General features: G+C 36.7%; 1 protein-coding gene across 1 annotated transcript; it reads right to left on the reverse strand.

Annotated features, from left to right (window-relative positions):
• Positions 1-24,683: 24,683 nt before the first annotated feature.
• Positions 24,684-43,263, reverse strand: LOC105393919 (segmentation polarity homeobox protein engrailed). Its single transcript, XM_011565742.3, has 3 exons — positions 41,940-43,263; positions 26,693-26,790; positions 24,684-26,018 (listed from the first exon to the last, which is right to left on the reverse strand). Exons 1-3 carry the CDS (start codon positions 42,760-42,762, stop codon positions 25,788-25,790), a joined length of 1,152 nt encoding a protein of 383 aa, XP_011564044.3. The 5' UTR covers positions 42,763-43,263; the 3' UTR covers positions 24,684-25,787.
• Positions 43,264-70,735: the final 27,472 nt, after the last annotated feature.

Genomic DNA, 70,735 nt, shown 5'->3' on the forward strand with positions numbered 1-70,735 from the left:
TGTTATGTTACTCCGAAGTGTTCTTAGCCATATTTTATCACAATCGATTAAAGCCGTTCAAAAGTTATGCGATTTTTAGCCCTAATTTCACCATACTCGGTTAGATCATAACCAAGGATTGGTTATGGCAAATACTGCCATAATGTCATAAGCTCAATGTTGACAGGCTGGTGAAGTATCTTAACAGCTTGTGTGATAACGTGAAAGGTTACTTAGTAGTAAGCACATTCTTAGCCAGTCTACAGCTAATTTTAAAAGCCTAGTGACGTTTCAACCGGGGGTCTAGTACAGGTTGGCGAAAACTATAAAAGTTTACGTTTTCTCGCATACCGGTGTCGCCTCTACCGGAAACTATCATGAAACTTTTGACAGATAATGTATGCAGATGACAGGAGAAAACGTAAACTTTTAAAATAGCAAATCCCGTACTAGAAGCCCTGTTGTTTTTGCTTTAAAGAACAAACAAATCCACTTTTTCTATTATAAAAACCCTCTATACATGTAACTGTAACAATAAAAGTAAAAATCTAAAGGATACACAGTTAATTCGCCCCTTCAGAGGCGGGGTGGGCTGCGAGCCAAGCATTCTTGTGAGTAGCGGCGAGTTTACATGGCGCTTTCGGAAGGACCCAATAACAAGTACCGTTCAGGGCTAGTAGCACGGGGCGCATTTAAGACGCGACAAAAGTTCTCCGTCGCGCTCGCTCTTGAGGCTGCGCGATTTGAGCGAGCGCGACGGAGAACTTTTGTCACGTCTTATATGCGCCCCGTGCTACTAGCCCTGAACGGTACTTGTTATTGGGTCTATTAGAGCAACAAATACACTCACGGGCAAAGAAACAGTTCCACTTACAAAATGCACACACCAGATGGCACCAATAAATAAAAAAAAATAAAAAAAAACACGCACTCTCGTCTTGTACTGATGTACTCCCTTGCGGGGTAGGCAGAGGTGCATTGCTGCACCCACTTTTCGCCAGAGTGTTATGTTAGTCCCAATGTAATAGGGGGTAGGCCCGCCCCCATTTTACGGGCACATCCAAGACCCGAGAACAAATATCTGTGTTTAAACAAATATCTGCCCCAGCCGGGAATCGAACCCGGGACCATCGGCTCAGTAGTCACGGTCACTAACCACTACGCCATTCGGTCGTCCAATAAATTAAAACATTTAATAAGAAATTTGAACAAAATATTTACGTTTTTAGTTGGAAATATTCTGATGCGTCTTTAAATGTAGTTAAATATTGCAAAAGGCGTCATTAAGTTAGTTTTTTCCGTTTAGGACTATTTTGGTGATTTTGTGAATGGAACTTTTTCTTTGCCCGTGAGTGTATAATAATATTCATCATCAGCCTATAGCAGTCTACTGCTGGACATAGGCCTCTTGCAAAGCTCGCCACTGGATGCGATCTTTAGCTTTCCGCATCCAATCACTACCAGCCGTATTTTGCAAGTCGTCACCCCAGCTAGCCGGAGGGCGTCCCACACTACGTTTGCCTAGTCGCGGTCCCTATTCATTATAGGCTCGGGTCTCCCATTTACGCCGCAGGTCGCGTCCAGCGTCACGCCGTAGGCCGCGTCACGATGCTCACTATAGAAATGTACTGATGCGGTCTCCCTCACACGCCGACGTTGGCGCGTAAACGTAAAGAGCATCGTGACGCGGCCCACGGAGCGACGCTGGACGCGACCCACGGCGCAAATAGGAGACCCGGGCCATAAATAATAATAATAAATATGCGGACATCTCATACACCGCCATCCAACCTCAAGTTAGGCAAAGCCTGTAATGTGGGTATCGAACAGCTGGTATATCTACACAGATTAGGGTTTCGTTCCCGTCTTCCCGGGAATTCCCGTTCCCGGGAATTCCCGGGAAATTTGTCCTTCCCGAAACCGGGAAAAAAATAGCATTCCCGGGAATTCCCGGGTTTGACTTTTCGATTCGATTCCATGCTATATTTTCATCATTATTTATCTGTTTTTCCACCTTAAACCAAAAACAATTGATCAGCAGGCTTGTCGTCTACGATCAGAAACAGAGTTTTGTTGTAAATTATTGGAAAATCATACGTGTTATTATACTTATTATTTTCGCGCAGCTGCATGTCAAAGATAAATGACTCATCTACATCACCTTGTTTCACCTCTTCCTAATTCAATATTTTCATCTTTATTTATCTGTTGGTCCTACCGCCTACCTAAAACCAAACAATTGATCGGCTTATACATATACATAATATGTGACCAAAGAGTATGTAAAAGCTAACGCTAGTGTGACGCCTGTCATATTTTTTTATGTCCCCGTTTTGTTTCCGCGTTTATTTTTTATAAAATTACTAACTAAAAAACCAAAATAAGAAGTAGGTGGAGCGATAAATCGTAGAATGAATGTATTTTTCTAAAAATTAGTTGTCATAACAATATTATTTTCAAACTGTTAATTATAATACCTTTGTTATTGTTTAAATTACAGTTAAGAAAAACAAATGATTTGGCATGTAAAACAAATAATTATAATTTTGGTTGTTAATTTATCTGACTGTTACTTTTTTCTACGATAAAAGTATATTTGATTTAATTGTAAGTGTTTAAATAGACTTTTAATACCCAAAAATAGCAAAACCAAGCATTTAAAATAAATTCCCGTTTCCCGGGAATTCCCGGGAAATCTTGAAAAAAATTCCCGTTTCCCGGGAACAGTAAAAGGTCGGGAAAAACGAAACCCTAACACAGATACATAGATAGATAGAGGTACATATTAACACCCAAGACCCGAGTACGTACAATTAATATCTGTCTTTAAACAAATATCTGCCCCGGCATCGAACCCGGGACCCTCGGCATAGCAGTCAGGGTCACTAACCACTACACCATTCGGTCGTTATATTATTATACTGTATGTGATGTAAACGCGGCCTATTATTACGAGTACCTCCATGTAAGCCCGGCCTAAAAGATGCCCTAATCTTCACGGTGTAACAGTAACGGCATTTTTTCCACCCCCAGTCAGCAGGGTTGATTAATCAAAGATCGTAAAAACGTTTATTTTCGTCACCCCCTGTATTCAAAGAGAGGCCATATACAGGGTGTTGGGAAATAGGTAGGTTGGTTTAGTGAGTAAGTAGGTGTATGAAGGAGTGAATGAATTGGTAAGCGTTTTTTTATTGTTTTAAGAAAAATATGGGAGGTTAGAGACGAGGTGGCGTAACGGATATAAGATCTTAGCTCTCATTTATAAGGCCGTGGGTTCGAATCCTATACTCGTAATGTACTTACCAATGAATCCTTTAGAAATAAGCACAATTATACCACGTACTCTCACGGTGAAGGAATCATGAGGAAACCTGCCGATCTAGATTCTAGATTTTGTAGGACCCCAAAGTGTAATCTAAAATTATTTATGAAATAATTCGGTTAAGGCTTAAACTAGCCACGCTTTACCTATCACAATTTATATCCCGTGATAACAATTACTATATTACGAGGCGTGAAGCCTAGGTACTAAAACCCAGGCATCCCGTGTGGTCTGCCTAGACAGCCTAGGCGTTAAACTGTACACACTAAACGACCAATTACAAAGGGCCCTAAACCACGCAAGAAAAGTATTAAAAGTCAGACTAAGATAGATTGGTCGATCGCAGCCGCGTCCACGCGATTCTGACCCCTATTGGCTATGCTATCGTTAGCGGTTTCAGTGCCAGTGAAAAATGGTTGTGTCTTTAAGATCAAACCGGCTAGAATGCCAAGACCTGCCGCAAGTACTGAAGCTAATACACATGAAAGGCCCAGTGATTCTGGCCAAGTCTATCGCACAGTCAATGTGGGTGGTCCAGCCATTTTTTTTAAAACGAAAGGTCAGTGACCTCTCCGATTAAGTTTTTTTTGTGTCGTCGACATACAGGTGTTTGTTGGCTTTTTTTTGGATTACATATTTTAACAGTTGTTCTGCGTAGCTCGTTAATAGGTTAATGTATGTTTGGGCATTATGGGATTGTGTGCATTTTGTACCTTTTGGTCTGTCGAATGCTACTGTGTACCATTGTGGTTTAGGTGTGCTACTGGTGTTTGCAATTTTATTTCTTTATGCTAAGATGCGGTAGAATCGCTCTACTTTGTAACTTTGTTTCCGTTTTACCAAATTGCATATAAGAGACCGCTGTGCGATAAGGCCGCCTATTGTAAGTACATAGGACTTTTAGCGGCTGAAAATGATAATTATGCCAAAACTAACATAAACACCCAAGAATTTCGCCTACCCTAGTAGTCTGCGAATTTCGCCTACCCTTGCGTGGTAGGCAAAGGTTACTATGTCTTGCATTCCTCACATTGACCGTTTCATCTTCATCCAGGGCAGTGGGAATTCCTGGGTGGGTAGGTGACTCACGACATGAGTCATCAATGTGTATGGTCCATTCCTTCCAAATGGAGATATTAAACCTTCACCTACCTACCCATCTGGGAGATAATGTGAGCTTAGGCTGTGTATTCTCATCTTTAAAAGACGGTCCCAAACAAGTCGCCAACTGTATTTTTTTGCAATTTTTCGCACTTGCCTACGAAACGTGTAGCAGAGAATTAGCTCCCACATAAATAATTGATTTCTCTATAGCTAATAATATAATTATTACAATACGTAGGTATTTAATGAAACCGTTTCCGTTAATTAAATTGAAGTTTTGGCGCCATGTCCGTCAATCGAATGAGGTCGGTTAAACAAGAAAAAACAAACAATGAGAGAATGTTCCGAGATCGAACTGGATCAATACAGGGAGGAATTTTGAAAATAGAACGAGAGGCGCCGGCGCCAGGGCTGCCAGCGACGAGGAAAATTAAGAAAAATATGAACTTATATAGGTGACTAACTTGAGAAATATATTATTTACTATAACATATGTGTCCAGCAGTGGTGTAAAGATCTAGATTTTTTTAATTTTTTAGGATATGTATATATAAGTACTTACTTATTATGTATTTAACTGTAACATCGTTAGTGTTTCGAGTGCATTAGTTTAAATAATTGCCATACTGACTTCACTTGCAACCGTAAGCGTAACTTGAGAACCAAAGATAAACACATCCCTATTTGCAAAGCCTAAGAGTTTCACTACAGCCGTTTGGCACAGCCCTAGCAGCCAGCCAATCAGACGCGTGCGCGGGAGTCGATCTATCACGGAGCTCGCTTAATAAAAATAAATAACATCAGTATGGGTGGTCGCGCCTTAATATATCAATTTACAATCACGATTTTATTCCAATAATCCATACTTAAGTCAGTTAACACTGACCGCTGGACTAATATTTCTTAAGTTGGGATATGAAAGTTGGTGATATCAGGTTATTTGTCAAATGGCTTTTGTTTTACTTGTAAAGGGGTAAGTAATGGTTGGAATCCTGGGATAAAAAGTACCCTATCTTACTCTACCCACAGGTACACAGTTATGGTAATAACTACATCTAACAATCTAATCTAGTCCTAGGTTCTTTCCGCACAAAGGTTCTCTGGAAGAAATTCATTTGAGCGACAAGAACGCCATTAGTAAGTATCTACCTAAGTGTCAGTTTACCGGATGTAGGTATATGTCTTTTGGGACACACTGTATAAGATCTGCAACTGTATCTTGTTTGTGTACAAATAAAGAATTACTGTGCTACCACAAAAAACTTTAAAAATTGTTTAACAATTGTTTAAAACTAAATTTTAATTTTGTAGGCGTTTGACAGCGCTAAACAACTGTTAAACACTGTATATTATTTTGTGGTAAGGCCTTTAATATCTATCAAAAAGTTTTTTTTTACTCAGCATACTTTACCATCTTACCATTACTATGACTATGTCCACAGATCGTATCAAAGCATACGAAAGTTAAGATCAATTAGAGTGATACGGCAAGTTTGACAGCCTTTGACAGCTCCGTCGATTATGACAGTTTGACAGGTGTCGTGACAGGTCCCGCCTATTCACGCCCGCAGCAATTAGGATTCAATGGGTGAAGAGGAAAACAGTTTTTTCTGCTTTGATTGTTGTTTGATCTTAAGGTGCGAGTGTTAAGCAGGGCCTCTAGTACAGGTTTTGCAATTGACGTAAACGAAAAAAGTTTTGGTTTTCTTCTGTCACCTGCATACATTATCTGTCAAAAGTTTCCACTAGAGGCGCACTTTGTATTTGAGAAAACGTAAGCTTTTAAGTTTTCGACAAACTAGGAAACTCGTAGGCTAGACGCCCAGACGTACGGTCAAGTGCAGAGAAACCTGACCCCCCTCTCATAGTAACAATGCTTCTGAGGAGGGTCAGGTTTATCTGCCTCTTACTGTACATTTGATTGGTTGGTGAGTATGTACTATGTAGGGCGAATTCAAAAGTTTTGCAAATACTATATTATGATAACAAGCCCAGCAATGTACGTCTACTTAACACTAGTACTAATCAGTGTGTGAATCAGCCTTAAGATCAATCAACACTATTCAAACATAAATCCTTTCCCCGTGATTCTTTTATCGCCATTTAACTCATTTATTTGATTTCTGTGACAAAAAAAAGTGCGCGCACAATCTTAATCTATTTTGTCTGATCCATTCGAACGATCTCTATCTCATAGTTTATATAAATATGTGAGTAAATAATAATAATATGTAAGTACTTAATAAAGGATTAATTATAGATATCCACTATTCTTCGATTGTTACAATCTGAACGCCGTTTTTTACTCCCAATAAACCTACAGGTGTCCTAAATGATAGTGCACCTAAAAGACTCAATATGATTTTTTTAAAGAAGGTATTTTCTTTTATTAGTACCTAAATGTTTGCTTGAGTCACCCACTTTCGCAACACCCTGCATAGGACTCGAACCCAGGACCTCAAGTGCAAACTTTAACCTCGATCCCGGTAACTTAACTACTCTATTTTCTTATACCTAGATTACCTAGAACAAAACTGCGGTCTAGGCTATGAAGTAGCTCGCGAGAGAATCATTGGATGAGATCAAAAAACTATTGGCACAGAACATAGTCTAATACGATAGGCGGTACGGATCGTAGGGTCTTGATACTAGCTAGTCTAAACCCTCTTGACCCTAAGCCCCTGTTTCACAATGTCTGGTTAGTCGCTACCTGTCGGATAAAATACATGCTGTCACTGTCTAAAAAATAATAACAGAGAGTGACAGCATGTATTTTATCCGTCAGGTAGCCACTAACCAGACATTGTGAAACAGACCCTAAGAGATAGATAGATAGAATAGAATACTCTTTATTTGTACACCAAAAAAACAGAATAAAATTAAGAAGTTGTAACTTATTTAATGAGAGTACAAAATAGGTCTTAAAAAAAAACAACAACAATAATAACAAACACTCACACCTTGTACTAATGTACTCCCTTGCGGGGTAGAAAAAGGTGCATTGCTGCACCCACTTTTACAAAAGGAGGTCTTATCACTTCAAATGCTATGTGCATGTCCACCAGTAAAATGGTTTAGAACATTGAAATTAATAAAATTATCTTCTCTACCTACCTTATCGGGTCTAAGAGTTTATGACCTATACTTAACTACTTACAATGTAAGTAGGACTTTAATAATTGCTCCGAAAATTATATCAATAAAAAATAACTTGCAAAATGACCGTAGCATACAGCTCAATCAAACTATAAAACTAAATTACTTATTCGCTTCAATCTATAAAATTTTACTTGCACGCGAAAACCCAACCAATGCTGCGGTTAAAAGAGAGAAAAAAATGGCGGAAAAAAAGGCATTTTGCATAATTATCGGCTTAAGAACTAAATTAAACTATCAAGACCTGTTCAGAACTCCACTCGAATACCAGCCAGCGTCTTGGGTGGTCCAAAATGTATCCAATCGTGTTGTCTCGCTCATACTCAGCCTGGAGTCTGATGCTTCCTTCCCGCTCCCACGTTCGCGGGTCATAGAGTAAGGATGAACAGTTTATGCACTCGCGAGAAATGAAAAAGTTACACCCACTGGTTTTATTTGCCAAATGGCCCCAATTTTTCAAAACTTTTAATTTTAAATTTGAACTAAATATTTACGTTTTTAGTTGGTAATAATTATTCTTATGCGCTGTTAAATGTATGTACTTAAAAAATTGCAGAAGGCGTAATTAAACTGGCCTTTTCCGTATAGGAGTAATCCTAATCCTAACTAATATTATAAATGCGAAAGTAACTGTGTCTGTCTGTCTGTCTGTCTGTCTGTTACTCTTTCACGCCAAAACTACTGGACGGATTTGTATGAAATTTGGTATACATACGTTCTAGGCCCTGGGAAAGAACATAGGCTACTTTTTATCCCGGAATTCCCACGGGAAAACTTTTTCAGGCGAAGCGAAGCGCGCGGGACAGCTATATTATAAATGCGAAAGTAACTGTGTCTGTCTGTCTGTCTGTCTGTTACTCTTTCACGCCAAAACTACTGAACGGATTTGAATAAAATTTGGTATACATACGGTCTAGACCCTGGGAAAGAACATAGGCTACTTTTTATCCCGGAATTCCCACGGGAAAACTTTTTAAGGCGAAGCGAAGCTCGCGGGAACAGCTAGTTTAGTAATAAGTATGTCACTGGAACTTTTTCATTGCTTGCGAGTGTAAGTTTTTCAATACATTTTGATTTAATGAAACATTTATTCGGTTGAGGTCTATTAAAGTAATGAGATTCTTAACTGGCACCGATTAAACATTAATGGATAAATGATAATTTTGAAATAGTTTTAAAAGCATGTTCTAAAATGGTTATAACATCGAGTTTTTTGTCCGTCCTAGTAACTAATTCTAGTAGCATAGTTGACAATTAAAATAGAAAAAAGTTATAAGTATTTTATTGTTGATGTACGTAACGTAGGGTAACGTAACGTACCTAGGGACACTTTCGACTACCCCAACTTTGAATGAAGATATCGCCGCGTACAACTAAGATATTAATGTGAAATTTACTTTATTCGGTAGGATATATAATCTATTATCAATAGTATTTGTGCTGGAGCTTTGGTGTGGCCAGATTTTTTTAAATTAAGATAAAAGTAAAAATGCTTGTTTTGACCCAAGGTACGTTACACGTTTGTACCTTGGGACACTTTTAAGTGTACTTTGGGACAAATTGATCTATTAAATTTTTGGTACAAAAAGTCTTGTAATCATCGTTTTTTTATAACTTAATTGACATCAAATTATCATTAGTTTTAAACGAAATTATATTTTGCGATTATCTATGAATCTTATTTACAAATTGGAACATTCACTTTATAAAGAAAAATTCTCCTTCTTTAACATTATCTACTGCTTGTTTCAAACGATCCAGACTTACTGCAACACTCTTCTTTCCAGTTTTACTCTGCCACTAATAAGAACAGAGATTTATGGCGTTATTTAAAAGTTAACAGTCTCCATAGTACAAACCCATAGGATACAGTGTCCCAAGGTACAAACATTAATCGTGTCCCAAGGTACAAAAAAGCAATATTCAACAAAAAAATCAATATCTTTATTTTTGTGTTCGGAATCTTTCAAATAATTGCCGTGCCATAAAATTAAATAACTGAAAATATATACGTGACATCCATGTCTCTATTTTGAGCATGACTCAATGAGATAAAACAACTCAAAAAACTATACAAAAGCTACTTTTGACTCCAAAAAACTTCATATTGTCTTCACCACACACTCCATGCTGGTATGATCACAAGACTCACTAGTTTTGCCAAGCGAGTATAATACTATGTCTAGGGTAGAATTTTAATGTGTTTATTTAGCCGGTTTCAAAAATAAAAGCATTGTCCCAAGGTACAAGCGTCCCAAGGTACGTTACGTTACCCTACGTATAATCAGAGACTAATAATGAAGCAAATAAAAATAATTGAATAATTTCCGCTTTCCATATGTCCCCGATAGTACCCTACTGTATTGCTTGTAAGACAAGACCATTTCATATAAGTACTAGGTATATTTCGTATTATCTGCTAGGTATATAACGACGAGAAAGGGATCGAAGACTTTCTCCCTACACCAGAGCAGGATAGATGTCTGAGTTGGATTGTTGTGGATCGTTTTTCCTTATCCTAACTAATATTATAAATGCGAAAGTAACTGTGTCTGTCTGTCTGTCTGTTACTCTTTCACGCCAAAAATACTGAACGGATTTGAATAAAATTTGGTACTTATACATATAGTCTATGCCCTGAGAAAGAACATAGGCTACTTTTAATCCCGGAATTCCCACGGGAAAACTTTTTAAGGCGAAGCGAAGCTCGCGGGAACAGCTAGTTAGTTATATAATGCAAAGAATTTCTTCGAAAGAATCACATCTCAGAGCTTACTCTTTGCATTTCACCTCTACAACATTAGTCGATTAGCCTCTTACATCGCGCCGTCTCTTTCTGATACCCGCAAATAATGTGCCTGTCTCTTTCCCCCTTTAGCACCTATGACCTTTCCCAGGTGTAGTTACGGATATTCGTATTCGGATTTGCAAATACGGATTATTCGTATTATTTATTATTTAACTCTTTATTGTACAAATATAACAAAGGTGGACTTAATGCTAAAAGCATTTTCTGCCAGTCAACCCGCAGGAGAAATACACAGTACAGGAAAAATAGGTAAGTAATAATGATTATTTGTATATTATTTAGGTACATGACTTTTCGGTGCTGGACAACACACACACACACTTGTATGCATGTTATGTGTAATATTAAGTATCTACCTATAAGTTTAGTCATATAAGTTCTTTTGTTTTATTTGTTGTTTGCTGTGTGTATTTCCGACACCGAATAAATAATTTTTATCTTTATCTTATCTTTACATTTTTATAAGCAAGTAATTTCTAAATTCATAGAGCTATTTGCCGCTTTAAAAAAAGGTTTGCAAATGGTATACCTACTTGTTTATAGCCCTTAATTGTAGCTATATATGCACTAAAAATATTAATAAAAAACACCCGGAATCCTGAAAAATTACTATCCGTATCCGGATTAAAACGACGGATATTAATGACTAGCTGTTTCCCCGCGCTTCGCTTCGCCTTAAAAAATCCGGGATAAAAAGTAGCCTATGTTCTTTCCCAGTCTAAGTTGGTATACCTACGGTCTAGACCGTATGTATACCAAATTTCATTCAAATCCGTTCAGTATTTTTGGCGTGAAAGACACCACCACTCAGACATCTATCCTGCTCTGGTGTAGGGAGAAAGTCTTCGATCCCTTTCTCGTCGTTATATTGGCAGATAATACGAAATATACCTAGTACAGTGCGACAAACTTATCTGTTCCGGTGAGAGCGAACTAAATTGATCCATATCTCATTACTTACTAATGAATTGTATATTGTTAAAGATTAGATGGGTTTATTAACACCGCTAGAGCGAATTACCAATACGAACAAACTTAAAATCTTATAGAATGAAGAAATATTAGACATTTACTTGAGCTTTCACCGGCACTGACATGTAAGTACAATGTATACCATCGCTCTTACGGTGAAGGAAAACGTCGTGAGGTAACCTGCATGTCTAGATCTAGCACATCTAGATATGTGAACCCACCAACCCGCAGTGGACCAGCGTGGTGGGAAATGGTCCAAGCTTGGGAAGGCAGTTTAGACCTTGGGGATATGCACAAAGGTTCCACTCGAGAGAGCCAGGCGCAGGTACTTACACCCCCACAGAGAATAGAATAGAATAGAGTGGGCAACCCGACAACTGATGATGATTCACAATATAAACACTAATTGTTATCAAAGTCACACAAACTGCCACTGTCATACGGCGTGATTTACCTGCAATTTGTTCAAATTCTGCCGCATAAGATTCGGTAGTACCGTCGGTAATAAAAGAATTACCTCAAATTACTTCCTCCGAATAATGGAGTCAGAAGTAATCTTAACGACCCGCTACTTCAGTAGTCTTAAGTGTATTAAGTAATCTAGAGGCAGGGGTTCCCAAACTTTGGCCTTGTGGATTGAGCTCTTTGTTGTACCCCGTTTCAGCGAAGATTATTAATTTATGGTTCGAAATGAAATGAAATCGTTTATTTTTTCGACGTAGAATATTAGAATTACTTGTCAAAAGTCATAATCTACCACCATTTCACAAAGGCCCCGTCATTAAGGAGGAAAGAAATGGCGAAAGAAACTCCTCGAGCATCTTTTCAACTTTTTGCTTATAACTAATACAATTTTACTTATATCTAGTTAATACAATTTTACTCAAGCATATCCATTTCATTTTTCCAAATGCCTTAGCTGAGGTGGACAAGACCACGCGTTTTTGTCGTTTAGATAATCATTTATACTATAATAAGCTTTACTACATAATGTTCCAAGTTAAGGTGATCGTCTGATGTCCGAAAAATTAAATAACAAAATCTAATTAATAGTTAATATAATAATTAATAAATGTAGCCGACCCTAAACAAGGAAAAGGCTAGAGAGAACATGAAGAATATAACAAAAATATGAAAAATATTATATCTAAAAGGTTGGGAGCCACTGTCTTCTTTGATAACAAATGCAAACAACAGGGTGTTGTTTACTGTACACTAGTTTTATTAAGATATTTCACAGAATTACAGGCTAAAGTGATAAGGCAGTAAAAAGTCAACCAAATTGAGATTTAGAACGATAAAAATGAAAATATTCCTCTCAAAGAATACACAATATAAAATGCTTAGGGTCTGTTCCACAATGTCTGGTTAGTGGCTACCTGACGGATAAAATACATGCTGTCACTTTCTGTTATTATTTTTTAGACAGTGACAGCATGTATTTTATCCGACAGGTAGCGACTAACCAGACATTGTGGAACAGGGGCTTACAATTATTATACGTAAACACATGTTTTAATAATCTAAATTACTTTGGTATAATTCGGTAGTCTGTTTGCTTGAATTGTTACTTTTCGGCAAAAACAGGCTGTAAAAATCAGATAAGCCGTTCTTTAAACATGATCACATGACTATTTTGTGAGTAGTTTAATACTTTTATAGCGGGATTCTTCAGGAGGGGTCACTCTATCATGTGACGTAAAACTAAGTTTCATGGCTCTGCTGGTGCGCGAGCCTCGACTCTATGAGCGAGGCCCCACTAGTGCGTTGCGTCGTCGCAGCGTCGTTACTGCCATATATTTTTGGGACGTTGAGACGATCGTACCTTTGGGGCGACGCAACGCAACGCAGCGCAACGCACTAACGCTAGTACAGTGCTCCAAAATTGATAATGCGCATAGAAATCTTTGACAGATCGGTTGTTTTCGATTATGTGACACATGATATTAACTCCTATTTCCTTCGAACAAGGTGCAAAATGCAAGTGTTTTTTTAAGGCTCTTACGATTTAATGATTCGGGTGTGAAGATCTGCATGTGCATTATTAATTTTGGACAAGTGTATGTAGTGAACGTGCCAATTGCACTACAACTCTCGTTCGTTTTTCGTCAGTATAAAGTAACCCTCCAGTCCGTTCGTTTAGAATTTTTAGTTCCTAAACTAATTTAGTCTAATTTTTTACATAAACCACTCTGGTACCTACTTCATCATCAGCCTATAGCAGTCCACTGCTGGACGTAGGCCTAAAACACGCCACTGGATGCGATCTTTAGCTTTCCACATCCAATCATATCCAGCCACCTTTCGCAAGTCGTCACCCCATGTATCAATGCTATTGCCTCGATTATGAGATTGACAATAAGCTATAGGTTAGCTATAGGACCAGTCCATTCGTCAGTACTCATCCTACTCTACTTATTGACGGTCGAATGGCGTAGTGGTTAGTGGCCCTGACTGCTATGCCGAAGGTCCCGGGTTCGATTCCCGGCTGGGGCAGATATTTGTTTAAAGACAGATATTTGTACTCGGGTCTTGGGTGTTGATATTTATATTTAGTATCTATCTATCTATGTATTTGTGTAGATATATCAGCTGTCCGACACCCATAACACAGGTTCTGCCTAGCTTGGGGTCGGATGGCCGTGTGTGAGATGTCCCCACATATTTATTTATTTATTTACTTATGATCTCACGAGCAATGAAAAAGTTCCAGTGACAAAAGCCCCAAATTACTTACTCCTGAACGGAAAAAACTAGCTTACTGATGCCGTCTGCAATATTGAAGTATATTTAACAGTACATCGGAATATAACCAACTATACTCTGTCCATTATATTATTGGTTTTTAGACATTCGAAATCCCATACATATTTGATGTCAGCAAAGGAAAACCAACTTTACTTACCAGACATAAGGAAACGTCACAAATACAATAACATAAGGGAAGCTCTATAAGTGCTTGGTTAATCAATTATAAGTCATCTCCATATAAAATTCTTGACAGACGGGTCAAAAGTCAACCACTAATACCTGGTTATGCTCTAACTGACTATGGAGAAATTGGCACTAAAACGTAAATATTTTAATCAAATTCCAAACCAAATTATGTCAGTAGGTGTCGACATTAATGGATTGGAACTTTTCATTGCTTGTGAGTGAAGTAACGTGACTAAAAAAGTGTTAATAATTTCACTTATTTCATTGTTTTATTTCATTACTTTGTCGGGGCCCTAAATTTGTATGTCTGTGCGAAATAACAGCTTGATATTATTATGTTTGCCCGTTTTTGAGAAAAAGAGTGGTGATAGACAGACAGACGGATGGACAACAAAGTGATCCTATAATGGTTCCTTTTTCCTTTTGAGGTACGGAACCCTGCTTACAAAACAACATAACAGAAATCGGTCCAACCGTTTGGGAGCTACCACTGACACGTTTAACTTATAACACCCTTCTATTTCCGTTGAAGGTAAAAATACTTCTTGATAGAGATAGCCCAAGATCGAGATGGCATAGACTGAAGGAGGCCTACACCTTTGAGGTTGAAAACGGCTAAGAAGAAGAAGAAGAAGTAAAGACACAGCTCCATTGCTCGAGTTCTACATTTAAATTTTGCTAAAGAAAAGAGTTGCTACAGCTACTAGCTAACTTAGCTTCTTGGTTCTCTATAATCAAATCTGCATCGGGTTATGTTAACTTACAGAATAAGAATTGTAGGAGAAGTGGCGAAGGAAAGGGTAATACTATTTTATTTTTTTATAGTAGCACTAGAAAAAACCATAGTCAATGAATCGTGTAAAGGATAAATAAAACATAATGGGAGATTTTCAACCATACACAAAAACCGATTTTAGATGGCGCTAGTAAAACTTCATACTCAACAGCACTGCATAATTTTTTTTAGCCGACGTACCAAGTCTCGCATAATAAGAGGACAGTTTTTACGTTGGATTTAAAGATCCTGATATAACAAATCCCTTCTTCTTCTTCAGGTGCCATCTACTATCGTAGGTCGGCTATCATTATGGCCACTTGGGCCCGGGAAGTCGCAGCTTGGAATAGCTCTATGGTGGACATATTGAACCATTCGGCGAGGTTCTGTAGCCAGTGGGTTCTTCTACGGCCAGGTCTTCTTTTGCCCTGTATTTTCCCTTGCAGTATGAGTTGCAGGAGGGCATATTTGTCACTAGCTGCTCCCGCGAGCTTCGATTCGCCTTAAAAACTTTTCCCGTGGGAATTCCGGGATAAAAAGTAGCCTATGTTCTTTCCCAGGGTCTATACCATATGTATACCAAAATTAATTCAAATCCGTTCAGTAGTTTTGTCGTGAACTCTGACACAGTTACTTTCGCATTTATAATATTAATATAGCTGTTCCCGCGCGCTTCGCTTCGCCTTAAAAAGTTTTCCCGTGGGATTTCCGGGATAAAAAGTAGCCTATGTTCTTTCCCAGGGTTTAGACCGTATGTATACCAAATTTCATTCAAATCCGTTCAGTAATTTTGGCGTGAAAGAGTAACAGACAGACAGACAGACAGACACATTTATAATATTAGTTAGGATTGCGCATTATATGGCCTAAGTATGGCAGCTTCCCTTTCTTAACAAGTCCCACTTCTCCCTATTCCCGTGGTCCGTGCCGGGTCGTTTCGCGGTCGCATTTCGGTCGCGAATCGCTCGTATTATAGTTATTAATGTTGCGCCCGCGCCGCCAAGTAACGTGGATATGACCACCGAAGAGAATACAACTAAAATTTTCTAAAAAAAAGTGTTTCTGAAAAATCTGTCAGCATTTTGTTGACAACCACTGTACCAATCTACCAATGAATAAAATGGCAAATCTTCTGACTAAACTAATCCTTACTATATATACTATACTACTATATATACTACTACTATATAATATATATATATAGTAAGGATTAGTTTAGTCAGAAGATTTGCCATTTTATTCATTGGTAGATTGGTATAATATAATATATATATAATATATATATATATATATATATATATATATATATATATATATATATAATATTATATTATAAATGCGAAATTAACTGTGTCTGTCTGTCTGTCTGTCTGTCTGTTACTCTTTCACGCCAAAACTACTGCTGAACGGATTTGAATGAAATTTGGTATACATATGGTCTAGACCCTGGCAAAGAACATAGGCTACTTTTTATCCCGGAATTCCCAAAGGAAAACTTATTAAGGCGAAGCGAAGCGCACGGGAACGGGAAAGAGTCTTCTACCATAGAGTAGAAGTGGGTGTGGGCCGTTTCTGTTGCACTGACACTCTATCTATTTTGTATTGATACTATATATCGTTGGAGCGAAGTGTCTCGAGATACTCGATTTTACTTTCTGTCGTCGTCGAACTTCGAGTCGAGTATCGACTCGCAGTTCGACTCTTTGTGTACGACAGAGATCGCGATCGATGACGCTTGCAAGCCTCTTCTTGTAAACTGAAATTTTGTTCTATAAATTCAGAGGTAAGTGCATTGTAGTCATTCAAAAACTCGCGACCTATAACGTCATTACAAATGCACAGCGGAAGCAGATTACAGTCGTAAGCATTATATTATGTATAGCTGTTCCCGCGAGCTTCGCTTCGCCTTAAAAAGTTTTCCCGTGGGAATTCCGGAATAAAAAGTAGCCTATGTTCTTTCCCAGGGTATAGACCGTATGTATACCAAATTTCATTCAAATCCATTCAGTAGTTTTGGCGTGAAAGAGTAACAGACAGACAGACAGACAGACAGACAGACAGACAGAAAGACAGACAGACACAGTTACTTTCACATTTATAATATTAGTTAGGAAGTTAGGATTAGGATGTATCGATAAAAACAAAGAAAACCTAATTAATCTTGAAGCCCTATCCACACTATCCTAACCTTCTTTCTTCAACGCAGCATTGTCGACGTGTGTGGTCCGCGCAGTCGCTGTCGCAAGTTGCTCTACTTGAATAAACACGAGATTATTGTAGCTCGAAGTAGAGCTACATTCACTGTGACTTGAGGGATTGGGGGCCGTCCATTAATCACGTGAGGTCGTTTTTCCCATTTTTTGACCCCCCCCTCCCCCCTGGTGATATTTGGTGAGGTTTGGGAACACCCCCCCCTCCCCTCTCTTGGATCACGTGTATTTTTTGGAAGTATAATGTAAAGGCTATTTTTGACTAGAAAAAATATAACGAAAATTGCGGCGGGCGAGTCAATCAAGGTCATACTACAAATTGTTCAAAATTATGTGCCGTTCAAAATTTTGGGTCAGAAATACCTAGCGCTTTTTGTCAAAACTTAATACACGTGATGTCTAACCAGAAACCCCCCCCCTCCCCCCTCGTGATGTTTCGTGAGGTTTTCCGTACCCCCTCCCCCCCCCCTTTGAGCCTCACGTGATTAATGGACGGCCCCTTGGCTTGAGCTGTTATTTGTTTCAGCAAAGATGATTCCTGTGATGTTAGGGAGACAGACGCTTTGAGTTTTAAGGTTCCAGATATATTCTATAACTTCTCCATAGTCGGTTAGAGCATAACCAGGCACTATGTGCCAATTTCTCCATAGTCGGTTATCTAACCGACTGGGATTGGTTCATCAATTATATACGCCATTTTCGACCTTATTTATATGGCCGAAAATTCAAAATATTTACTGACCATAGGCCACTTGTTTATCTATTCGGATTAAACGACCTATCTAGCCGATTAACAAATATACGTCATCTCCATATAAAATTCATGACAGATGTGTCAAAAGTCAACCACTAATACCTGGTTATGCTCTAACCGACTATGGAGCACTTACTGAAACGAGGTATAGATATAGGCTCTGGCTGCTCTCATAGTGGGAAAGGCAGTTTATAAGTTCCCGATTTTGCCGTACTCGTATTACCTACTTCAGCTGGCCTTTTTTAGGTTAGTACCTAGTTAAGAACCAGGAGATGGACATTCATCATCATCATCATCAGCCAATAATCATTCACTGCTGCCTATAGGCCTATCCCAAGGAGCGCCACAACACTCGGTCCTCGGCCGTCCTCATCCAGCCACCACCGGCTAAGGTCGTCGGTCCAGCGGACAGGAGGGCGTCCCACGCAGCGTTTGCCTGCACATGGTCTCCACTCGAGAACTCGTACACCCCAACGGTTATCGGTTCTTCGGCAGATATGACCAGCCCACTGCCACTTCATCTTGTTGGTGGACGTTATAGGATACTTTTTATCCCGGAATTCCCACGGAAAAAAAAACTTTTTCATGCGAAGCGAAGCTCGCTGGCCTCAGCTTGTATCATTTATATCGGTGGTCGTTCAAAATCAAAATGTATAAAGTCATTGTCCAAACCAAATTAACATTGTAATTAAACTATTATGTTTTTTCATACATACCTATTAGTTAAATGTTTCTATCGCTCACATCAATTATTGTATGAAATTACTTGAATTTCGTTATTACTTGTATAAATTACATTTGCACGCCTAACTGACCGTTTCACACCTGACTGTTCACTTGACGTCAAGTTAAGCAGAACTTAATCAAAGAACACATCGATGTGATTGGATGTACTGTTATTGAGTTGGACTTAAATTCCCGTTTCGGTAGATTTTCTCAAGTGTGAACCTGGGCTTAAAAGATACTCGGCTAGCGAATCTATTTTTATTTTATGATGTGTGAAATGGTGCCTCCGTAATGGTGTATGGTCATGCGAAATTAACGACTCAAAGGCTAAAGTTTTAACACAAAATGGTGAATAATTGTTCTGAGGAAACAAGTTTGATTACACACAAATTAAGTAGTTATACTAGGTTCTAGACTTTTTTATCTACTGTGTTTCATTTGCCTCAATTTGTAGCTTACTTATGATTAAAATCCTTATAGCGGTATAGGTTTAAAAGCTTGCTTAAGATTTGAAAGCTCAAATTTTTTCTAATACTTACTGAAATATCGGTGGTAGTAATTTCTTCAAAATCAGACACTTTTCTTCAAAATTGGTTCACTCGTTCAAAAGCTTTTAAGTAAGTTGTTTTCATAGGCACTCTGAACTATTTTCATTATTATATTGTGCACAAAAGACTGACTTGCAAAATTTTACAGTTTACCTATTTAATATATTGGGTATTAATAATGAAAAAATTCAAATATATGAACTTATATCGATATGAAATGCTTCATAACCATAGAAGTAACAAAATTAAACTCTCACTGTATATTGTCAAAGCCAAGCATAATCATCATGTGAAAGCTCAGTGTGAAAGGCTTTACACATAGAGTAAATACCTAATATTCTGGTTTTAGAAAAAAAAAGGTCCCGACTAATTGAGAACCTCCTCCTTTTTGAAGTCGGTTAAAAATAAATTAAACCTAATTTTAAACCATAATTCGAACTTGACCGTTACAATTTCTAATTTGGAATCAATGATGATGGCCGCGTGAACTGCCAATGGGAAGCGGTTAACTACTACCACAAACATTGTTCTGAGCTTTATTGTTAGAACAAAGTTAGTTATTAGTTCTTTCAATGATGTAGCTTTGTTTTAAATCTTTTTTCTCAGTTTATAGAGCGTATTTGAGCAAGTGAGGGTATCACGATTTTACTCTCCAGATATTTTTTATCTCGTCCTTATTTTGAGGCTTATTTTGAGACCTGTGGTCAATATATTCATACTTCTTTTGGTATAAAAATACATTATGTTCAGTATAGGTATTATGAACGTAACAATAACTACTTCAATTCTATACAAAGATTACTTAATACCAACTCTATCTTTTATTTCATCCATGAGTATTGAATGAGCGTTTTAATAACGTACCCTAGAAAACATAGCGTACAACCGTACGCAGTGCCACAAACTTATCTGTTCCGGTGACAGCTCACGTAAATGTGTAATATTTCTTCATTCTATAAGATTTTAAGTTTGCCGGTAGGTAGTGGTAATTCGCTCTTGTGGTTTCAATAAACCCATCTAATCTATATCAATATATAATTCATTAGTAAATAATGATATATATGGATCAATTTAGTTCGCTCTCACCGGAACAGATAAGTTTGTCGCACTGTATGTCTAAATGGAAAATGACAGTTTGTAACTGTTTTATGGAGGAGACTAGACCAGCTGACTAAATTTTACATCGACTTATTTTTTAGTGTCTGCTCCTGTCCATCTCAAAAACTGAAATTCCTTTTAAAGTACCCTCTAAGTACAAATCAACAGCCTTAATGAGGCGTGCAATCAACCAACATTACTTAGTAACTAGAAGAGAAGCAAGTGAAAGGGCAAACAATATGATGCCCTACAAACATTTGCCTACAAAGGGTGCGTTCAAAAACGCGATAATTGCTGATAATTTAAGAACTAACTGTGTATCAGCCTCAGAATAAGGAAACGGAATTCGATTTGTAACACAACCCAGGTCAGTGCTCAAATAATAAATAGTAGTGCTTGAAAATTAAATGATTTATTTTATTCCTTAAAATTAAAAACATTCTTAATTCTTAAAAATAGCCAAGTAACTACTAGGTTTGACTACCTAATAATAATTTTTTTAGGGATCTGTACCTCAAAGGAAAAAATAACCCTTATAGGATCACTTTGTTGTCCGTCCGGCTGTCTGCCACCACCCTTTTTTCTAATTAACTACTATTAAAGAAAAATATGTCTATAATTGAACGGTAATTTACAACAAAATCATGTTTTTAATTGCAAGTTTTTAACTCAGACCCTTTTTAAAACAAAGTACAGTCCTATCAAAAACTCTATAAATACCACAGAGTAAGCAAGGTACCAACAGCTACAGTCATCACCAGTACACAGATTATATTTAATGTACAGTCGACGACAACAGTGGCTTAAGTAAATCTGTCAAGTTGGCCATAGATCACGGTAAAAGGGTGATTATTTATAGCTGTATATTCTTTGAGTAGTTTTTTTTTTTATCTATGACGTCATGTTTGTTATTATGGGCGATGAGCGAAACAGATTATAAGGTCCCGGGCTCGATTCATCATCATCATCATAACCCATCACGTCGTCACGGCTGGGGCACGGGTCCTCTTCCAATGAAGGAAGGGTTTAGGCCTAGTCCACCACGCTGGCCTAGTGCGGGTTGGTGGACCCCAACACAAGCAAGCTTGTGCTGAAAGAGTTGTCGGGTAAGTGGGCAACCCGACTGTCAGATGTTTTCAAGCCGCCCGAAGGCCTCTGACTAGACTTAACGACTGCTGCCGAAGCAGCAACCGGGACCCACGGCTTAACGTGCCGTCCGAAGCACGGAAGCTCCTAACCTAACTACCAAAAGTAAAGCTTTTGAATTTTGCCTTTTGTTTTCATTTTTAAGGCTTATAGTATACTGTAGGTACCTACAGGTTGTTGCAAAAAAGTCTAAAGCCTTACTTGATGTTACACAACTAGTCATTCTAAACAATTTTTATTCTACGATCACAAATTAGTGTCAACCACGTAGATATACTCAATTAAAGAGTAAACACTTACTACCTCTTACACATACCAATATACAGGGTGGCACAAAAACAAGAACATCGCAATGTCACTCCGGTTATTAGTGGTGGACATTCCTTAGATGTGGTGATTTATTGACACTTCGTTGTACAGGGTGATCGGAAAAAGTGAAGGTTATTTTTTGTATGAATGTTATAAATGCAATTTGATTTAGATCCGCTGTCGATTAAAGGTAGCATGGAAGAGATCGGTTTTAGCAATAAGGACGCCTATTGTTACTGTTGTTCCTTTAATGAAACACACAAGTCAATAGGTACCTAAATATGGGTTTACTGACAAGCAGTTAAAATTATAATTATACTATAAATATAATTCATTGGTACATGCCAGGATTTGCCACAATTCTCGAATGACAAGTCCTTTTTCGTAACGCGACCGCGGTTCTAAAATGACACATCACCCTGTATACAAGCCCACGGCCATTCTTCAAAGTTTATGACACTTATAATTGGAGTCCAATTAGTAGAAACTGGCGGCGATATATCAAATCGTATTTAGACTAAATATCCAGTTAAAATAATTCAGTCAAATGATGCGTGAAATGCTGAACCAAAATAGATTGGTCTGTGCGGCAGTTGTCGCAGGGATGTGCGTATTTTTGTAAAATACATAAGTAATAATATGTGCAAGGTTTTGATTCTTAAATAAATGTCATTCTAGAGTAAGCCTTATTTTCTTATTCTCAACAACGATAATTCGAAATTTCCTGTAAAACCGTTGCGAACATCAAGTAATAGTTATAAAATTTATGAAAAACGCCATCAATGAACGAACTTCTTGGATGGATGAGAATAAACTCATAGTTTACCCAAAGACTACTGATAAAATTGCACCCTGTATATTTGAAATCGCATTGAATTTTGACTAACAAGATATCAGTAAAGTTTAAATGCTGCAAATTGCCACTCAGATACAAAATAAGTAACAAATCATTCAAAACCATACAAATCATACCAACTGACGTTTAGCTCATTCATTATGATTTAGTATCCCCCTCAAAGAGAATATAACACTTAGTTTAGTGTCCTTAACGGGATTCGAACCTTATACTGCGGGGTAATGGATCTAAGGAAAATCTTTGATCTCTATTTATTTCTTATTTATTTTATTTATTTATTTATAATACAATATATTTATAGATTGGTAGCTATTCTGAAGGCAGAAATTATAATTTTAACGCTGTCAAATAAAAAAAGCTGTAAAAGCTAAAAATGACATTTGCGGCAATATAACATAGAGTTGACTTTTAATTAAAGAAATTAAGGTTTTGACAGCACTAAAATTAGAATTTCTGCCTTCAGAATCAGCATCATTATCTTTATTAAAATGCCATTAAACCAGATAGGTTTGTCTTGACATTTGAATCGATCTGTATCGTAAGTAAATTATTCTTTTCTTATTAACATTGGATTTCTATTTAGCATTTTATTTTCCTCTGACGGAAAATTGGGGGTGTTACAAGTGTGTACATAATAATATGGGCCTAGAGGGGATATCGAGTCTGACTCTCCGCATTTGATTTAAAAAATAGTTTTTTACATGCGACTGTAGGAGGTGTCACCATCGAAGTTGTCGATCAGTATCCCTACCTAGGACAAGTGATCCGATTAGGTAAATCCAACTTCGATAAAGAGGTAGCTCGTAGAATCCAACTCGGATGGGCAGCGTTCGGGAAATTACGACACATCTTCACTGAAAACATACCTCAGTGTCTGAATACAAAAGTTTTCAATCAGTGCGTGTTGCCAGTGATGACTTACGGAGCCGAGACGTGGTGCTTCACCAAAGGGCTTATCCACAAGCTCAGAGTTGCTCAGCGTGCTATGGAAAGGGCTATGTTAGGCGTGTCGATGCGAGATAGGATTCTTAATGAAGAAATCCGCAGGAGAACTAAAGTTACCGACATAGCCAAAAGGATTAGCACGCTGAAGTGGCAATGGGCTGGCCACGTAGCCAGCAGAGCCGACGACAGCTGGAGTACAAAGGTTCTGGAGTGGAGACCCCGTGTCGGCAAACGGCGTGTCGGTCGCCCCCCAACCCGTTGGTCTGATGATCTGCGGAAGGTAGCGGGAAGCCGCTGGATGCAGATGGCGGGTGACCGTTTGGGGTGGCGATCGTTAGGAGAGGCCTATGTTCAACAGTGGACTACAGAAGGCTGAGAGAGAGAGAGAGACATGCGATTGGTATATATATCTAATGTAACATTATTTATTCTCTGTATCTATGTACTGATAACTATACTTCGATACCTAATTTATCTTTTTCATTTTGTACTTAGTACTTATTAATTAGACGGCACCGTAGCTTAGGCGGTAGTGAAGCTGCTTCCGAAGCTAAGGGCCGCGGGTTTGAATCCCGCCCGGGCAAACTACATTCGTGTGATGAGCTTGTGTGTTTGCCTTGTGTCTGGTTGTCGTTTATCTATTTAATATGTATCTATCTATGTATTTGTGTAGATATAACAGCTGTCCAATACCCATATTACAGGCTCTCTCTAGTTTTGGGTCGGATGTGTGAGATGTCCCCACATATTATTATTTATTATAGTATTAGGTAATAAGTGACTTTTTATTTGACTACAAATAAAACAAAAAAATAATTTAAAAACCTTGGTTATAAATTTATTTGTATACTTATAAACTAACAGTCGAAATTATTTACAACTTAAATACTAAATACTAATTTAAGCAAAATAATATTGTGGAAGATAAACGCTTGACTAACATAGTTTACTAAAACAATAAATAGAGATTTAAATAGAAATACTTTAAATTGCTATTTACAAAATTTCCTTCTTATTTCAAAGGTAAGTATTTTTTAAAGTTTTTCCATAACTATTTACATTTTTAAATATGAATTTAAATACGTTTTTAAATCTTGCCACATTATAGGACTTTAAAGGTAAGCATCCACTTGTCGGTATCGTATAAAAAAATTATAGGTAAAATCGTATCGCACCAATCGTAAGGAGAAACGGCGTCGGCAATGCCGATGAAGTGGACGCACTTGTGTGATTTTCTATACAAAGAATACTGAATGCGATGCGTCCGTTGCATACGATGCCGAAAGGTCGACGCTTACCTTTATTTTAATACTTACTGTAAAAATGTAAACTTCACACGCTACAATACTAAATAATAGATCATAATAAACTTGCATGTTGGTTACAATATCGCATCTTGACTTGTCCTTATTGATCCCTAAGCAAAAAGTGGGATGTTATATGTTTAAGTGCATGGTAAGGTGTGTGTGTTATTGTCATACTGTGCAAAACGGGTGGTCATATTTTAATTTATCTGATAGGTGTCGTGATAAAAAAATAACATTGTTTAGGCAAATCGTAAATATTTTGACAGATATTTTTTAAAACTTTATTTTGGAAAATTAAGTGCCTATGTACTCTACTTTTGTGTCAGAAAATTACCTCTACAAAGTTCCTTTGATGTTGAAAAATCAAAGCTTTGACAAATACATTAAAAGGTAAAAAATCTATTTTAAAAGCCTCTACCCATTACAACAAGTTTTGTTTACTCTAGCTTGATATATACATTTTCTCTAATCTAAAGGAACAATACATAAAACATATGTTTTATACATGATTAAATACATACTGCTATTTACACTAACAGTTTATTTGCAAAGAAAGCCTTGTCAATTAGTAAAACAAATATAATACAACATTGGTTTCAGTATAATCTACTATAAGTACTATACAAAAATCATCAAGTTTATTAAAGTTAGCATAAACTATCAAGTCGGGCAATATCAATAATAATATATAATTGAATCTGAATAAAAAATAACTAACTTCATCTTATATCGCAAAAAAATATAGGCATAAGCTTTAGGTGTAAAAGGGCTTAACTCAAAAATCTGCAAAATCGTCCCGCGACTTTTTTTTACAAATAAAATACTTTGCAAAAATTACGTAACACTAATTTCTTCTTCTTCGTCGCTTTCAGTGGCTGTCGTGTGGTTGTAGAGCCCTTGAGCCATCAGCTGTAAGGCTAGTGGGTTCCTCTGTCCGTTGGCCTTCTTGATCTTGGCTCGCTTGTTCTGGAACCAGATCTTGATCTGCGCCTCGGCCAGGCCCAGCTCCGCGGCCAGCGCCTGGCGCCGCCGCTCCGTCAGGTAGCGGTTCTCTGCGAACTCGTGCTGAGGATGGACAGTTTGAGGTTAGAAAGTTATAGGGTAGATAGGTGTTAGGTGGTCAGTTGTTTGTTTTAAAAAAAGTTATGAAATTTTATTGAATGTTCACAAAAAAGCATCGTAGAAGAATCACATTTGAGTTGTTTCAACGAAAAAATTCCACAAAGTAATAAATTAATTAGTTAACTTCTCCCGTGGCAATTACAAGACAGAGATTTCACAGATTGGTTAAAAAGGTATAAAGAAAAGAGCTCTATACCTTGTTTCACGGGGAAAGACATCTGACAGGATCCTTATTACATTCGAATAAGGGTAGTTTTTGTATGTATCAGATGTTTTTACCCGTGAAACAAGGTATACACACACACATTCACGCCTTGTACTAATGTACTCCCTTGCAGGGTAGGCAGAGGTGCATTGCTGCACCCACTTTTCGCCAGTGTTATGTTTAGTCCCAATGTAATAGGGGGCGAGCCTATTGCCATTTTACGGGCACATCCAAGACCCGAGAACAAATATCTGTGTTTAAACAAATATCTGCCCCAGCCGGGAATCGAACCCGGGACCATCGGCTCAGTAGTCAGGGTCACTAACCACTACGCCATTCGGTCGAAACAAGGTATAGTCATTGTATAAAAACATTTTACTACCAAATCGCGACTAAATCTTTAAAAAATTACCTTCAGTCTGTTGAGTTGCGCCGCGCTGAATGCTGTTCTTGGTCTCTTCTCTTCTGCGGCACTTGGGGACTTCTTCTTTGACCTTCTACTTCTAGGACCTGGGGACAAGGAAAAAATACTGTTAATTTTTTTCATATTAATATTTTTTTGTAAACTTTAATCGGAGTAATGTTGGTTGATGGACTGTTTTTCGTCTTCATATTTGTTTAGCTTTTAAAACATAAAGTGCGACCAATTGTGAAAAAAATATGAAAATAAACCTTAGCAGTATATTTTACTGGAAAACTACATAGGTAACGATTTTTGAAATAAAAATTTAATAAATAAAAATACCAAAGTGTAGTATAAGGAACTGTTTAAAGGGATATTATATTGGCTGTTTTATAGCCCAGAAAGCGAGACATCGTTCCACGTGCAAGCTATTAACCACTCAATAAAACATAAACCCATTTAGTAGACTATTAGAAAATGTAATTGTTTTTAATTCTTTTTCAGCACTTAATTTCGTAAATTACATGTAATTACTCAGACTAACGATGGCGTAAGACGTCCAAAAACATTAATTACAGAAAATAGTATTTTTTTCCAGACACTTTCGTTACCCCTTTTGTTTTATAATTATTGGGTTTACCGGAACGCTCTATTAATTTACAATTAATAATTTATCGTAATTGTGTGCTTATGTCATTTTTCCGAACGAAACAAAAAGAGTAAGGACAGGCAAGTTGGCTTTTAATCAATGAAAAATACATATGAGGAAGTATAAAATATATTTTTATGTACAGTTTAATTTATCTACTAGATACAGTAATATTTCAATAAAATAAAAATTGAGTAGGTACCTAAATTGTCTACTAAATCTAGGTTGCGACGGTTAAACAATAGCATACTGAAGAATCACGAAATTTCATTCAGAAAAATACAGAGTAGCAGAGTATTTTCTGTAATTTAAATGAAATAATAAACTGAATTTTCCTTATTTATTTCAGTAGGTAGGCAAAACACCTACTGACCACACCCAGACATCTTCTAATTTCTAATTCGTTAGCCGTCTCCCCTTCTCTCTATAAAATTTAATTGAATAAATGACAACCGAAAAAGATAACTTCTTAGAATAGGGTGAAGAGCCCACAGTCCGTACATAAAAACATTTATTCAATAATCCACTTGTTATTTCATTAAGTCCAATCTATTTTAATAATCTCCACACCCTTTTAGAGTTCCTAATTTTATCCCTCGGCCAATAAAGTGTCGGATATTTCATTACTTAAATTTGTGGGGTCCGACCCAACCTCAAAAGGGCATGAATAAAAGAACATCAAACGCTAGTGGGGTGCGAAAATCGCAAAAATGGTAGAGCTCAGAATAATCATAGGAAATTTTAGATACTGACGATAATTTATGAGTTTAATTAGTTTGATTAAACTGGACTTGAATTTGTTTTTTCAGCTTCAAAGTTGATCGAGAATATTCCTAGTTATATAGTCATCATCATCAAACTAGATAATTATGTACCTACTAGAGGTATTTTGAATTTATGCTGAATTATGTAGGTACAATAGGTACATAGTAAACTTTCATTCAAAACATTTTAGTAGACTCAAATTGGTTCTAAATATTTAAAAAAAAAAACGAAATGAGAATTTCCTTTAAAATATTTTCGTTTTAATTTTGTGCCAGTGCGACACAGTAGGCTGCCAGCAAAACCGCTTAAATCTATTGCGAAAAAAAACTTGGCAACCATAGAGCTAACACCTAAACGGGTGCTCGTTACGGAAAAATGCCCAACGAATTGTTCAGGACTCTGTTTAATTAAAAACGTGAATAAAAAAGTCGCTACTGGCCGCTTTATCGGCTGATGAACGAGTCTCGCTGCGGCACACGAAAAAAACAAAAATCACCTTTACACCAACGGCTGTACAGCCTTGTTTCCCTATCCACGTTCAAATATAAAAGAAAAAAACCACCTTCTTATTTCAAAAAATGCTTGAGACATTATTTATTAACGCGTTCTATTTTTGAATGCATTTTTTCTAATTGCGAAAGTGTTATGTCAAAGAACGTAAGGCATAAAACGTACGGCTTTCCTCGTGGAAGTATAAATTCCTCCGACACAGGAAATGGCTAGAAGTGTTTATAGGCGCCATTTTCCTTCGCTGATAGCTGGAAAAATGTCTGATTCAGTGTTTAAGGGATTTATTGCCGCAAGTACAGTCGCACGCAGAAGTGGTTAGCCGATGGCTGAGGGCTGATTGTGGCTGATTTAAAACCTTTGTGGTCTACACAATTAAATAAAAGAGGCCACTAGTGGCTAAATGGTGTGGAATGCCCCCAGCATACGAAATGCCCCACCTATAATAGGAATTAAGTAAATTGTGTACTTTACATTATGTGTAAAAGTGCTTCAGTTTAATGTTGTTCACGGACCTATTTCTGTGAAGTTCTGAGAATTTATGAATGAGTCTAAAGTTTTTTTTTACCAATATAGGTAAATTTATATGAACAAAGGTATAATAAGAATAGTTTAATCTTTTATATGCCTACTCGTTTTTAAATATTTAAGAAATACAAATAAGAAGCAGGTGAAATGGCGTATATACAGTCTTACCATGCCTACATTCTTAGCCAGATATAATTTAAAACATATAAGACAAGTCAATAAATTAATTAAAAACACCTAATCAAGAACAGATTGTATAAAAACACACGCACCACTAATATCACGATTAAATATCGGCAGCTATTATGTCCCAGAAACAAACATAGAACAATTAAATAGCATTAAAACAAACAAACATTATAAGTAATATATATTTATGTGGAAACAACACAATTAAAATAACCGGACAACGAAATAGTGCCAACAGAACATGGAATGGAGGAGAAGAGCAAATTATAAAAATACCGATCTCCAACCAACGTCTCACTGCCGAATGTGTAAATTTTTTTATCTCAGTACGTCGATCACAGGATTCGTGACGATTTTCGAATCTACACAAACATATGGAAAAAACAAATGTCACTTTTGGACAAATTTGGCTTACATTTTGACAGTGACAGTTGACGATACCTTTCCTTTTCCATATGTTTATGTATATTCGAAAATAGTATCGAATCCTGTGATCACTGCACAGATACTGAATTGGCAATTTAGTATCTGAGATTAAAAAACAGACTTAGAGACATTCCAACGGTACTTCACCAATACTCATTGTTCTAAAGTCCATAAGAGACATTATTTCGCAGCAACAACCCTAACTTGGCACATTAACATTCTTGGCACAACCCTAACTGCTGTCTGTTGCTGCTTTATTGCTAAAATGCTAAACGACTTCAATTCGTTAGCTTAAATAAATGTTTTAATTTCAATGCTTAATAGCTCCGAAAGAGATAATAAAAGGGTCATTAATAGCAACTGCTCGAAGACTTGGGTTTGATTCCGGGTCGGACAAGTTGTCAAAAGGCTGTCTTAAAGTTAAAGTCTGTTTTTTAATCACAGATATTTACTAAATTGGATGAACCGTTCAGAAGGGCTAGCACGGGGCGCATTTAAGACGTGACAAGAGTTTTGCATCGCGCTCACTCACATCGCGCAGCCTCAAGATCGAGCGTGTTACGTCTTAAATGCGCCCCGTGCTACATGGCCAGAATCTGTCAATTTAATATCTGAGATTAAAAAAACAGACTTTACTTTCACCTTAAAACAAAAGAAGTTCGAAACATCTGAAAACCAACCCTCTTCACCGCAAACGGAAAAACGAAAAATGTAAGAAAAAAATCAATTCCTCTGAACCTAATACCACCATATAAAGACACATAGCGGAAAGGGAAATAATGAACCTTATTTCGTGGGTGTTAACGTTTGTTGTGCGACGACGCGTCGAAAGATGAAATTGCAAAACATACACTGAATACAAAGTAGGGTTGTCGCGGATGTGTGAAAAAAAAACGTTTTAGTTATTGGATGAGGTAAAAGAAACACTTCAAAAGCAATTTGCTAGGCGTTGTGGACTGAAATTTGACAGTACATTACCGTATGTACCGAATATATTATAGAGGGTGTTGCAAAAAATGTATACTATTACTATAAAGCCGACCCTACGTGTATATCATGTTATATCTAAGCCCGGAAATGAAATCAGAATGTCAAAATTTGCACTACATATCGAAATAATACACTGCCCGAATTCAGTCTGCCACTCATTTGGTCACCAAAAGAGATAACTAGTTATTAGTTAATCTTTATCATTTATCTACTGTATACATACATACATACACATGGCGTGCCACATCCACACCCCATAAGCATTATTTTCTAGCTCCCAGTGTAAGGTGTTAGAACAATCACTTTGTACAGCCACGAGGGAACATTTACCCTCTTCTTCTGAGATTCAGCCCCGTTTAGTATAATTATAAATACTTATACCACTGCAAAGTGGTTTAACAGCCTGTATCCTAACTAATATTATAAATGCGAAAGTAACTGTGTCTGTCTGTTACTCTTTCACGCTAAAACTACTGAACGGATTCGAATGAAATTTGGTATACATACGGTCTAGACTCTAGACCCTGAGAAAGAACATAGGCTACTTTTTATCCCGCAATTCCCACGGGAAAACTTTTTAAGGTGAAGCGAAGCGCGCAGGTACAGCTATTTTTTTATAAACCTGAGTATAGTGTGTCAAAGCGATATCTGACCACCACTAAAAAACCTCACAATTATTATTTAACTCACTCTCTTCCATCTAAAGATTGTCTGGTAGTGATTGCTATAATCAATAAGGCCGCCTCTTTGTACTTACTGTTTTATTTTGTAATTTTTATTCTTCGCTTATGACATTATGGCAGTAACATTATATTTTTTCTACCAAACATAATTTTTAATTACTTAATAACCACTGCTGTGGATATGAGACCATAAGAATCAATCAAAACATCTCCTGTGCATTACTATTTTAATTAAATTGATTAAAATATTGGTTCCGTATACTATACATCTGTGAATGTAAGGAAGAAGACGCTTTTAGCGATAAGGCCGCCCTTATTGTACCTATAATAGAATGTTATTTTAAGTGTTTTATATGTACAATAAAGTTATATGTACTACTGCTACTGTGACCACTAATGCATAATAGTAAGTTCCCATATCTTCTGATGACCGGTAGTTACAATAAATATTAATATACTTTCGCTTTAAGCGATAATGCCACCATTTTTGTACATATGTGTTAGTATTTAAGTTATGTAGGTAACTTTATTTCATGTGTGTGTAAAGAATAAAGAAAGAATATTCTATCTATCTATCTATCAATAAGGCCGCCTTTTTTGTGCTATTTTATATATAAGTTGTGAATTGTAATATTGTCTTTAATGGTGCAAAATAAAGAGTATTCTATTCTATTCTATTCTATTCTATGTATCTACTAACTATAGTTGTATGAAGTAAAGACCAGCCATCGATAGAAAGAATAATTGAAACTAGCCGTAATCAGTTCTCCAAAACCGTTTCTCAAAAAGGCTACGGATCCCAAAAGCAGGCCACCTAAACAGTATAAATCAAGTTATTAGCAAATATCTTTGTTGAAGCAAAAAACATCGTACCTCGGTGGCCTTCTTAGTAAGGATAAGGGTGTACGCACACTGGGAACTTTTAAAGAAAACGCACAGCCTGTCAATACCATCCTAACTAATATTATAAATGCGAAAGTAACTGTGTCTATCTGTCTTTCTGTCTGTCTGTCTGTCTGTCTGTCTGTTACTCTTTCACGCCAAAACTACTGAAGGGATTTGAATGAAATTTGGTATACATATGGTCTAGACCCTGAGAAAGAACATAGGCTACTTTTTATCCCGAAATTCCCACGGGAAAACTTTTTAAGGCGAAGCGAAGCTCGCGGGAACAGCTAGTTGAAATATATATCAGCCTAGCGTAGTACCTACCTAACGAAAGCGCCGCATTATGCTGAGTGGTTACCTTTTTGAAACCAACAGTGTGCATTTGTTTGTGTAGTTAGACCATTAGATAGATAGATAGAATATTATTTATTTGTACACAAGAACAGAGTTTATAAAGCTTAAATACAAACACATAGGTACAAAAAAGGCGGTCTTATAACTAAAAGCGATTTTTTTAAGACAACCTGTATTGTTTGTTCTTGTGTTGTGCCTATACTACTACCTATCTACCTACCTATGTATGTTAGTTTATAAGTGTGTAAGTATCTGTATGAATTGTTGTTTGGTGTCCAATAAATATATTCTATTCTTTTCTAAATAGACCACTGCATCTTGAAGCTTTTCCGAAACTTTAGGGTTATTGCTTATTAGATTCTGATCTCCACTCGTAAACGTGTTCTGGAGTGGAGGCCGCGACTAGGCAAACGTAGTGTGGGACGCCCTCCGACTAGATGGGGTGACGACTTGCGAAAAGTGGCTGGTTATGATTGGATGCGGAAAGCTAAAGATCGCATCCAGTGGCATGCTTTGGGAGAGGCCTACGTCCTGGACTGCTATAGGCTAATGATGAACTCAATTGAGAATGTTTGGCTCAGTGTGCACGCACCCTTAGTTACTGTGAAGCGCGGTCGATCCGATTATCGATACAATTAGTAACTATAAAATTGCAAGTATTTTTTAATTTGCTCGCGAATTCTTGCGTTGGGTGTGCGTTTGCTTTATGCTTTAGGTAATGTTCTAATTCCAGATTTTTCCCTTTACAAAAAAACAGGTGTTATACTTTTGGCGTCTGTATGTTATGACAGTTGCCTTATATTTTACAAAGTATAGCGTTTAACCGTTGTGTGAGGATTAGGTAGTCAGATAAGTTTTTCATCGCTGACTGATCGGTGACGTATGTATTAGGTACAATTTATACGTCACTCGGGGAGGCTCCTTTTATTGTATGCACCTTAATATGGCGGGTTGAGGAAGGCCGAGTATAGAGGAAAACCATATGTTAGATTTAAGAAAATTCTGGTTTTTCTGATGACCAACAGATTTCTCAGTAAATACTTAATCTACGATTATGAGCTATTAATAATTATCTACACTCAGCTTTATCATGGATTATTACGTAGTAATTATTCAATTATTTTCGTTTCGTGTTAAGAAACAATTCAATTACCTTAGTTTGCAATCTACGTACTTAGAGTTAAGTTAACTAGGTATAAGAGGTTAGGTTGAATATGAGTTATTGGTTATTTACATAAGATTTCTTTTAGACATTTCATCGAATTGCGACAATTAAACTCAAAACTACTAAACCGTATCCTGAAATTATTTCACCGTTATAATGCTACATTAGCCTGGATGTTATAAGCTATTTTTTTATCCCGGAATTCCCACGGGTAATCTTTTATAAGTGTAAGAATTCGTAAAGTGCTAATATCTAATGTAATCTTAAGTCCTTAAACATGTAGGTATCTTCCTATCTTTATAATAGAAAATAAGCAATTTTGCAGTCAGTTACTTTTTCAACCGTGTTATATAGATTGGGACATACCTACAATCTTATCTATGCTATGTTATGATTGCTATGAAACAAAAAAATGTAGAGTAATTCCTCACAACACTTTTCCTTATAGAGTTCGCTATTACAAAGAAATTAAGTCATTCTGATAAGACTTTCTTATTGATACCATAGTCTTATTGGTATTATAGATACAGTATATTTAATAAATGTGTAGTTATTAATCCTAATCCTAACTAATATTATAAATGCCAAAGTAGGTAACTGTGTCTGTCTGTCTGTCTGTTACTCTTTCACGCCAAAACTACTGAACGGATTTGAATAAAATTTAGTATACAGATGGTGTAGACCCGGAGAAAGGACATAGGCTACTTCTTATTTAGGAATTCCCACGGGAAAACTTTTTATGGCGTAGCGAAGCGCGGGGGAACAGCTAGTATTTAATAAATGTATGTAGTTAATAATGTAAAAAGAAAAAATATGCATACATACTTAGTTCGCGTTTGATTAGAAAGTTCTTGTAAAAGAAAAAAATACTATCGTTTCTCTAAAAAGGTTTACAGCTTTAATTTTGTCTTTAATATTTGGAATAACTTTGAGACTACTCTAACTTCTTATTTTTTTACGTTTTATTTCTTTTTAAAAAAAAAACACACACACGCTCTCACGCCTTGTACTAATATACTCCCTTGCGGGGTAGGCAGAGGTGCATTGCTGCACCCACTTTTCGCCAGAGTGTTATGTTAGTCCCAATGTAATAGGGGGCGGGCCTATTGCCATTTTACGGGCACATCCAAGACCCGAGAACAAATATTTCTTTTTTATTGAAGCCGATATGACTTAGGTCCAATCTTACAGTCTTACGCGTCCAAAAGCGATTGAGTGAGTATTCCCACAATTGTAACAGCAATAATAAGTCTATTTGCGAAGACAAATGGATTACTAGAAACTGTTATTAAACCCGTATTTGGACCTACGTGATTTTGTAATCAACCACTGCTGATTGCGAATCATTCATTTATGTATGAAGTCTTTAAAGTCACTCGCGAACAATGATAAAAAAATATAATTATAAACAAACAAAAAACCCGACTGCACGCCAAAAAGATGAAAAGAAGCCCCAGTGTTAATGGAAAGTATTGCTAATCAAGCCCTTTCATTTGATACCCATCACGGCATAGTTGGAAAAATATTATTTTTTCGATCATCACTTTATGTCCTCTAGAGGGCGCTATATACAATTTAATGTAACATCACATATATATAACCATCGCGCAATTAATACGCTTCTAACGATACCTTATACATCAAAATCTATCAAGCCGTTTAGGCTACAGGAGGGAACAAAGAAACAGACAAACATACATACAAACATACAATCGAAAAATATTACCCTCCTCCTTCGGCAGTCGGGTAAAAACATTACCCTCCCTTCGGCAGTCGGGTAAAAAAGTTCCAGTGAGAATAGCACCTAATTAATCTTAAACGGAAAAGGCTAGTTTAATGACGCCGTCTGCAATATTGAAGTACATTTCACAGGATCAGGATATTACCAACTAAAAACGGTAACAGTTTGATAAATTTTTAATTAAATCTTTGAAAAAATTTGGGCCGCTTGGTGTCGAAATTTTGTGAGTGGAACTATTTCACGTGAGTGTATTTATAACTGAACCATACAAATACAGAATAGAATAAGATCAGACACTTAGTTACATATTTATTCAAGCTAATTACCATTGTATAGTCATTGACTCAATAAATACAATAATGATAATAATATTGATTTCCGATACAGTACGATTGCGTGCTCAGCAGCAGTAGCTGATAGACTTCAGGGTTCCGTGAAGGAATTCAAGAAACACTAGGTGATTGAGTTTAATTAAATACTGTAGTTCTCCACGAAACAAAGGTTGTTTGGAAGAAATTGCTTCTTGGCGATAAGACTGTGTTTTCTAAGTATACAATAAAGTGTTTATAAAAAAATAAAATAAGTAATAATAGGTGTGACAGTGAGAAGGCCATATTATTATATGCCGAAGAACCGATGACTACTCCTCTAGTACGGGGTTTGCAATTTTCGAAAACGAAAAACACATTTGGTCTTTTATTGGTACTACTTAAGGGTAGATGCTGGATGAGGAAGACCGAGGATAGATTAATGTAAATAATTTTTAATAGTCTGCATGTTAGCCCACAACATAACTTATGTGCCCTAATCGAAAGACTCTGAAATACAAAATTATACCTACCTAATATGCCTAATAAGAACGACTGATGATAAATCCAGGCCTAAAATGACACAGAGATTCACACTTGACCAGTTTTTTAAGTACCACGCCCTTATTTTTTTTTGCTTCGTTTTTTTTTTATTTCCTCGCGTGTTGAGACGCGAAGGAAACACTAATCAAACAGCATTATGAAGTTGTCTGCTAGTAAATAGTTCGCTAACACATTTTTTTTCATTGCAAAATAAGTGTATATTACAATAAGACGATACTCATATAGTGAAACGCCGTTTTGTTTAAATTTATGAGGCTTCTACACTTGTAATTAAATATTAAATGGGTAGATGTCGACTTAATTCAGTATAAAAGCGTTGATTTTGTAAGAACTATACGTTTTTTTGTTTTTTTCTAGCGTTAAAGCGGCGAAAATCTACAATTCGGAGTAAGTTTTTGCCACGAAAAAGAATTAAGTATACTATATAAATAAACATTCGGTAAGTAATACTTGAGGTGTCGATGTCGGTTTCTGATTAAAAATTATAATTTTTTCAATCGATCGGTTATGATTTTCAGTACCATCAGCAAAAGATATATCTTCTAATATGCTACTATTCTATTCTCTGTGGGGGTGTGAAAACAAGTACCTGCACCTGGCTCTCTCGAGTGGAACCTTTGTGTATATCCCCAAGGTCTAAACTGCCTTCCTAAGCTTGGACCATTTCCCACCACGCTGGTCTACTGCGGGATGGTGGCTTCACATATCTAGACGAGCTAAGTCTAGATATGCAGGTTTCCTCACGATGTTTTCCTTCACCGTAATAGCGATGGCACACATTGTACTTAAATTCAAAGAACTCATGTCAGCGCCGGGATTCGAACCCGCATCTCTGGCGTGAGAAGCGGGCGCTTACCCGACTGAGCTACCACCGTTCCCGCTAGGTGGACGCTTCCCTTAAGTAAGTTTTTTAACGGCATAACCTACCCATTTACGTAGCTTTTTAAATATTGCCTCGGGCACACGACAGCACATCACTATTCGTGTATTTAACGTCTAAGTAGAGTCTAATAAGCGCAGGCGCATCCCTAATTAGTGGCAAGTACGTGTTAATGGCTCATAACGATAGCGCGGAGTAGGGATGGGAAATATTCGGATAACTGGTCGATTTTATATATAGATAGTACCTATATAGACACGCTCTCTTCCAACCAAAGGTTGTCTGGTAGAGATTGCCATAAGCAATAAGGCCGCCTTTTTGTGCTGTTTTATTTTTTAATCTTTGTTTTTTTTTGTAATTTTTGTTCTTGGTGCAAATAAAGTGTATTGTATTGTATTTTTTTTAGTGAGTTGAGTTTTACTAGGTAGTTTACGAAAACGAAAATCTTTCCGTGCTGATGGAAAAGAATATACAAAGATATTACAAAAAAGACAACTTTTAAATAAATTACAGTTTATACGGCAATAATATTATATGTATATTGAATTTTAATATGTTATATTTGACAAATCTAACTGGATTCTTATTCGGCTAACGCCGTACCTACTCATTTACATCACGACCCATCACGTCCCCACTGCTGGGGCACGGGTCTCCTTCCAATGAAGGAAGGGGTTAGGCCTAGTCCACCACGCTGGCCAAGTGCGGGTTGGTGGACCAACTCAATCGATTAAAAAAATACATGATACAAGTTAGTGTCACTGTATCTATATATATATATACTATCCGTATTCTTTTTCTGTACTTAGCCCCATCACTAGTGCTGCGCCTCGACAAATTCTAAGAACGTAAACTATAACCGTAATTTTTTTATAAAACTATAAATTATACCCATTATTATGCATATAGGTTGTTGCAAAAATAGTATTGCAATGCGAATAGTGGTAATATACCTACGTTATTATGTGTAACTTTCAGTAATAAGCGATTCTTATTTGTTCAACTAGAGCTTTTTGGTCATGTGACTGAATTTCAAAAACTTGTATAACAATAGTTGACCTTCTCGAGTAAAAAAGTCACGTGATTATTATATATATATATATATATATATATATATATATAATAATATATATAATTACTACACTCTCTTAAATACAAAACTACACCACACCCACCGCGCTAGCATCCAATCGCTTAATTTAAAATATCGCCATTAAATTTGAATTTATCAATGAGAAATTACAAGTGCACTATAATTTTTGCCTCCAATTTACCAATTACTACGTCGAAGCGAGCTGCCTCCATACCAGCGTGCGAAGTGCGAGTTTTTACTTTCTACGAGTAGTGGCGAGTGCGAGTTTTTACTTCGTTCGAGTAGTGTCGAGTAAACGCGAATTAGTATGGCGCGGGAGAGTCGCCACCTAGCGGTATATACACTGTACTAGTAGTGTAGTCACATGCCTTATAAATTGGAGTCGATTTTCACAGCTCGATCGTTTAACACAAACCTACACTTCGACCTCAGAATAAGTTTGGAGACTCCAGTTACTTCGATTATAGCCTTTGATAAACAATAGACGGATAAGATAGAGTATCGCATTCAAAAACAAAGGTTAACGAGAGGCTTATATCCAACCAGGCTGACGATGATGATATTATATAACGATAAAACCTGAGAATTTATAAAATAAATCGTATTTCGCCATATAACAATCTATTACGAATTCACTATCGCTTTTGAAACGCTACAGCCGTCAGAAATATTGATCCTGTCAAATTCATAACTGTAGGTATAGTACAGACAGGTTTGATAGTTTGTTGAAAACTATAAAAGTTTACGTTTTCTCGCATACTAAGTGACGCCTCTAATGAAAACTATCATGAAACTTTTGACAGATGACAGGAGAAAACGTAAACTTTTTTCGTTTTCATAAATAGCAAAACCCGTACTAGATGGTCTTCATCGCTTCAGAGTCTCATGGTACGGGTACTGGGCGTGCCAATTCAAAATGGCGGGGCAAGAAAAAACAGCTGATAATAAATACTCACACGAAATAATTACGAAAATTGTTTCATTACCTCACCTGGCTTATCGCGCCCATTTTTGTACAAAAAAAACTTTTTAAACTGCACTTTGACATGTTGCTATATTAAAAAGAACTATGAGTTATCTATTTATAACAGAATAAATTGGTTAAACTACTTTATTTCATAAGAATAGATCAATTTTATACAAACTAGACGGTGTGTCCCATACAAAAACAAAACAAAAAACTGACCGTATTTAGTTTACTGTGAAACCGTTTTATGTTCAACCTAAATGACAACCATTGTAACAATGACTGAAGCTTACTTACGTAAGTACTTTTATTACTTCCATGGAATAAAGTCACCCATCTTATAACCCATCTAATTCAGAATATGAGCTCAGTGGTAGAAAATATTGTTGATAGGATAGGTAGGCTCATATTGTCATCATTGCCCTCACCCAAAATAACAGTTTTGCATTAGAACTAGAACTAGTTTTATCATCCTAAAACTAGTTCTGTATACATACTTATGAAATGAAAATATAAATGACTGAAAAAAACCCGTTCTTACCTACCGTTTTAAAACTTCTTTGAATTCAAAAAGTTTTATTCCAAGTATCGAAGACCAAGTAACACTGGCCAGTTCTCCGCAGTAATGCAAAAATGAAGTGTGCTAAATAATGAGTGATTATGTTGTCAAAACGTATATTACTTTTTAATACGCAAGGAGTTTTTATTGTAGCACGCCAGCCTCGTTTGACGAAGACCTCTTTTTATATTATGCGGGTAACTGTCCGGCTTTTATTATAATTATAGTATGTAAGTGTTCGCTTTATAATCGTTCTAGTTTATTAAGTTTATTTTCCTTGAGGCTGAATGACTTATGGTCAAAGCCTGCCATTAAGTACTTAATTGAAAAAAAACATTATTTTATGTGTTTTTTCATGCCCTACCTATCTAACTCCTGTATAAGTGGTAAGTAACTGTTTTAAAACTAAGTAGTTACTTTGGCCTAAGTATGTATCTAATTCTAACTTAAAGGAGAATACAAAAAAATTATGTTACTGAACTCAAAAGAGGTGAACCCAAAATATGAACAAACTTCACAAATGCACCGCGAAACCCGTTAGCTGACTTCGTAAATACAAGTAATAGTTATTTACTTAATTTAAACTTTGTGATACTGTGTGAATGTACAGTCGTGGTGACAAGTGCCTGGCAGCTGTCATCGACAGCGCCATTTTGTTGTCACCGTGACAGTAACTGACGGATAATTTTAGCTAATTTATTGTTCGTATTCTTTGTTGATTGTTGGGACTTTTGTCAAGTAAGGAAGTATTGTTGTACGGTTTTATTTATTATGATTTTAGATGCGCCTATTAGGATTGCTTTGTGGAGACAGTGTAATAAGGGTTTTGTCTTTTTGTTAAGTGTATGTTACTTTCCAAATGTCTCTTTTTAATAATGCAAGTCCTGTCTATCTAGAATCTAAGTACGTTAGGTGTATTATGATGAATAAAACCTGTAGGTTGGCTGGTAGAAAATGCTTTTAGCATTAAGTCCACCTTTTGTACACTTATATCTTAACCATTACTTTGGTGTATAACCGCTTAATATACTTTGTACACTTTACCAATAAAAGTGAAATATAAAAAATAGCTCATTGCAAATAATAGTTAAAGTAAGTACCGGAGATTCCAGCTGATCACCAAAAAGGGGGGGAGATATACAGGATGTTGCAAAAAGGTTATACTATGCACATGCTGGTTTCGGCTTAGTATACCCTTTTTGCAACACCCTGTATTCAATAATATCCATAGAAGACGTGTGTCGCGAAATTTTAACACCCATTCAATAATAAATATTCATATTATGTTAATGAAATATTTTCCAATTAGAATACAATGGCATGTGATGAAAACCTTGTTGAAAGAAGTGGAAATTACCTAGGTAGGTACAAATACTGATCAGTTAAAATAAAAATAAGTTACACAATAAGGTGTGACGTAGTTTCCAAGTTTATTTTTAACAATATAGGTAGCCATTGAGCTGTAAAATTATTCAATTAATACCTACTCTTGAAAAATAATAATGAAGCTGCAGAATATAATAACTAATGTAATTACCTAATTATAATAAATCTATTTATAAAATATGGCCTCCCTATGATTAGCCTTTGCCCAGCAGTGAGACACTGATATGGCTACTTAAAAAAATATAACCCACAGTTACTGATGGCACATTTAATAAGTACCTACATACATACATACTTAGTGTGTGTGATATCTTTCTACCTTCACAAAAGTCATCCTCCTAATTCAATCCAGTGCTCTCCCTTCTTACCGGAAGGCCGGAGTTTACTGCCGCCGTCGGCATTCCACAATCTCAAAATTAGGTCGACTTTGACATTTATGTCTTACAGTTTATATTGATACTCGTACCTACGTGTTAAATCTTGGTATCTTGGTCTTCTCTTTGGGTTTAATAAACCTATAAGTTTTTTTAACTCAAAAAATGCCTATCCCATAGAATAAGCCCACTAAACTTGCGCAATCTAATCCTGGAAAATTAATAAAAAAATATTCTTACCAGAACTGGGTCGGTCGCTGTATCGGGTGCAGTACACCCAGGCTGGCCACAAGTTCGCGTTCCCCTGACCCTGGCTGCCGGCGTCGGTGCTGCCACATGTGGAAGGAGCCCCACTCGACGTTGAAGAAACAATGGAACTCGCCGAATCCGGCCTTCTTTGAGGCTCAATAGGTCTAACAACCTCCTTCTCTTTCTGAGCCTCCCCAATCTGAGATACCGTCTGCCTCAACCCCCCAAGCGGTGGTAGTCGGTTGAAGTCGTGACTAGACTCTTTTGTCTTCAAATAATCGAAGCTGTACCCTTTTTGGTGCTCAGCAACGCTCCCCGGTTTGGATAGGTCGTATGGCTTGTAAAGAATGCTGTGGTTAGGCCCGACGGGTTTCGGTCCTTCAATCTTGTTGGTTTTCCGCAATGCGCCAGAACCGAACTCGGGGTGTAGAATGTTGCTGATTGAAAACGTGATCGGCACAGTCACTTGCTGGCACTGGTTTCTGAACCGATCGTTGAATCTTGCGTCTTCTTGAACTGGGTTTATCACGGGCTTCACGTCTGGTGTTTCTGGCCGTTCCGGGTAGAAGTTCTGATAGTTGTCCATGTCGCCGTGGGTCTCCATGGGGCTAGAGGGTGGGGAAGCTGGCTGGACCTTCACAATGGTCATTGGCGACGGCTGGTTCCTCTCATACCTCGGCTCGATGGTGGTGCAGGTGTACTGGCTCGGCTGGCAGAAGCTCATGAGATTCTCCGCGTGAGGCGCCGGCACTCTCCCGCTGACAGGCCCGGGGCTGTTAGCCTGGCTCGGGCTGCAACGGTCTTCAAAGGCCATTTTTTCCCAACCTGTCACAACAGCGTGACAATAACGCAAACAGGCTATTCAAAACCTGGGCCACCCGCCGCGTTGACGCCTCGAAACACCTCCGGAGATCTTAATAAACCGTGTCGGAATGCTTTTCAAACATCTGGCAGCAGAAACACACACAACGGCGATTGTCCCAACAAATTATGCGGCCCGTACTCGATTTAAATTCATTAAACAGACGATTCAGCGCGTCGACTATTATTTGAATGTCTGACAGCACAGTTTACACTATTTAAATAGATTAATATTTATCGGTTTATTCTTCAGAGAGCCATTAGCATGATTTCTTAATTTGAATCGTCGCGTCATCGATTGTTCGTCTCGATGATAATGTATGCCGTGGTCACACTAGTTTTTTTTATGTCAAATGCACGTGACAGCTGTAGCTGTCAGATTGAAACGTCAGTTGATAGCGATGCGTGCGTGAGACTGCGCTCGCGACGGCGGCGACCGAGCGACTGCCAGCGGAGCCCTGGGGGACACGCCCCCGAACAAACAAGCTTTTTTTGCCCTTCCCTACTCGTTTTGTAGGCGGGCCGCGTCCGCGCGCATTTCATTGTTAGTCGCGCTGTCAAAATCTCTCCATCTCGCTCTGTCATGTCAGTGTTAATACAGCGCGAAAGAGAACGGCATATGACAATTGATTTAACGTGATTGTGTATTTAGTGGGGCTAGTACAGATTTGTAATTCAGTTGTAAATTGCCGCTATGGCTCTTTCGCGGGCTCGTAATGTATCAATAATGTTGCGGCCGCTTTGTCCGCGCGCGTACATCGGAATTCCAATTAAAGTTTGACAGAATTATTATATTGATAGACAGACCGGCCGCCATCTTGATGAATAATTGATCGACTAAAAGCGGCATTTTTTACGAATTACGCCACAATGGACCACGAATTAACGTGTGTTTAAGTCATTTACGAGTCAATAGACGGCGTAGTCTGTAATAATTTTAGCATGATTTCGCCAACACGCTATTTGATCATTTTGTCTTGAAAATCACATAACTTAGGTTAATAAAGCATTTTTTTATTTAGATTTTGCCGTTTTAATCAATTTTGTATGCATAATGGGAAAATAATGGAAGCCGTTAAGATGTAGAAGCAAAACTGTTTTTTTCTGAACATTTTAATCACTTTTGACACCGATTGTACCGATTAGCACACATCTGTTATTAAATAAGAATTAAAATGTTAATTTAGTTGATTACTATGTACTTATGTGTTTGCTAATAAAATAATTGGCCTTTTATGCTCGGTACACATATTAGTTTATGTTTAATAATAACTTAATACACTAGCTGCCGGGCAATGAAAAAGTTCCACTCACAAAATATCGAAAACAAAAGAGCCCATTTTTTTCAAAGATTTAATTTAAAAGTGGATCAAAATATTACCGATTTTGGTTGGTTGGTAATATCCTGATGGTCTGTTAAATGTACTTCAATGTTGCAGAAGACGGCATTAAGCTAGCCTTTTCCATTTAGAAGTAATTTGGTGCTTTTCTCAGTGGAACCTTTTCATTGCCCGTGAGTGTATTTATTTAATGAAACACCTACAAACAAAAGCAAAAGACACATAGGTCAATTACTGAAAAATGTCTGCATGTTAGTCCGAGGGAAAATGGAGGATTTCCGAATAACATTGCCTATTTTAACCCACGGGTCCAGATAATAAAGTCTGCAAAAGCTACTCACGAGCAATGAACAAGTTCCGGTGACAATAGCACAAAACTATATACCTATATTATGCAAACTACCTAGGTAAGGTTCGTCCTTAACGGAAAAAAATATTACCTAAGTAGCTTAATGATCCATCTGCAATATTGAAATAGGTAGGTACAGTCAAACTACAAAGTCCTGACATCAAAGAGTGCGATTTTGCTAAGACTTTTTATGATCATTTACTTCCTTTTACAATTTACATACAATGGGTGATCAAATTATTATGATCACTTGATTTTTTATGAAGAAAACGACGATGACTACGATCTAATATTTCAGACATAAACCACCAGCAAACCTTTGAGTATTGTACAATTGTACATATATCTTTTTGTTCACAAAGCGTTTATGCGTATGGCAACATTGGATTTTATACAACATGACAATAATATTATGTCTAACTCGTTAAAAAAACTTCTCTAACTTTGGTAAAAATTGCTTTTGGATATAAATTCTGTAGTGCAATTCATTTGCTTTTTACTCTTTATATTGTTCTTTTTTTAATATAAATTGTTTAGTTAATGGAATAACAAACATTTACCTTTAGATTTCACCATTAAAAGTGCTTTTTTATTTCGGTTTATGTTAATTTATAAAATTTATATAATGGGTAAGGGTAAAGACATTCCTGAGGTAAAAATAGTTGAAATCAAAACATTACTACTCAACAAAAGTCTCTCACAACGTCAGATAGCTGAAAAGTGCAGTGTTACTCAGTCAAAAGTCAATAACATAAAGAAAAAAATTGAAAACAACCTTTTGAAACATAAAAATGATTTTTCTTCAAGTGATCATAATAATTTGATCACCCACTGTACATTTTAAAAATAAAATAACGATGGATTATGATTGAATTTGTCATTATTTAATAACTATAACAGATCGATTAAATACGATCTTAAACAATGAAGTAGGTAGGTGTTGACGACGCGTTCCATAGTTAGGTATTTAATTGTTTTATTTATGATTGTAACCACTATTGCGATATGTATCCATAACTTGTATTAAATATTAGTAAACGATCTTCAAAAATGTTTTGCATGTGAATGTAGTTGCGTATGTGACGTCACTACCACCGCATCGGCGGCGCAAGCGCGGCCACCTTCAGGCTTTTTAAGTCTTTGTCTAGCCGTTATCACGAGCGCTTTAATTGACCGGTTAAATTTGTATTTTCGTGTGCCTGTTTTCAATATAAACCCGTAAAGTGTTTTTCCGGCCTTTTTACTTCCTACACCACACTCCCGTTAGTTACAGTACCTAGTTAGGATCCACTTCGGTTTTCACGACTTTAAAGTTGGACTAGGTATAAGTTAATTTTACAGCGCATCAGAATATTAACTACCAACTAAAAACGTAAATATAGATCAAACTTTAAATTTATACTTAGATCTTTACAAAATTACATTTGGTGTCGACATTTTGTGGGTCATGTTGGTGAAACTTTTTCATTGCTCGAGAGTGTATTTATGTATGTGTACTAATCCTACACCAACATTTAATTAAACAATGTTTTCTCCAGAGGGCGTCATAAAGGCGCGTCAACAGACAAACAATAGAATACTCTTTGGCGGCTAGACGCTAGCTCCACTGACATGACAGCTATTTAGGCGGGAACGCGAGTGACAGCTCGTCGCCTCGTTAGCGCCGCCATATTGTTTTTTTACCATAGACTATATTTTTTTACTATTTGTTTTCTTTTACTGCAGGCAAAGGTTAGTGATTGTTCGTGTATAGCTCTTTTGTTATGGATTGAGGATTCGATGCTGGTTTTTAGAAATGGTTGTGATTGATGAAAAACTGCGTTGGTTAATTTAAATACAAAGTATTGCAAATGTAGTATAGTTAGATAGTAGGTAGGTACCTAAGCCGAAGTCCATTTCGGAAATATGTAGTTGTCAAACCAAACTTTAAAAGTTGTCCAATTCTGACAAGTACTGCAATGTTTTGGAGCATTTTCTGACTAGAGGCTAGACCCCATCGCTACGGTGCGTTGCGGTATGGTGTTCCACATATTTGTTCATGACATAACCCTGAAAAATATATAGAAACAACGCAGCGTGGTGAAACATCGCATCAATCGAAACGACACGTTAAGCATACCTACTTCAACGTTTCTTTTTCTCGTTCAAATTAAAATTAAAGCGTTCGAAAATTATATATTTTTTATAAAAACATCTACAATTGCCTACGTTCTAGATAATAATATATTATTTAATTGTAAGTGCATTTTTTCAAGGGTATGGGATAAAACACATGCTGTCACTGCCAAAATCATAAATACAGAGAGCATGGTATTTTATCCCACAGGTAGCCATTATGCAGACATTGTGAAACAGAACCTAAGCCCAATTTTGTTCATAAAAATATTTTTCTTCGTAAAAATATTGAATTCAATAACATTAACGCGAGTAACGCGAGTTAACGCGACTAAGCAGTAGAGAGTATGTATAAGTACCTATATCGTAGACACTCAATAATCCAGGTTAAGTGTATAAGAAGCATAATCAAATATTAATGTAGAGACAATATAAAAATAAATGTACCCACTTATTGACTTTTTCATTCGACACAGTTCGGTACTTAAATTAATGTAGGCATGAAAATGTATACATAATTATGACCTTTATAAACTGTTTTTTCTCTTGAATTAACTACTGCAAATATTTTCTAAATCTGAAATTTTGTGTAAGACAGCGACAGCAACAATTTTATTCGTCAGATAGCATTTATCTGACTATTGAAAAATGGTCCTCAGTGAGTTCTTCCTGTCAACCGCCGATATGTGCTGAGGCTGAGACCCTGTGCCAATTTCTCCATAGTCGGTTAGAGCATAACCAGGTATTAGTGGTTGACTTTTGACACATCTGTCAAGAATTTAATATGGAGATGACGTAAAATTGATGAACCAATCCCTGGTCAGTTAGATACCTAATTGACTATGGAGAAATTGGGGCTAAATCGACCAACGACTGAACTAAGTTTTAATAGAAAGAAAGGTCTTTATAATTTAAAAGTCTTGAGCTGTGACAGTTATGAGCGGTAGTAAGTATTTGCACAGAGAATAGAATAATTTGAATCATACAAATTTGCTTCAGTTCGTGTCTAGTAGAACGACCAAAGCGTAATACGTTTAGGAAACAGTTACAGTAACATTAGGGCGCGTTCACACTCGGCAACTACTAGAGCCGCGGCTACATCGCGGCGAGAGTTAAGGCGAAGTTCTTAATTAGTGTACAACAATATTTTAATTCGAAGGAGACAAATAACACCCCACTTCTACCACTGAGTGACTTTATAAATACAAATATCTTTATAATACAAATACAAATATCTTTATTGATAGCCAAAACATTGAACCCGTGTTATAATATCCCTAACCCCTACACTAGGATTCCCTGTGTCGTAGGGATAATGGTTATTCATTGGTATGATGGTTGTCAATAGGTTGAAGTTAAACCGGTTTAAAAGTTATAAAAAAATCAATCTTTTGCTTTGTTTTTGTATGTGACACACCATATTGTTCCTATATTGTTAACGAGCTGTTCCCGCGCGCTTCGCTTCGCCTTAAAAAGTTTTCCCGTGGGATTTCCGGGATAAAAAGTAGCCTATGTTCTTTCCCAGGATCTAGACAGTATGTATACCAAATTTCATTCAAATCCGTTCAGTAGTTTTGGCGTGAAAGAGTAACAGACAGACAGACAGACAGACAGACAGACAGACACAGTTACTTTCGCATTTATAATATTAGTTAGGATCAAAGTTATCAGCATCTTTTCTTGCAGCCTGAAAACATCTGACCGTCGGGTTGCCACTTACCCGACAATTCTCTCAGCACAAGCTTGCTAGAAAGGAGAGGAGACCCGTGCTCCAGCAGTAAGGACGTGATGGGTTGTGATGACTTACCGCTGCACTGGCTGAGTGGACACCTTTTTGAAAATGACAGTAAATATTTGTAAAAAAGAAACACTAAGAAAACATGTACAGGCTCGGCTCATGGATCGACAATTTTTTTTGTGATATTATAGGTAGTTGAATTCAAATTAAAATGCTTTAAATTAAAAATTAAAATTCAAATGGTTTAATCGACGTAAAATTTTACAATTATTTGTCCATAGTCATCTACCACCATTTCACAAAGGCCCCGTCATTGAGCAAATGTTTTCCATGTCTAAAACCCTAAATGTAATGTTTTGTGCATGGAAGAAGAAAAAAAGATCTTTTTTTCTACTTCCATGGTTTTGTGTACCTATGCCAGTTAGTCTAGCTGATAAGCCAAAATTGGTGAAGCCATTTGTTGTTTCTATAAGTACTTAGCGATTACTATATTTTTACTATTCGGAAATCTTCAAAGTTATTCAAAAACCGCTGAACTAATCAAAATAACCGCACATATCCCCTTAACGCACGTCGGTTGAGCTCATAAAACAGTATTGCCACAACATGGGCCACACACGACGCGTCAGAAATAGCAGCTTCCGCCCAGCTTTACCCGTTCGCACACGGAATAGAGGAAGTAGCTCTGAATGCCGGCCTATGTGTAGCCAACTTTATCTTTCGCATTGGGAAATTAAAAAGATTTGTAGGTAATTTTGAAATAGGAATGCTGTTTGTGTTTTGGACGGATGTTCGTATATTTCTGATCATTCTTTTTAGCATGAGTTAATGTTCGTTTTAGACTTTACGTAAACAGTGTTTAAGCAATTCGATTGTTTCGTAAATACTTACCTACTAGAGTCCGCGCCACGACAGAAGTCTTACGGCAAAATTGGGAACTAATGTAGCCTATCATTAGTTTTATCTGACTTAGTTATAGTACAGCCTGCTACAGCCAAAGAGTATCTAAACAAAACTAAGTTGAAAATCTTTGCACGACTGCAACTTTTCGTCAGTATAGACTAACCCTCCTGTTATAATGTTAGACACTGTAACGCAGGGTGGATTCGTCCAAACATCTCGTTACACGAGAACAACTATACCGGAATAAAATTTATACGCGAGTAAATATCTGGGATAAGTACATTTGTATTCTACCAAGTTATACCATGATTAATTGAATGAACGAGGAACGAAACTATACTGCAACTAAAATAAAAATAGCTGCGTTTTCAAATAATTTCGCATGCAATAGAAATGACATGCCTACTTAGTTTGAATGGATTATAATAGTAGGAAATTGTTTATGTTTTAATATTTTATTCGCTGTTGTTATTCTGAGAATTTGCCTTTTAACGTACTTTTGTTTATGATTTGACAGATGTGTTTATATGTCATTATGACGATTTTCTAATCAGCTGATGTGCTGCCGCCATTACAAAACTACTCTCGGATAAGCTCGTTACACGGTAAATTTTGGCGGTATAACATTTTATTCTTGGGATAAGCTACTTATCTTGGTTTCAGGTTTGGTAGAATGCAAAATCTGCTTACTCGCGAGGAACTGGTAGTTTACTCTCAAGTAAAAAGTTACTCGACGTTGGTCGAATCCGCCCTAAGAATAACAAGGGCCTTACCACAAAAACTTAGACAGTATTTAACAGATGTTTACCGCTGTCAAACGCCTAGAATATCTATCAAATTCGTTTTAAACACTTATTAAACAATGTTTAAAGTTTTTTGTGGTAGCACAGCAAGAATCTAATTCCATAAAATAACTCAATAAATGACATTACTAATATATAATATATAATAATGTATCTATCTACCGATTTATAAAACTAACGACTTATTGATAATAAAAGTAACTATGTTTTTAAACGAATAAAAAATGCTGCTAAAACGAAATTACAATACACACGTTACCCAATAATAAGATTCTCAAACTCTACAATAGAAAATCACAAATTCATACCTCGGGCTAGACTTTTATTCAAAACCTAGGCATTACGAGACCGCTAGAGCGCAGACAAAAGAGCACCCTTCGGCCTAGAAGCACTAAAAAGTGTTATTACCTAACCTCCATCGCCGCATCTAGTATTCAATCTAAACACTAAATAACATAGCTGCAGATAGACTCCTGTCTAATAGCCTAATAGACCATAATTTGCATTAAAATCTTTCACTTTCAATGAATTTGTAGTTTAAATTGTCGAGTTTTAGAGTTTAAATTCGCGGCTTCACCGCGACACAGGGACTCGTGGTTATTGGATTAGAACCTCTATTAGAGGAAGTTAAGAGTGGGTTTAGATTGACAGTAAGTTCGGTCGGTGTAGTAGCTACGTTGTAAGTAATTGTCATTGGGTAGAATGCTCGCTCCATGTTGGAAACATGTCATTTGGTGGGGTGACCAGCTTTCAGGATTCAACATTTATTCTACGAAAATTATTTTATTCAATCAGACAAAAAATAACTTTAAAAGTGCAAGCAAAAGGGCGGCCTTATTGCTTCAAGCAATCTCTACCATTAGATTATTTAATTTAGATACTAAAAAACTTAAAAAAAGGAAATACTCTGTAATTTCGTAGTTAAAGGCTCAGTCACAGAGAAAAAGAAATGGCGAAAGAAATTCCTCGAGCATCTTTTCAACTGTTTGCTTATGTTATACATAGTATACAGGGTGTTGCAAAATTGGTATACTAAGCCGAAACCTACATGTGCAGCATGGTATATCTAAGCCTGAAACTGAAATCAGAATTTGGAAATTCGCGAAAAAAATACATTTTTTTCCATAGTAAAAAGTCACGTGACTAACAAAGTTTCTAGAATATTTTTTTTCGCGAATTTCCAAATTCTGATTTCAGTTTCGGGCTTAGATATACCATGCTGCACATGTAGGTTTCGGCTTAGTATACCCTTTTTGCAACACCCTGTATAACATAAGCAAACTAGCTATAGTACATAGGTTTTTTTTAAATTTCCCCGTGATTGTGTTCCCTATTATGTTGTTTTACTTTTATTGTTCGCATTGTTAGTTTTGTACTTATGCACAATTGTAGATTTGTAAGTTACCTATATTTAAAATCATAATATTACTTAGTAATTAGAATGAGAATTGTGGTACATAAAATTTGTTTCTAAACCAGACTATACAATAATAATAATAATCTTTATTTGCACACCATGAAACATATCTTAAATTTAACTTAAGGGGCATTCCACGGGTAGTGGGAAAATGAGATATTTTTTTATTAATCTAATCAAGATTATTTTATTGTTAATTCAATATTAGATATACATATTTACATGTTCTGTTATTTTTTTTTCTGAAAAAAGCAGGAAAGTATTTTTTTACATACGTTTCATACGTTGTTTTTTTGTTCTGAACATGTGGTACGATTTTTTGGGTCATGTTCATGTCCCACCAGTCACAATTTATTTGGTCTATATTTCTTGCAGAAACAAAGCTTGCTCATAGTTTATAGTTCACGTCTTAATATATTTAATCATTTAATAGCACATTCAAATACATTTTGCTATGTTAAGTATTTGGACTAAAATCTCGTTTGACGGAGCAGAGGTCGGGGCTGAGGTATTTTTGGCTGTCCCACCAGTCACACTCCTTAAACCGTTAATATATCACCAATAAATGTACATGGGTTATTAATTTGGTAATCATTACATTACTTGGTTCATTATCTACTATACAGTATATATTTAATCATATTATTTGATTAAAATAAAAAGTTACAGGTCTAAACAATAGCAATTCTGGAGTAAACAGTCCCACCAGTCACTATGGAATGCCCCTTAAATAACATAAATGCACAAATGGCGGTCTTATCGCTAAGAGCGATCTCTTCCAGACAGCCGTGTTTAGTAAAAAGTAAAACCTTGGAAAAGGGCACTTAGGTGTACTTAACTACGAAATTATCAACTAAAAAACTAACAAAAAAAATAATTGAACACATAAATGTACATGGTCACCCAACAATCGCCACAATACTCCCCTACAGTGGTAAGACAGTGATGCGCCTTTATAAAATATGCATTATTTTCGACCAACTAAAGAACAGGTTACATAGCATACGAGCAATGAAAAGGTTCCACTGAGAAAAGCACCAAATTACTCCTAAGCGGAAAATGCTGGCTTAATGACACCTTTTGCAACATTGAAGTACATTTAACAGAGCATCAGGATATTACCAACTACACTGCCGGGCAATGAAAAAGTTCCACTCACAAAATTCCGACAACAAACGACCGGAATTTTTTCAAAGATGGAACAAAATATTACCGGTTTTAGTTGGTAATATCCTGGTGCTCCGTTACATGTACTTCAATGTTGCAGAAGACGGCATTAAGCTAGGCTTTTCCTAGGCTAGGTGTTTTAGTTTTTTGTGTCCTATAAGACTTTTGTTATGTATCCTTTTGTGTATCGGAGGAAACTATTAATTGGCTTTTTGTTGTCTTTTATTTGTGTCTAATTGTACTGATTTAGCTGTAAGTTTTCCTAATAAAGTAAAATAAAATAAATAAACCAAAAACGGTAATATTTTGTTCAAATTTTAAATGACATGTTTGTAAAAATTGGGGTCGTTTGGTGTCCGCATTTTGTGAGTGGAACGTTTTCATTGCCCGTGAGTGTACTACTCCGATGTACAGTGCTCCAAAATTGATAATGCGCATAGAAATCTTTGACAGGTGGTGGTTTTCGATTATGTGACACATGATATTGACTCCTATTTCTTTCGAACAAGGTGCAAAATGCAGGTGTTTTTTAAGGCTCTTACGATTTAATGATTTGGGTGTGAAGATCTGCATGTGCATTACTAATTTTGGACAAGTGTACTGAGGGGTAGCATAGAATAACAAGTATACTACTGTAGGTACTTGTTATTCTATGGTGGTAGGTAAATTCGAATAAGTGCAGATAATATGGCGGATTTGAAATTGTAGCCCATTACATGATGATAATATCTCAATGACAATGGCTTTGTTTAGTTATTATGTGAAACACGCCATGTAGGTACATTATCTGTTGCGATTTCATACATAAATATGACCTTTATACAGGGTGGTCAAAGGTGGTACATATCTTGTTACAGTCCTAAGGTGGTAAGTACGACCCACAATAAAAAAGTGTGTCATATTTTTATGTTTACAAAGCGACCAAAAAATTAAAATTTAGGGAACCAGCCTATTCTTAAAAGTTCCCATGAAAGTCTGCACGAGATAGTCGTAGGATTATTTTTGTGAGGGTTCCTAAGAGGGTATGCAATAAAAAATAGATTTTTTTCCGACACGCTACTGTACAATGTACTACTGTATTGACTTGCCAACGGAACGTCATGTATAAAATTCAATCCTGTATACCATACACGAGTTATATAAATTACGTTCAAGTAGGTACTATTCTGACTACCAACTAGGGATGCCCGATTTTCTGGCTTGAATCGATCTTTTGGATCGTAATGGATCGTAACACCGTGAATCGATTCTCGATCTAGATCGTATGGCTTTGAATCGATTAAATCGATCTTGGAAGATCGTAGGTATCATAAAAAAGTATTTTATAGATACTTGATATAGATCGTATTGCTTTGAATCAATATCGAAAGATCGTTATATTAAAAAAAAAATAAGACACTGTAAGCAAGCAAGTTTTTATTTAATTTTTAACTAAAAGTCATGTAAGATTTCAATCGTCTACAAATTGACTACGCGATGGAGCTAACCTATTACGATTCAGCCCCTCAATGTGGAAGAAAACCGAGTGAAACTACTATCATTATCGAGTGTTCATAATCGAATCTTACTTAATCTGACTAATCAACTTATTGGGGAACAAAACAGTGACTGAACCAGCCAATAAGAACTGGGGAGTTTCGTTTTCTGATGATACGATTTTTTCATACGGTCTTATCTGCATACGATTCGATTTTCGTAAAGATCGCATGCCATTGAATCGATTCAAAAAATCGCTAGATCGTATTGCCGTGAATCGATCTTCCAAAATATCGATTCAGATCGGGCATCCCTACTAGCAACTGCTGTAATGGTCACCAAATCATCACTATACAGCACTGGGAAAAGCAATGAAATCTCAAGGGGTTTCACAGATGAAAGAGCCTGTAGAACAGTATATATAGACTGTTAAGTCATTTTAAGCAAATTTTTGAGATAGGTATGTAACTGCTTTTTGCAGTAGGTATAGCGACGAATCATTATTTTGCTAAATTACCAATATCAAGATAAATAGATAGATAATACACCCACGAGCAATGAAAAAGTTCCATTTACAAAGTGTTGACACCCATAAATGACGTACAATTTTGTACATAACATAAAACGAATATTTTAGATTTTGTAAAATATTAGGTACTGAGGTATTGATTGACACACCTGACACTAGATTCCCCAAGTGTAAGTACTGCGCGTTTCTGATAGTTATGGTTCATTCATTTAGTTCCGTCCAGCTTTCATTATCAGTGTCAATAATTAAAAAAAATAAAAAACCGACTTCCAACGTGTCAACGTTTCAACGTGTGTCCGATTTTAGTGGACGAAAACCACTAAAATGTAAGAAATAATTTAAGGTTTCACAAATTCTACTCGTATGTGACAGTACAAATATACCTAAGCAGGAACTGCTCTTTTTTTTGGTTGACAAAGTAATGTAAAGAAATATGGCACCAACTTCAAAAAAGAACAGTTCCTGCTTAGGTATATTTGTACTGTCACATACGAGTAGAATTTGTGTAAACCTTAAATTATTTCTTACATTTTAGTGGTTTTTTTAAGTCGGTTTTTTATTATTATTTTTTTTATAGTTTTTAGTTTATTTGCAATAATTTTCAATCAAAAGTAAGGTGCAAATGATACCAAAATGTCCTACTAATCAATACGAATCATTCAAGCCTAAACACGAAGTAGTTGCTATATACCGTTGAGGAGTTCCCCTGACTGCCTTCCGTTTCCATCATCAGATCAGCTCAAGGTCACCATCATATATTTTTTTTGTTATAAGAACTATATTTACCTTCTTAATTTCATTAGAATCGGTTAATATGTGCCCAAAATGGAAATTCATACCCTGTTTTTACCCCTTTACCCACCCTAGGGGGTGAGATAAAATTCTGAAAAAAAAATGGGACCACCTGGGAGCTCAACCTAATACAACAAAAAATTTTCATAATCGGTTCATAAACGGCGGAGTAAACGGTGAACATACATAAAAAAAAATTAAAAAAAATTTCCCGACGAATTGAGAACCTCCTCCTTTTTTTGAAGTCGGTTAAAAATTATAATTCCTATGCAAATTTCGGCACGCCGGAAATGAGTGCATTTGTGGGACCACTACCCTTATTTGAATGTAATAAGGGTTCTGTCAGATGTCTTTCCCCGTGGAATGGAATATAGTCAAAGAGGTCTGTGAGTATTGTCATGAAAAAGTAGGTACAGTGCGACAAACTTATTGTGTAAACGTACCTAAAGTGTAGAAGCTAATGTCGTTACCGTCTGATACGGCCGATTTTTTTACATTCTAGATTACTGGGTATTGGGAGGTAGGTTCTGAAAATTGGAATTAGAATGAAAAGGACGCGAAACGAGTCAGTTTTGTAAAAAACTCTTTCAAACATAAGTTATATTTTTTTTCAATTGGCGGCTCTAGTAGAGCAAAGTTAAACTTCACCTTAAAAGTATGATAATGGAAACCTTAATAGACCATATCGAAAGTAAATGGCTATCTACAATTAAACTTCTTCATACAATTTCAGATTATATCAGTCACGGTACAACCACTTAACCTTAAATTAACCTCTGATTAAAGCTTGCTCTCTCATCTACGAACCTAAGTACTTACGACGACGGCCAGTGGGGTTATCGCGAAGTAAAAACGAAGTAATTAGTGTCAAATTCAATACATTTTGAATCTGAAAATAGTTGTCCAAACTTGTTCGCGATAGGTATGTGACACTGATCAATGTTAAAAAAATATATTTTACCGTTGATAGTTGGAGATAGTTGTAGCACATTGTGGACTATTATCAAAATTATTTGATAATAATTATTCGATAAATCGACATCAAAGTAAACTTTACAAAGTGTTAACAAACATTCCTTTGAAAAACCATGCTAATAGTTAATTTTACTAGTGCGGCCAAATGTCTCTCGCAAGCTCGCAACGCCATCGCCTCGCCATTTTATTTTCCTCAACAATGACAGCTGTCATTTTCCCGCGCTGCGCGCGCTCGCTTGCTATTGGTCCGCTGAGTTTTATTTTTCTACAGTCATGGTTTTCCGGCCAGCAGTAATTTGTAGCTTCGTTCCGATTTCTTTCTTTGGAACCGATTCTATTATACCAGTATCATTACAAATTATATTGTACAAATGCGTATTGTGGGTTTATGAACGCACGTTCAAAATCGTCATAAAATAGATCTGTGAGCATTTAAATATGGTTTCATAGCCACGTGCGTTAGGGTTTATTTTTGTTTGAGTATTGTTGAATTTATTATCTATGATTTAGAGCCGTGATTAGACGGTTTTGCGTGCAGTGTTCAATGGAACCTCAAATACATTTTGAGGCTTGTTAGGGTCGGCCATTGAAATACGTTAATGGTCTGTGTAAATGTAGATTTCTATATCTATATATTACTATAATGTGAACACAGGTCTCTGTAAGTAATTTCGACATTACCTATTAGACTTCATTTTCTTTGCCTAATGACGTGTTACTTAGTATTTACCGCCATCGTACCTAAAAATACGTAGCTGCTAAAAGTTAGTTAGTAATGTGTCATTAAAAATATCCCTTTCAAATAAATAATCGAAATTTCTCAAACATAATTTGAGACAGCTATAGTTATGTCCCACATAATCATAACCTTTCAGATATTATAAAACATGCCTCTAGGACTTACCAGCTATATCCACGCTTTGTTATACAGTATGTACCAACCTCTATAGGTACAAATCAGGCAGAATCATTTTGGCATCACCCAACTGGGAATTAACAACTGGCCGCAAACAAAAAAATAATTGCACAACCATAGACTAGACAAAGGCGAACCATAAATACACAGGCGATCTTTTATAGAAGCGCGGGGCGATGGGGGAGCAAGCAAACAGCCATTTGAGGAGGCGGGCCCTTTGTGACGACACCTGGTGGATTCCACGGCAGCCCCACTCATATTTCATAATCTGGTGATCCATTTTTCTTAATCTGCTGTAAATGTGGGCTTTTTGCGGAGGTGCGCCCAACGTTGTACGGTTTGTTGGATGTAAGGAAACGTTTGGAAATGGTCATAAAAGGGGTGGATAAATTCTTCTAACGTGATATAAGTTTGTTTTTTTCCCGGATACTAAATTGACAAGAGCAAATGACAAATTTAGAAATAATTACAGTGCCACAAACTTTTCTGTTCCGGTGAGAGCTCACGTAAATGTCTAATATTTCTTAATTCTTTAAGATGTTATGTTTTCCCGTAATGGTAATTTACCCTTGCGGTTTTAATAAACCCATCTAATCTATATCAATACATAATTTATTAGTAAATAATGAGATATGGACCAATTTAGTTAACTGTCACCGGAACAGATATGTTTGTCGCACTAGGTATATACCAAATTTTATTCAACTTGACATTTGCACTTGTCAATTTAGTAGCTAGGCTTTGCCTAAGGAGTCTATGTAGAGAGAGAGCGTTTGAGATATAAAAATAAAAGTGATGCGCTTCAAAATTGTGCTCTTGTCATCGAGTTAAAATTTTTCAAACTGATCTCTAAATATCTTTTCTCTGTAAAAAGTAAGTACATAGATACCTAATAAAACATTGATGGAGTCCTCAATTTGAGGCTAGTGTCCAAACATGGTCACGTACCATCAAAAACCAAAATGGCCGACAAAGGCCGAACGTCCTTCGGGCGGCGATAAATATTAAAAAAACTAAATTCAAATCTCGAACGCCGGGAGATGAAAAAGCGGGACTAATCTGGCGCAACGAGTTCTAGTGTTGCCAACGTAACGTTTGTTAAGTTCTACCAATATTGGCTATTTCAGCATTACATTACAACCTGGTCAAAAATAGTAGGTAAATAATAAATAAATTTATATGTAACCATACATTCTAGTTTATGGTCTTGGAGATACACTTAGATAGATAGATAATTCTTTATTGCACACACAAACATAAATTACACAAGGAAATGGACACAACATAGACTGTACAAATGGCGGCCTTATTACTAAGAGTAACTTAGGTACACAAAAACAAAAAATGCCTTCAAACACTCCTCTCCCCTAGCTCAAGGGCTAAGGATTAGGTCACTTTAGTACTGAAGCTAGGTACACTAACTAGTCCAACCAATTAATGAATGGTCGTCAGTACTGCTACGCCGTTTGCTTGTAATTGTCTATGAAGCCTACGCCGTAGCACTGGTTCAAATTAATTGATTTTTAAATCTAATTTTGTTTTATTTCCTAATATTAACGTTGTTGTTATCATACACGGCTCAGATCAACTACAAATAGATTCGCAATCGCCGTGTGCACTATTCTCTTTCTCACTCAAACCATAGATGTTGCCGACAAAAAAATAAAACCTAAATATGGGGAAATTTAACTTATCATAATAACAAAAACAAAACTTGAGTATATCGTCGGTTGATAGGAAAAAGACACTAAAGGCTAATTTTTCAATAGCCAGACAAAAGTTTTGGTGGGAAATAATTTTGATGCTGTTGCGTCTCAATGTTTCTCAATGTTCTATACATATACTGTATTCATTCTTATTTGTCGAAAATGGTAAACAAACTTAGTGTGTCTTTTTAATTAAAATACTATTAAACAAATAAGCTACGGCCAAAATATATGGTTTCATTACGAAATGTTTGTATTACCCAGATAACATTTATCTGAATATTGAAAAATCAGCCTTAGTGAGTTTTTCCTGTCAACCGACGATATAAGAAAAAAAACTTTACTCATACTTATTTGATTTCAATATAATTATTTAATATACACAAACTGAGTGGATTGTATAATTCATTGTCTTCGTCCAATCGAAACAATCCTCTTCAAAATGTGCCGGACACAATTTTTGTATGTTTCCTTGGTTCCCAATTTGTGCGACCGGTAATGTCTATCCATTTTCTTGATATTTTTTTTTCTGTCGGAAACCTATGAAAGAGAAATGGATGAGCATGAGCATTATAATCGTGGGCCAAATATGTGATGGGGTTTTTTTTAAAGGAAACACGTATTTCGTATCAATACAATAAACTTTATATTATACAGATGAAATCACACATGGAAGAAAAAAAAAGAAACGAACGTTTCCTCACAATGAGAGGCACCTCATTTGAAAGAGGAGAATGACTTCTACAAAATACAATCTTCACAAAAACCGAATTCGTGCGCCCCATTTGTAAACCCAACCCGAGTCCGTTACAATCTCTAGTATTTTCTTTGCATACTATAATATTTGTGGGTAAAATAAATTTTCAATAACTTGCAACACCATGTGATTTGTTATGATATGGTACCTCGTAATTTTTACTTAAAACTGATACTAAAAGACCTTACAGTATTAAAATTAGTATCGTTTTATATTAAAATCGAGCCAATAGATAGTACTATGATGAATGTAAGCTTGTTAAACTTGATAGTATCTACTTACATGTGAAAATATATCTCATCCATCATTCCATCGTGTTTTCGTTCAATATGCTCTAGACAACCGAACAAAATCCACCCACCCATGTCACACACTCGTTAAGTGATGATAATAGTCTAATAAACTTAATAAACACCCACAAATCACTAGCAAATCAAAAATAAATAGCATTTAGAAAATTTTGTTGTAACTGTCAGCCTTTGTTTGGCAAAGATTTTTCATTTGTTTCATTGTTTGGCAAAGAGAACTGACGTAAACAGGCGCCTCAGCAAAAAGGACAAAAAACATTTACAGCTTAACGTTTCTTTCTTACGCTTAATGTAGCTAAGCGTCTCTTTTTCGCAATGTCAGAACTGTCACGATTATACCCCTGTGATACACGGTGTTCGATTTTTGGTGAAAGAGGGTGTTATGAGGATTTTTCTTCTATGTAACCTATGTCATAAAACTCATAAAGATGGAACTTATTAAGATAAATCATTATAATGTACACTTACCTACATTTTCATAAATTGAAATAATCTAAGCAATCAATTTTACCAAACCTGGTCACCCTAAAAGCAATATGTTCCATTTTCAAATTGATAATGGTAAAGAGAGACAGTGCCATGCGTTAGAGCAGGACAGACGCATAATAAACGCATTATTCCAGTAATAATTTTCGGGAATATGTTGATGTTGTGTTGTTAGATCATTATCTTTGTGGATGCCGAAAAAATGTAAAGTGGTTCCCTATGTCTGTGTAAATATGAAACATGTGCAACTTTTAGAAATTTTAAATACACTCATGAGCAATGAAAAAGTTCCACTCACAAAAAAGATACGGCAAAATGTTTAGATTTTTTAAAAATGAGATCTTTTTATTTTGTAGTATTCTGAAGCTATGTTAAATGTACTTTTATCGTTTATGAGTAAATAGCTGTTCCCGCGAGCTTCGCTTCGCCTTAAAAAGTTTTCCCGTGGGAATTCCGGGATAAAAAGTAGCCTATGTTCTTTCCCAGGGTCTATACCATATGTATACCAAATTTCATTCAAATCCGTTCAGTAGTTTTGGCGTGAAAGAGTAACAGACAGACAGACAGACAGACAGACACAGTTACTTTCGCATTTATAATATTAGTAAGGATTTGATGCTATCGTAACTGGAACTTTTTCAATGCTCGCGAGAATATTAGTAAAGTTAAGTACTTAGTCATTTTCTAAAACGTTTCTCAGCCTGCCCACTGGCCCCTAATCCTCTAATGCCTCCATCACTAGCGTCCGTTATTAAATCATTATTTACTTCCATCCACCTTGACGTCATATATCTCTATATAATACAGGGTGTCCCAAAAGTGCACATCCGAAATATTACACAAAAACACATCATCTTTTCTAGCATCTTTTTTTAATTCTTAAAAAAAATATACTTGCCATAGTAAATAGTCACGAGACCAGCAAAGTTACTATGAAGTAGCTAGAGAGAAAATAAATCTTCATTTTCTTAATGTCTAACAAGCAAAGTTGTTAAATATGACAAGTTGTGTCAATATCTTTCAAGTGTGCACTTAAGGGACATCCTGTATATTGTATAATCTATGGTATAGCAAAGACACTATAAAGTAGTCAGAAAAAAGTCTTGTTTTTTAATGTCTAAGAAGAAAAGTTATTTAGTATGACCATTTGTGTCAATATCTTTCAGATGTGCACTTAAGGGACACCCTGTATATTAAATAATGTATGGTTCTACTTAAATCAGCTATAGATTGAAATCTTATTCCCGGGAGGTTTTAATTACGCGGTCGGCTTTTCAGCTGTAAGCTTTGATAGCGATAAACACCTTATTATAAAACGTAGACTAAGTGCCAATTTCTCCATAGTCGGTTAGAGCATAACCTGGGAGTAGTGGTTAACTTTTGACGCATCTGTCATGAATTTTATATGGAGATGACGTTTAATTTATAAATCAACCCCTGCTGTCGGTTATATAACCAACTATGGAGAAATTGGCACTAATGTTAGTTCTGGTTTCGAACTGGTTATAGACGAGATTTCATAGGGCTTAAGCCAGAACTATATTTAGTCTTCGTTTTATAGCAAGAAGGATAGAGTCTGACACCGCTAACTTTGCAACGGGTAAATATAGGAGTTTGTGTTTATTTTTAACTAGTAATCCTAAATACCTACCTTAATGAAGTAGAGAAAACTGCTAGTGTCAAAAATTAACAAAGAATAATATGTTTGCCTGAATAAGTAAACTTTTTTGTGGTGACAGCCTCAACAATACTTTTACCAAACGCTAAACGTACTTAAAATTGTATTTAAATCAAATTTTAAATGCATTTTGTACTGACAGACGTTTGACAGGCTACTAAATACGTTTAGCGTTTGGTGAAATTTCGCCTTAATTTCTCTATTAAAAGATACAGATACTGCTTTGCTGAAAACTGCAATATCTTTAACATTTTAATTTTTCATGTTGAACAAAGGGGTTTTCTAAACGCCCCCCTTAGTGGACCTATCGCGAACTTACTTTGACAATTTACGGATTCAAAATGTATTGAATTTGACTAATTACTTCGTTATGTTATTTCGTTTTGACTTCACGATAGAGTCTTGGGACTCTATCGTACTCCCAACACACAAGTACACCTACCGAAGAATCAAAACATCATTAGGCAACAAAACTCGCAGCGAAAGGCCCCCGTGTCCAAATTCAACTAATGGCGTCCAGAATTAAGTTTTTAAACCTGGCTAGTGAAGAAGTAATCAACCTTTTTCGAACAATTCAAAATGGCGGCGGTGTGGCGCGCTTTTTTAGTTGAAACATAATTATAGGGTTTCTCGTGCTGTAGGCGGGCATTAACTACACATTTGGGGTAGAGGCTTGATTTATTAAAAATTACCTAGCCGAGAGCGTTTTTACCATTTCCCAATGCATCATTCCTCCTCTAATCTAGTAACAGCTGCCCAAAAGTTTGGTGATTTAGAGGAAATGACTTTTAAAAAAGTAAACTTATATTTATCTTTTTTTTTAAAAGATGTTTTCTCTAAATCGGCAAGGCAAAGGCCATAAAGTTGTAATGCCACAGGATTATCAGGCAAGGCGGCCAAAGCGGTCGCTACTAAATTGATGACAAAAAAACATAAAAGTAAAATGGCAAAACGAATAACCGCAATTCGTGATCACGTACCGGCTTAAAACGCGTATAATCACAGCGTAAGCCTGTAATAAAATAAATAAACAAAAATAACGCACGCTTCGCGACCGGGCATAAATAAATAAATAATGTCATCCAGGCCTAGGCCTCATTAACCATTGCCTTGTGTTTGTTGAAAAAAGAAAAGAAAACGCGCTTTTTTATAAACAAGCTTTCCGATCCCGAATTTCCTACTTCATTAGTCACCATTTTATCGCGAGCCTTCGTCTGCCTCGAGGCATTGGACTATTCGGAGAAATGCGGGCTCCTAATAAACTGGTACACCCCGAGTGACCAGTGTGAGTGAAAGAGACAGCTAATCATGTTCGTTGCGTCGCGAGCGGGACGTCTCGCTCGTGATTGGTCGGCGGCGCCCGCTAGAGGGCGTCGCTGAGCCGTTCCCGCCATAAATTGAGTTGTTGACACATTAATAAGGTAAGGTTATGTTTTAATATTATGTTTTTTCGCTGCAAGCGCGCGAAATTATAAGGCTTGAATATAATTATTATTGTTGTTGTACGGTTTAATGAACTGCGTGTGTGGTCCGCTCTCGGGTTGCGTTTCTGTAATTAAACTGTTTTGGTTGGAGCCATGTTGGCTGCAGGTCGCCATTCGCTCGTTGGGGCCATATTTTAATTTACTTTACAACTTCACGTCGAAACTAGCTCGATAGCTACCGTAACGTTTCGTTTTAACGATTATCGTTTTATGTGTATCGGTCGTACGGCTGAGTCGTATTGGCTGGTTGTTTATTGTTGCTGCATTTTCCGCCATAATGGGATGGAAAATTTAATTTATTCAAAACTTTTACGACGGCTGGACTTAAGTATTTTGAATACAACTACCAATCCACAGCTGCCGTCGTTTTCAAAGGCAATCAGAACTGCTCACCTGTGCGACATAAAACTAAAGCCCTAAATGTCCTGATATAAATTTCGGTTCCGGTCAGAAAAGTCCAACTTTGACAAACCAAACTAACAATAGTGCAATGCGACACGAAATAAAGGTAAAGATAAATTAACCAAAACATTAAACGTTTCCTCATAAAAAAAATACAAAGGCCCGCCACGTTTCAATGAGCGCATTGGCGACGGTGTAAACAAGGCATAACAACCATTGTCCACGCTGGTGGCACGCAGAGACAATTTAAAAAGTAAAACGTCAAAGTAACGTCAATATTTTGGCGCGATTCGCGTCGCAGTGGGAAACGGATTTTTAGCATTTATTTCACGGCAAACTGAGCCAGACTGAACCAAATTTTACTTCGAAGGTGTCAAAGCGCGACGAATGCGTGTTTTGATACGCTTGTAACTAATGAATTGGATTATTCTGCCCTGGATGTGTTTCTTAGAAATATGTGGAGACGTTCGCGGCTAAATTGATTAGTGTATTGTGAGGTGGTGTGTCGGTGCGGCATTGTTCGAGGTTTCGTAGGTCAGGTATTGCAAATTGCAAAAAATCCTCTGGAGTGGACAGGAGTCCCTTGTTTATAATAAATATTTTAGCTTCAAGTCGAATTTTTATGAGTAGGTACTTATCTAAGTACCAACTTACCTGCTAAACAAACAGCATCAGCACTGTAGAATTAAACTTCTTTAACTATAGCTTATTCAAGTCTTAACTGATAAATAATTTCACCTACAACGGTAACAATTTTATTCGTCTGAGAAAATTTATTACTTATATCCGATTATTGGAAAATCTGTCCTAAGAAAACTGTTTTTTTGTCGCATTTGCAAAATAAATGTCTCAACACCCCAAGGTTATCAATAATACCACTACGGTTGAGAACAAATAAAAGGCTGTTTTTGGATGTTCACAAATCGATACAAGAACAATAGCAATCTTCTTTTTTCCGTCACATAAATGTGGACTTTCACTTTTGCAACAGCCTGTATAATACGTGTGTGATACACGTATACAGTGTGTTGTTTATCGGGCCCGAAAAACTTTAAGGGTGGATTCTACGAGTAATTTCATCGAGAAAAAACCCCCTTAAAGTTTGTCGGGTCCGAAAAACAACACACTGTATATGGCCGAAAGGACTAGACTAAGGGGGTAATTCTAAACAACTTTTAATCAGCGAGTTTTGAAAAAAATTGCTTCTCCAAGGAAAGTAGTTTTTAGAGTAGTTTTTTTTACGAATCAATAAAAGTTGTAGAACAAAAGCTGTTACACCCCTTTTTGGCTTACGAATAGAATGTAAGATAGAATAAGATAGTATACTTCAGAATAGAATGTGAGATATTATAAAGCTGAACAATTATACTATACTTGAGTTTACGGCGAAACGGCTCGCACCCTATCACGTGAAGTACAAATGTACAGCGAAAAGCGGGTGACTCGCTTATGACTCTTGCGAGTCACCTCTTACTACCCCTTCGGAGATTACAGTCATGAGCATAAATGTGTAATAATAATAATATGGGGGAGGGGAGGGGAGGGGAGGCCTCTGCCCATGAGTGGGAAACTAAATAGGCTTTTAAAAAATATATATAATAATATGTGGGGTAGGACCTATCCCCGAGTTATAATTAAGTAGGTATTTTCAGTAAGCTTTATCCCGGAATTCCCACTGGACCGATAGCCCTTAAAGATAATGCGAAACTTGCTCGGATAAGCTAGTTTCCATGAAGTTCATAATACCTGTAGGATTTATACGTAACTAGTTACTTGCATTCATGATCAATGAAAAAATCAAATTTTAATGAGAATACACTAAATTACTCCTAGAAACAGAGAGGACTAGTTAGACTAATGACACCTTCAGCAATATTGAGATACATTTAACAGCGCATTAGAATATTACCAACTAAAAGCGAAAAAAAAAATCTTAATCAAATACTAAATTGAATGTTTTCAAAAAATTGGGTCATTTGGTGTCGACATTTTGTGAGTGGAACTTTTTCTTTGCTCGTGAGTGTAGATAAATAACCTGCTATTTTATCTTTCAATATCACAAGAATATAATAGAAACCCACCCTGTGAGCTAATTACTGAACACACAAACACATCGGCGAAAGCAAAGCTTTGTGCCACAAAAGAACTTTTCAAAAACCATCCAAAGTGAGCGCTGCGTGATACCACCATTTTGAAAACAACCTTTGTGTTACCTGTCAAAATATTTCTCCGTTTTTTTTAATTGTATTTTCCCGCCGAGGCAAAGGCAACTTCGCCCATACAGCCTCGGCTGACGCTTGAATTTCCATCGACAATATTTACCACCAAAAAGTTTGTGTTGTACTTTTTTAAAACGCCATGCGGCCTAGACCCATTGCCTTAATGCCTTTAAATAAAATAGGTTTTTTAGAGATTCTGGAGATAGTAATGTATTAATTTATTCAACTGTTCGCCTGTTGGCAGATGCTTAATTGAAGGAGGAAAAGTAAATTATAGCCTCTATGCTCGATTTCGTGGGATGATAATATTTTTTATGGTTACATCCATATCTTAGAGGCGGGATGTGAAAAAAACATATTATTTATTGTGATATCAGGATGATCTTGAACGAAGAGTTTGGTTTTTGAAATTCTTGCAGAGGTTTATGTAGTTTCGTGAACGAAGCTTTAAATGAATGTTAGTAATAGAGTTCGACAAAGCTACCTTGGCAACAGACATAAGTGCCAACTGCCAACACCAAAAAATGATTATTTAGTACTTACATTTTAAACGATTATTCCTTGTGATTTCTGACACTGAAGTCTTACTGTTCTACATTCATTAAGTTAGGCTACAAGTGGATGAATTTTTTTTTGTCACTTTTAGTGCCAATTTCTCCATAGTCGGTTATTTAACCGACAGGGATTGATTTATAAATTAATCGTCATATCCATATAAAATTCATGACAGATGTGTCAAAAATCAACCACTACTCCCTGGTTATGCTCTAACCGACAATGGAGAAATTAGAACTTACCCGTTTAAACGTTAGCGACGCTTCTTCAGACTATCAATATACTTTTACACACTAAAGTGCATAACATTATTTTAACTGCAACTAGGTTTTAGTCTTAAGAGTCAAAAGTTTTTCAGGTAAAGCTGCGAAGCACGGACACAAAATAACAAGTAACGAATAACGTTTCAGAAGTAAAGCGAGCGCACACGGCGGCGTCACGCCCGCGCCCAACAATTACCAACTAAAGGCCAGATCACACTGGTGCCTGCAATTATCAATTATTCATAATTGCTGTAAACGTTATTACTATAACTATGCCCACACTTTATTGCTGGCCGTACGTGGAAACTTGTACAATGCTCAGTTTCGTAATTGGACAAGAGTAAAAGGGTAAGCAAGTTGTTTGTCTTGAGCTTAAGTGATGTTAGTGATCAGAAAAATATATGTGACTAGATGTTCCCGCGAGCTTCGCTTCGCCTTAAAAAGTTTTCCCGTGGGAATTCCGGGATACAAAGTAGCCTATGTTCTTTCCCAGGGTCTACATCATATTTCATTCAAATCCGTTCAGTAGTTTTGGCGTGAAAGATTAACAGACAGACAAACAGTCACAGTTTCTTTCGCATTTATAATATTAGTTAGGATACACACACGTAGTAGGTACTGTTATACCTTTGATATGTAAGCTAATTGGCTTACAGGGCCGCTTGATCAGCAGCCCCCCCTCTTACAGATGTATTGCGCTATGACCGCTCTTAGTCAGTCCTTTTAGACACTCCATCCGCGCGGGTTGCGACCATTCTTAATTATTTCCTTTTTTAAAACCAATAAATATCCGTGTCAATAAAGTTTTCTTTTTTTTAAAAAGGCTCCCGAGAACTATCGTATAACATTTTTGGTGGCAGCGGTGGGATACGAAATCCCAGATATCCCACAAACCCAAGTACGCGTCCGAGGACTCGAATATTCAATCCTGTGAAAAGTGAAGTGTACCAAATCAAATTGTGCATAGTATCCAGTATCCAGTATCCAGTATCCAGTATCCAATATCCAGTACCCAGTTGGCCTGAGGAAGGCCGTATACATACAGTTGCAGCTTATGCAGTCTCGGTATCCCGTCCCATTATCCAGTGTCGAGAACCCTGAACGAGCTAAACTTCATCCTGTGGTACCCAGTATTCCGTGGACATGTCCTACATCTACATATTACTGTGAGTCGTTTCCAACTTACATTTAACTTCAGTGCAACCTGCATCCGTGTGTCAGTGCATCCGTCGATTCAAACTATCATCCTGTCAACACGTGTAATTAAGCATTTCCGGAAATTCCTAACATCCAGTCTGGTTTAATATTTAATCTCGTTCATAATCCGTCGTCGTATCGGACCGCAGTCATACCTCTGTCCGTCGCCCACTCATATTTCCAGTCTAAACAATTAATTTATAATGTCTACTGATAACAAAATTACCGCTAAAGCCGGTACAAGCAGCGACTACTCGAATTCTCAGGAGACTCTCGATGTACGAGAGATAGATTTAAATGTCCTGTTGAGATTTGTCAAACCTTTCGACGGATCTAGGGAAACGTTGCAACCCTTTATTAATAACTGCAATAATGCAATGGCTATTGCATCCAACTTCCAAAAGCAAATCCTTTTCCAGTACATAGTTAGCCAACTGCAAGGCAAAGCGGAAACTGCCTGTTCAATCAAAGAATTCGACAATTGGAATCAATTAAAAGATTTTCTTGTTATCCAATTCGGGGAGAAGAAAACATACTCCCACTTGCTGATGGACTTACAGGAGTGCCATCAGGAATCAAATGAAACTGCGACTCAATTTGCGCTTCGATTAGAAACATGTCTTGCACAACTCCTGACTGAGGTCACCATATCCTGTCCAAAGAAAGGAGAACTTTCCGGCCGTACAGCCGCGATGCATGAAATAGCCTTAAACACCTTCCTACTAGGGCTTCATCCTAGATTATCAAACAGTGTCCGGGTTCGTAACCCAAAAACTCTCAACGAGGCTATTAATTTGGCAGCCTCGGAAGAGAAAATTTTCCAGTTTATGGTAAAGAAAAATCCCCGTCCGGCATCAAATCGTGCTAGTGTCCCATCCTATGGTCAACAAAACAAACAACAAATGTCTAACTTCCAGCAGAGGCCCCCATTTAAGCAGAACCAAAGGCCAGGTCCTGTTCAAAATTTACAACAAAACCCCAAGCCAACACTAGCTTGTAGGTATTGCAAAGAGGAAGGTCATGTTATCGAAAATTGTCAGAAAAGGGCCTTCTACAACAACCGTTACAAACGTCCTTTCCAACAACAACAATCACAACGTCCAATCCATACAGTGTCCGAGTTCGAAGAACAGGAAGTAGAAGGAGAAGTAGAAAGCGAACCGGAAATTTTAAACTAAACACCGACTCGAGAAGGTGCGACTCGAGCTCGTGTACTCCTATATCGAGCACCAATAAAATATCCAAGAGCCCACATCCGGCTATTAAAATCCCAGAAACTAAAACGTATAGCCAGGTGGTCAGCAATATCCTTGACCCCAGTCGTAAAAAAGATAATGATCTAGTAGCCAGCAATGTCCATGGCCCTAGTGTTAATAAATCCAGCAATATAACGACCAGCAGTATCCTTGGTCCTAGTTGCGCGAAACCCGTAGTATCCAATAAATCCAGCAGTATAACGACCAGCAGTATCCTTGGTCCTAGTTGCGCGAAATCCGTAGTTTCCGACCCAAACCTGGAAAAGAAAAACAGTAAAGTGTATGAAATAAATTCCAACGTAAAGAAAATATGCTTACCTCATATCCTAGTCGAGACATCTGTATCCAAAACCCCGTTGTCCTTTCTTGTTGACAGTGGCTCCTCTGTTTGTCTTGTCAAGAAATCGTCCATACCAACAGTAACTAAACTTGAAAAAGAAATTATCCAACTCAAAGGTATTGATGCTGGTGATGAGCTCACTCACACTCTGGGAAGTGTCAATGTCCATTTATTTCCAAAGCATAACTCAGTTTCATATAAATTTCACGTGGTAGAGAACATTAATCTCGAGCACGATGGCATCATAGGAACAGATCTATTGAAAGAAAAGGGCTGTTACCTTGATTATGCATCGGAAAAGCTTAAACTAGATAAACATACAGTCAAGTTAATTTTCACAAATCCGATTTATTCCATCCAACCAAGGACAGAGACAGTCATTGAATGTACTATTTCCAACCCTGAATTAAAAGAGGGTATAATTGTCGATCAACATATTTCCGACTCTTTACTCGTGGCAAATTGCATAGTCAGAGTGAAAGAAAACAACCGAGTTAACATTACGGTGATAAATACTTCCGAGGAACCAGTTGAAATCCACTCCGACCTCAAGCTATCCCTTGAACCTCTTGAACCATTTCCCATGTTATCCTTTTGTACGACGTCCGCCCCAAGTGTAGGACCCCGTACTAAAAAAATACTTGATCAACTTCGCACAGATCACTTAAATGATGAAGAATCCAATTTGCTACTTGACGTGTGCGCACAATATTCCGACATTTTCCACCTGCCAGAAGACAAACTGACATGTACTT

This window comes from Plutella xylostella, chromosome 2 (genome assembly GCF_932276165.1).
Source record: "Plutella xylostella chromosome 2, ilPluXylo3.1, whole genome shotgun sequence".
In the NCBI taxonomy this organism is placed as follows: Eukaryota; Metazoa; Arthropoda; class Insecta; order Lepidoptera; family Plutellidae; genus Plutella; species Plutella xylostella.

Bases quoted from the DNA above. Each gene is read 5' to 3' on its own strand.
- LOC105393919 (XM_011565742.3), bottom strand. From the start codon at position 42,762: ATGGCCTTTGAAGACCGTTGCAGCCCGAGCCAGGCTAACAGCCCCGGG. The intron at 26,791-41,939 runs GTAAGAATATTT...CCTTGTCCCCAG, and splicing joins CAGCGACCGACCCAGTTCTG to GTCCTAGAAGTAGAAGGTCA. The intron at 26,019-26,692 runs GTAATTTTTTAA...GTCCATCCTCAG, and splicing joins CGCAACTCAACAGACTGAAG to CACGAGTTCGCAGAGAACCG.